The sequence below is a fragment of the Muscardinus avellanarius genome (assembly GCF_963383645.1).
Source record: "Muscardinus avellanarius genome assembly, chromosome: 13".
NCBI lineage: Eukaryota > Metazoa > Chordata > Mammalia > Rodentia > Gliridae > Muscardinus > Muscardinus avellanarius.
The window spans coordinates 93,977,570-94,044,940 of record NC_137799.1 but is presented as its reverse complement, the minus strand read 5'-3'; the positions used below and the strand labels follow the sequence as shown (position 1 = coordinate 94,044,940).

General features: G+C 56.0%; 3 protein-coding genes across 3 annotated transcripts; 1 reads left to right on the top strand and 2 right to left on the bottom strand.

Moving 5' to 3' along the window:
- Positions 1-12,803: 12,803 nt before the first annotated feature.
- NINJ1 (ninjurin 1) lies at positions 12,804-20,969 on the top strand (the record flags this gene model as incomplete). Its single annotated transcript, XM_080709039.1, has 3 exons — positions 12,804-12,893; positions 20,290-20,518; positions 20,815-20,969. The coding sequence occupies exons 1-3, from the start codon at positions 12,819-12,821 to the stop codon at positions 20,967-20,969; spliced, it is 459 nt and encodes a 152-aa protein (XP_080565165.1). The 5' UTR covers positions 12,804-12,818.
- A 9,377-nt stretch (positions 20,970-30,346) lies between these two features.
- Positions 30,347-38,647, bottom strand: CARD19 (caspase recruitment domain family member 19; the record flags this gene model as incomplete). Its single annotated transcript, XM_080709012.1, has 6 exons — positions 30,347-30,462; positions 30,755-30,826; positions 30,942-31,001; positions 32,039-32,192; positions 33,404-33,546; positions 38,626-38,647. 6 exons carry the CDS (start codon positions 38,645-38,647, stop codon positions 30,347-30,349), a joined length of 567 nt encoding a protein of 188 aa, XP_080565138.1.
- Positions 38,648-43,079: 4,432 nt separating this feature from the next.
- SUSD3 (sushi domain containing 3) lies at positions 43,080-57,829 on the bottom strand (the record flags this gene model as incomplete). Its single annotated transcript, XM_080709011.1, has 9 exons — positions 43,080-43,150; positions 43,308-43,385; positions 43,945-44,056; positions 44,292-44,361; positions 44,410-44,607; positions 46,391-46,531; positions 47,519-47,666; positions 48,760-48,948; positions 57,742-57,829. 9 exons carry the CDS (start codon positions 57,827-57,829, stop codon positions 43,080-43,082), a joined length of 1,095 nt encoding a protein of 364 aa, XP_080565137.1.
- Between the last annotated feature and the right edge of the window lie 9,542 nt (positions 57,830-67,371).

Below are 67,371 nucleotides of genomic sequence, written 5' to 3'. Positions count from 1 at the left end.
TAAAAATAAAAAGGGCTAGGGGTATAGTTTGGAGGTCGAATGCAGTGAGTTAAACGTGGACCGGAGGTGAAGAAGCCCACAGGTAGCGCAGGCTGACAGAGGAAGCCGGAGACTCCGAAGCCGTGGGTCTGGAAGGGTGCGGGTGCTCGAAGCCCACGAGGTCGGAGAGGCCTGCAGCTCCAGCTCCCAATATCCCTCTTGCCACGCATTATCTCAGAGATCCTCCGCACACCCTCAGTGGTTTTATTACTAACAGTTATCTGATACTCTCTGCAGGTGGCAGGCTGCTGAGCAGTGCCAGCGGGGCCTGGGGAGGCCCGCAACGCCCTCTGATGGGGAGGTTGGCGTTGCGCTCCTCTCGAGCAGGCTGGCGCAGTGGTGTGGAGAAGAAACTCAACCCAGAGAGCTCAGCGGGAAGGCGCGCCCCTTGGAAGGAAGCCAGAAGAAGCAACCGTAGGGGTCTGTGAATTAGACTCCAGAAAATTTAAAATGTCTGCTTATCAAAACACACCATTAAGAAAATAACAGAAACCAGGCACGGTGGAGCGGACATGCCCCCAGCCACTTGGGAGGATGAGGCAGAGCCCAGGAGTTCAAGGCCGGCCTGGGCAACACCTCAAGACCCTGTCTCCAGAAAAAAGAAAAAATAAAAAAGGAATGGAAGGAAGAAAGTAACATAGAAAAGACACAGCTATAAAAAGTACTTGTGAGCCGGGCGTGGTGGCGCACGCTTGTCATCCCCGCGCTTGGGAGGCAGAGACAGGAGGATCGCGCAGGTTCGAAGCCAGCCGTGCGCGCTGGCTTAGGAGACCCTGTTTCCAAATATAAAAAAGTATAAAATAAGTCTGGGAGTGTAGCCCGGAGATAGAGGCTTCCAGGAACCCCAGTACCACCAAAAAAAATAATAATAATAATAATAGCCGGGCGTGGTGGCGCACGCTTGTAATCCCCGCACTTGGGAGGCAGAAACAGGAGGATCGCGCAGGTTCGAAGCCAGCCGCGCGCGCTGGCTTAGGAGACCCTGTTTCCAAATATAAAATGTAAAAATAGGTCTGGGAGTGTAGCCCGGAGGTAGAAGGGCTTCCAGGAACCCCAGTACCACCAAAAAAAAAAAAAAAAGTACTTGTGACACCTAACTCAGAACAGAAGATCTGTGAAGGAGGCTGAGGAAGGCTCAGTTCAAAAGAGGACTGTCCATCCCAAAGACATCACCTCTGCCAGAAGACAGTCAGATTTTTTCTATCAAAGGAAGAGTTTAATTTAAACTCCATTCCAGCCGGGCGTGGTGGCACACACTTGTAATCCCCGCACTTGGGAGGCGGAGACAGGAGGATCCCGCAGGTTCAAAGCCAGCCTGGCTGGCTTAAGAGACCCTGTTTCCAAATAAAAAAATATATAAAAATAGGTCTGGGAGTGTAGCCAGAGGTAGAAGGGCTTCCAGGAACCCCAGTACCACCAAACAACTAAATAAATAAACTTCATTCTATACAGCTGCAATTTTGTAACCTTATATACTCTCAAGTTTGTAAGTTTGTATTCTTTCAAGTTGTTTGTAACCTTGTATACTCTTTTTAATTTTTGGCGGTACTGGGGATGGAACCCAGGGGCCTTCTACCTCCGGGCTACACTCCCAGACCTATTTTATTTTTTATTTGGAAACAGGGTCTCTTAAGCCAACTGAGGCTGGCTTCCAACCCGCGCGATTCTCCTGTCTCCGCCTCCCAATCATGGGGATTACAAGCGTGGCCCAGCACACCCGCAACCTTGTATACTCTTAAATTGTTTGAAACCTTGTATAATCTCAAGTTGTTTGTAACCTTGTATACTTTCAAGTTGTTTGTAAAGATAACAAAGAGTTGTGCCTGCGACCTCTCCCCAGTATTCCCTTTAGCTCTGGGGGGAGACAGTGCAGCCCACCTCCACCAGAGGAGCGCAGGGCCAAGCTCCTTCAGGAATAAAAGACCCCTGGGGCTTCCATTTCAGTGCTTCACTGGTAGCAAGACCGTTTTTGCAAAAAGTAAAATTGCCTTGCTGAGCCATTTTTGAGCATGTGTCTTCTTAAGGCACCAGGGAAATTTACTGCTCAGTAAGTTGCTGAGAGTGGTCTCAAACCTTCAGTCCTCCCTCACCCACCTGAGTACTGGAATTGCAGGTACGTCCCACCTATAATACAGTGATAACCTAAAATACAGACGCACTACACCTGCGATACAGCTCTTGGGGAAATAATCTGGCAGCTTTTCTTCCTCCCTTCCTTCCTTCCTTCCTTCCTTCCTTCCTTCCTCTCTCTCTCTTTCTTTCTTTCTTTCTTTCTTTCTTTCTTTCTTTCTTTCTTCCTCAGAACTGGGATGGAACCCAGGGGCATTCTACCTTTAAGCTATACCCCCAGCCTTATTTTTTGTCTTTATTTTGAAACAAGGTCTCAGTGGTTTGCAGAAGTCCTCACTAAGTAGCTGAGGCTGTCTGTGAACCGCGATCCTCCTGTCTCAACCTCCCAAATGCTGGGATTACAAGCGTGCGCCACCACGCCCGGCTAGAAGCATGTATTTACACAAAGTACTTGTGTAAAAAAAAAAAAAAAAAGTACGATGCACCCAGTACTTTAAACTTAGCTTTTTGCAAGCTGGGTGCAATGGCCATCACATGTAACTCCACAGACTCAGAAGGCTGAGGCCGAAGGATCACAACTTTGAGGCCAGTCTGGACAACTTAGAAAAAAATAGAAAAAGATAGAAAGAGCTGGTGATATATATCGCCCAGTGGTAGACACACACACACACACACACACACACACACACACACACACACAAGCACACAGCTTTTGTTTTAACAGTGTGAACCTGGAGCAACTCAGTGTCCACCTGTCCCCAGGTGAATGGGTCAATACACTCGTCCTCACTGGTAGCAGTCTCTATCTTAAAGATTTAAGGTTTTCTGGCTTTGCAAACAGTCTCGTTCCTGCCCCCAACAATTTGTTCTCAAGCCAAGCCAGTCCTTGAGGAGCGAGAGATGAACTTAGGCTGGGTGTCCTTTTGGGAAAGCTTGAGAAGATAGTCCCTCCCCGCCCCAGGGGAAGGACCCTACTGTCACAGGGCACTTATGTTGAGCCGGGCAGGCGGTGCCGTGGCCTGTGATCACAGCACTGGGAGGCCCAGACAGAAGATCACAGGTTCAAGGCCAGCCTCAGCCATTTAGCAAGGCCATGTTTCAAAATATAAAGGGCTAGGGGCGTAACGCAGAGCAAGAAAGCCCCTGGGTTTGATTTCCAGTACAAAAAAAAAAAAGAAACAGAGAAAGAAGGTGATATTGCTTTATAAACAGCAAGTAGAGGCTTGGGCAGCAGGAGCCTGAGGTCACTGCTGAGGAAGACGTGGGGGGCGCTTGCCTCTGAGCGCTCCTGACACCCACGATGGGGGCAGGGGGCACCCAAGGCCAGGGTGACGGAGAAAAGGAGAAGCAGAAAGCAGTCAGGAAGCTAACGTGCAACCTGGGAGCCCAGTCGGCCAAGATCAGCCAGATCCCACCAAACCACAGGTGCCACAGGCAGACATAAACACGTCCTCTGGACGCCCACAGGGAGCCAGGTGGTGGTTACTGAGGACACAGTAGCAAACCCAGACAGGTGATTTGGGGGGAAAGACCGGCTGCTGCGGGGGTGGCAGCTGCACATTTACTTTCTAAGTCTTCTACAATGAACATCCATTACTTAGTTGCTTAGTTTTGGTACTGGAGGTTGAACGTAGGGGTATTCTACCTCTGAGCTATGCCCACAGACCTCTTTATTTTGATTTTGAGACAGGGTCTTGCTAAATTGCCAAATGTTTCACTAAGTTGCTGAGGCTGGTCTCCAACTGGTGATCCTCCTATCTCAGCCTCCCAAGTACCGGGATTATGACATGCCCCACCACGGCGAGCTATCACTCTGTGGTGTGTGTGTGTGTGTGTGTGTGTGTGTGTGTGTGTGTGTGTGTGTTGCTGGGGATTGAACGCAGGGGCATTCTACTCTGAGCTCCAATCCCAGCCTTCTTTCCTTTTTTTATTTTCAAGCAGGTCTCTGCACACAGCTGGGGTTGCTGTGTGCTTTGAAGGGCTGGGGACAGGGGACCCCAGGCCATTAGAAAGACCAGTCAAGGGGGAGCCAGAGGAGACTTCGCAGTGTTTGTATCCTCGCCCCTCCTTTTCTCCTCTGTTTCTCTTTTTCTTTCTTTTCTTTTTTCCTTCTATGTGTGTGTGTGTGTGGGGGGTGTACTGGGTCTTGACCTGAGGGCCCTTCTACACCTTGAAGCCTTTTCCTTTCTTATTTTGAAGCAGAGCCTCTCTAAGCTGCCATTCTCAGCCTCCACGGCCCGTCCCTCTTTTCCTGGCTTCATCCCTCCCCCTGTGCATCCGTCTCTCCCTGTCTCTGCCCCTCCGCCCCCATCCCTCCTTGTTCCAGCAGGAAACAGTATCGGGGAGCCCCCTGCCCAGCACAGGGGGAGAAACCCGCTCATGAACGTGGACGGGCCGCCCAGCCTGGGAAAGAGCCGGAAACCAGACCCCGCCAGCCGGGCCCGCCAGCCCAGCCCTGCTGGCGCTCTGTGAAAGGCTATTTCTGTCCTCCGGTTCGGATGGAGACGGGCCATCTGTGTCCCACAGACGCCCCTTTGTGTTGGAAGGCTTCTCATGGACTCGTGAGATGGCCTGGGCCCAACCCCACGCTCGCTACCTGGGGGCTCTGCCCAGCAACAGGCCTGCGGGCCGGCCGCCAGCCAAGAGGGCCTCCCGCGAGGGCCGGGGCAGGGAATGTGGCGTTCTGGGAGTCGCCCCAGGCTAAGGCAAGGCTAAACGCTGCTGGGCAGCCGTCTCACGGAGAGGCCGGGGTCACAGCCAGGGCCTGCCATAGAAGGGCCGCTCGGCACTGCTCTCTGTCCTGGGACCCTCCTGGGCAGCGCCCATTCTGCACCCAGCCACCCAGCAGGGCATGCCTGGCTCTGGCATGAGAGACCCCACAGACCTCCACTCCCACCTCCCATCAGGCCTCTGAAGGATCCCGGGGAGTCCCCAGCAGGAAAAGCGGAGCCGCAACTCAGGATGGGCAGGGTGCTTGGTTTATATGAGAAAAAAATGTCAGCATGAGCCAGTCTGAGACAGACAGACAGATTCATTTAGGAAAGCAAGGAACACACTGAAGCCAGGCCTGGTGGTGCGCGTCTGTAATCCCAGCACTTGGGAGGCTGAGACAGGAGGGTCTCCTGTTGGAGGCCAGCCTTAGCAACTTAGTGAGGCCCTCAGCAACCTAGTGAGACCCCTATCTCAAAATAAAACATAAAAAGGGACTGGGTGTGCAGCTCAAAGGTAGATGCCACTGGGTGGTTCAACTCCTAATAACACACACACACACACACACACACACACACACACACACAAATAAAACAGAAAAGAAAATATATGCACATTCAAGGGAGAGGGTGGTGTCAGTCTGACAGGCACACAGAGACTGTTCTTGTGTGACCTCTGTCCTCTGAGGAACAGATAACTCTTCCGCTTAACTATTCCCAGGTTGGGCAATTGGCAGTTCAAGGTTTTTTTTTGATTTTTTGTTTTTGTTTTCTTTCAGTAAAGGGGCATTCTACCTCCAAGCTATACCCCCAGCCCTAGTTTTTATTCTTCATTTTGAAACAGGGTCTCACTGAGTTGCAATGGGCTTCACTAAGTAGCTGAGGCTGTCCGCGAACTGCAATCCTCAGGTCTCAGCCCAGCTGCATGCTGCTTTTCAAAGGCACTAGACTTGAGCAGCACACACAGGCCCACCCGGACTCCCACCCAATCCCCACTGCCCCCAGTGGAGCGCAGGCCCCTGGGAAAGGGTCCCGGGTGGAGACAGTCTCTAGCCTTCCTGAGCCTCGGGTGCACGGGGTCTCAAGTAACAAAGGCTGGGGACAGGAGGGGAGGCTGTTGGAGCTGGGGACTTGGTGGGGAAAAACGTACAGACAGTGAGGTAAGAAAGAAAATGTTGAATATTAGGTAGAAAGGAGGTGGATTGGGAAGAAAAAGGAAAATATAGTTGTTTGTTTGTTTGTTTGTTTGTTTTGGTGGTACTGGGGTTCCTGGAAACCCTTCTACCTCCGGGCTACACTCCCAGACCTATTTTATATTTTATTTGGAAACAGGGTCTCCTAAGCCAGTGCCATTGGCTTCGAACCTGCGCGATCCTCCTGTCTCCGCCTCCCAAGCGCGGGGATTACAAGCGTGCATCACCACGCCCGGCAGAAAATATATTTTTAAAATCTAGAAACTTCATAACCCTTAACGTCACCTTACAGGGTCTGCTCTTTCGTAGGCAAAGCCCTTAATGGGCTACACTTTTTTTTTTTTTTTCAGAACTGGGGATCGAACCCAGAGGCATCTATATCCAAGCTATACCTCTAGCCCTAGTTTTTATTCTTTATTTTGAAATAGGGTCTCACTAAGTTGCAGAGGCCTCAGTAAATTGCTAAGGCTGGCCACAAACCTGTGATCCTCCTGTCTCAGCCTCCTAAGTACTGGGATTACGGGCCACACTTTAAATATAATAGCCTATCTGGCCTGTTCTTATCTTAGACTATAGTCTTTAATAAGCCTGGACTACGCTTTTTATTTTTATTTATGTATTTATTTTTTTGGTGGTACTGGGGGTAGAACCCAGGGGCTTTCTACTTCCAGGCTATACTCCCAGACCTATTATATATATATATGTATATATATATATATATATATATATATATATATATATATATATTTTTTTTTTTTTTAAACAGGGTCTCATTAAGTTGCTGAGAGCCTCACTAAGTAGTTGAGGCTGGCTTCAAACCTGTGCGATCCTCCAGTCTCAGCCTCCCAAGCGCGGGGATTACAAGCGTGCGCCACCATGCCCAGCTGGTCTACACTTTTAAAAATTATAATAGCCCATTTCTTAGGTCCTCGACAGGCTAGGCCTGTGATTTTTATCATAACGGCCTATCTTCAACCTGAGTTCCTGGGATGCTTGACCAACCAAAAAAAAAAAAAAAAAAATCCCAAAGGAAGTTTCCTGTTTGTCCAGCCAGCACCCTATCTTCATACCTCAACTTCCTGGGATACTTGGCAAACAAAAATCCCTAAGGAAGCCTCACCTTTCGTCCAACCCCAGCATCACCCAGCCCACCAATGAAATGGCGGGAATCCGAGGATTCAAGGTCCCATGTCACCCAATCCCCGCCATGTGGCCCCAGCCATTCCCTCTCGGGGTCCTCTATGAAAGAAAGATTGCAAAGACCCCAAGGGCCTCTCACACTCTTGGGGTGGCCCATGTTCTCCCTTGAATGGGTATCCCCACTTTTCTAAATGAAGCCTTTGTCTTTGTCTCTGACTCATGTTGAATTCTTTTCACCACGGAAGCCAATTTCCTGAGGGGAGTTTCCCCTCTCCAGACCTGGGGACTCCTCAGGACTCCTCAAGGAATTACCGTGTGTCCTGTGACACGAAAATGTACAGGCAGGACATTCTGGGGCCCTGTGCTTCCCGGAGGAGTCGCCCAGGCTTGGAGGCAGAGGAGGGCTCTGTCCCTGGGCTCAGGGGAGGGACACAGGCCCGGAGGCTGGGGGCAGCACTGTCGCAGTTCCCAGAAGCCAGGTGGGCACCGAGCACCAGGGCGGCCTCCAAACGCGTCACAGAGCTTTAGACCCGCTCGCTGAGGGGCCGCTGGCGCTGGCTCTTCATGGCGGGGGCTGCCCCCAGTCCCGCAGGCCAAGATCCAGCTGGAAGAGCCGGGGGTGGCGCCTCACGAGTTGACCTGGGGCAGCCGGGGCCTCTGCACCAACCGCAGCACAGGGCACTCAGCCGCCCTCACTCCCACACCCTCCGGCCCGGTGGCTTCGTGGTCTGAGCAAATGGTAGATGTCGGAACCAAGAATAAGGAGCCGGGGAGCCCGGGTCATTAGTGGTGGCCGAGCGTGGGCTGGGCGCCGTGCCCGGAGGCCAGATGAAGAGGACATGCCTGGCTCTACCCTGGGCAGGCCCCGGGCAGCCGGGCAGCAGCAGCGGGCTGGAGGAGGGCTTCCCGCCTCCCGGTGGAGATGCAGAGATGCTGGCCTGGGCAGAGGAGATAGCAGATAACACCCACCCAAACACAGCAGGAGCCAGCCGCCCTGGAGGGAGGAAGGACCCCCCCGGGAACGGCAGGGCTTGGGTGCAGGAACAGGGGAGGGGAACAGGAAGCGCACAGCTCCAGGCGCCCAGGAGCAAGGGTTTCCACTCAGGGTGCTGGGCAGGCAGGGGACCAGGACCCGCACTCCTCAGTGGAGGCTGGAGCTTCCCTGTGGTCCTCCTTCATCCCCTCCACACTAGCAGCGGCCCTGCTTTTTCCGTGAGTGAGGACAGAACACTGCACGTGCGGCCAGCCAGCTCCAGCCCGGTGGTCCTCACAGCAGCCAGCGCACCCCGAGGGCAGCCGCCCTTGCTGCATGGCCTTGGGCATGTTGCTTCTCCTCGGGAACAGAATGAGACATCACATCGCCTGGCCCTGCACTGATATCCGTGACCCAGCTGTGCCCTGCTCCCGCTGGGCCCTGCCTACAGACCTCAGAACATCCTGCCTTCAGCGGGGTTAGAATGGCACCGCCTGCCTCCTCTGTCCTGGAAAGGGGAGGGCATGCCACCTGCCCTCCTCCTCTGCCTCCCTCTGTGCATGACCTGGTAGGAGCTGTGGTTCCCGAAAGTACCTGAAAGAAAACCAGACTACATGGCCGGGCGTGGTGGCAAACGCTTGTAATCCCAGCATCCCAGAGGATCATGATTCAAGGACAGCCTCAGCTACTTAGTGAGGCCCTCCATAACTCAGTGAGATCCTGCTTCAAAAAATAAAAAGACTAGCCGGGTCTGGTGGCCCACGCTTGTAATCCCAGCATCCAGGAGGCTGAGACCCGAGGATTGCACAGGTTAGAAGCCAGCCTCAGTAACTTGGCAAGGCCCTCAGCAACTTAGTTTCAAAATAAAAAAAAAAAAAATACTGCTGGGTGTAGTGGCGCACCACTTGTAATCCCAGGAGGCTGAGACAGGAGGACCACGCAGGTTCGAAGCCAGCCTCAGCTACTTAGTGAGACCCTGTTTCCAAATAAAGTATAAAAAAAAACTAGTCTGGGAGTATAGCCAGGAGGTAGAAAAGCCCCTGGGTTCCACCCCCAGTACCACACACACACAAAAAAAATAATAATTAAAAAAATAATTAAGGGTTGAGGGTGGAGCTCAGAGATAGAATGTGCCTGGGTTCAATTCAAAAAAGAAAGAAAGGAAAAAAGAAAAAAGAAAGAAAAAAGAAAAGAGTGAGATGCAGACAGCAGGCCGACCGTGGGCAAGGTCCTGGGTCCCTCAGGTGGGCAGATGGCACCACGTACAGGCAGAGCCTGGGGGCCGAGCGGGCATGTACAGGCAGCAGCCAGGCCTGGGAGGGCGGGAGCCGCACACGCAGGCCTGGCAGCCAGCCTCTCGCAGCTGTGCCGCCTGCAGCCCCGCAGCGCGCCAGCCACCTCCCCAACCTGCCATCTCCTGGTGGGATGGGACAGCTCCCGGCTGCAGGCCTCTTGGACCTACCGCTTCCCGAGGGTCTCTGCTCGCTGAACGGTGTTCTCTCTGATCTGCTGACGCCTAGCAGCTTGAAGCTTCGACCACATCCTCAGAGCTCCAGGGCTCCCCGGTGTCCCCAGGAACCGTGGTACTTAGCATCTGTGTTCAGGCGGCTGAGGGAGGAGGCCCCAGATGACAGAAGTCCTCTTTGTCCCGCAAAGGCCCCTGGCCCAGGCATCACCACTAGACTGCTCCCGGAGCCCATGCCCTGCTGGTCCTCTGCTCAGCCGAGGCCCTGCTTCACTTTATTTTATTTGGTACTGGAGACTGAACCCAAGGCCACTACCCAGGTAGCTCTGGAGCTACAGCCCCAGCCCTTGTATTTTATTATTTATTATTTTTATTTATTTGTTTGTTTATTCATTTATTTATTTTTGTGGTACTGGGGATGGAACCCAGGGGCATTGTCCCTCCGAGCTACACCCCCAGCCCTATATTTTAGTTTATTTATTTGTTTGTTTGTTTGTTTGTTTGTTTATTTTGTGGATCTGGGGATGAAACCCAGGGTCATTTGACCTCCAAGCTACATCTCCTGCCCTAATTTTTTATTTTTTATTTTGAAACAGGGCCTCGCTGAGTTGCAAAGAGCCTCGCTAAGTAGCTGTCCCCCTACTGCAATCCTGTCTCATCCTCCCAAATGCTGGGATTACAAGCGTGCACCACCACGCCCAGCTCCTATTTTATTTTTTGAAACAGGGTCTCACTAAGTTGCTGAGGCTGGCCTCAATCCTGCAATCTTCTGTCTCAGCCTCCCAAGTCCTGGGATTTTGGGTGTGTCCCTGTGCATGGTGAGGCAGCTGCTCTCAGCTGGGAGGGCACAGCTGCCTGCAGGCTGGGGAGACTTCAAGGCCTGCACCAGACATCCGCTCCACAAAAAGGCCTGGAGGGATGAGCAAACAGGTGTGGGTGTGTTCACATGCGCCTGTACACGCACGGCATCCCTGCTATAGACCACAGGGCTCAGCCATCGTCCGTGCTGGGGACACTTGCAGCAGCCACTTCCACTTGGACTTGCGGCTCATGGCCAGTGTCCAGGAGCTCAGCACTTCCAGGAGACCTTGGAAGCAGGTGGGTGGCTGGGACACAGTGGGCACTGTCCCTTTAAGACCGTTCCTGGGTCGGATCCAGCAGAGAACAGCCTGGTAAACAGCCCAAGAACCGCGGGGAAATGTAAAAACACATTTCCCAGCAAATGGGGCCCAACACAGCAGACACAGCAGACATGGGGAATCCCTGGCTGCAGACGCAGAAGGGCAGCCGGCCCAGGAAATGACACCTCCAGTCCCACTGTCAGTTGGGGAAACCGGGGCCAGAGGGAAAGCGCACAGCTCATCTACAAACCCCCTTTCCTAACTGGTCCCCACAATCTTCCTGACTTCCCATCAGTAGGAGATGATAAACTGGGCGTAGTGGCGCACGCTTGTAATCCCAGCATTCAGGAGGCTGAGACCAGAGGATTGAGGTTCACAGACAGCTGTAGCTACTTAGTGAGGCCCTCCGTAACTCAGTGAGACCCTGCTTCAAAACATAAGACTAGCTGGGCGTGGTGGCACACGCTTGTAATCCCAGTGCTTGGGAGGCTGAGACAGGAGGATCACACAGGTGCTAAGCCAGCCTCAGCTACTTAGTGAGGCTCTTAGCAAATTAGTGAGACCCTGTTTCCAAATAAAATATAAAATAGGTCTGGGAGTATACCTTGGAGGCAGAAAAGCCCCTGGGTTCCACCCCCGGTATCACAAAAATTAAAAAATAAAGAATAAAAACTAGGGCTGGGGGTGTAGCTCTGAGATAGAATGTGCCTGGGTTCCATCCCCAGATCTGCAAAATAATAATAAATAATAATAATAATAATAATAATAATAATAATAATAATAAAATGTAAAAAGGGCTAGGGCTAAGGCTCAGAGGTAAAACACCCCTGGGTTCCATCCCCAGTACCAAAAAAGGAAAGATGCAGATTCCTAGCTGCTGTCAACAGGCAGGTGAGGCCATTGTGACCTGCCTGGGAGAAAAGTATAGTGACCTCAGTGCTATGGGCGGCCATGCCCAGCCCTGCCCAGACATCCCCTGAGCAAAGCCTGGCGGGTCCTGGGGGGTGCGGCCCTGCACGCCTGCGGCCCCTCACGCCCCCTTCCGGTCCTGCTGCGGCTGCCAGTGAGCTTGACTGCTCCTCCAGGGGCCCCCCAGCGTCCCCAGGCTGGCAGAGGGCTGCTGGAGAGGGGAGGGCCTGCTCCAGGCCCCCTGCGGGACTGCTCTGGCCCCCAGCTCCGGGGGGGGGGGGTCCCCACTGCCTCAGCGCGTCAGCCCCCCCCCACAGCTGACCTTTGCTCTTCTTGAGAGGGGAAAAAAGAAGGGCCCCTCTACCTTTGACCAGACGTAGCCTCGGCTGAGCGGGCAGTGGCACCACAGGCAGCAGTCGGGGAGCCTCTACTCCCGCGTGGGGGGCCTCTGGGGATAGGACCACGTGCAAAGCAGGGCGCCGCAGGAGTCCGGGGATGGGTGTCCCTCCGCTCAGCACCCCTCGGACGTCCTGAGCCAGAGCTGGAGGGGAGGCGAGCTCTGCCCGCCCAGCACAGGGGGCCCGGGGCAGAGCTGCCCGTCCCACGGCCCTGGACAATGTCTCCCCTCTCCCCGCCCACCAGCCTGCGCGGGCTCCTCTTCTGCCAAGGTGGCCCGCGGGGAGGCTGGAGAGCCGGGCAGACGGTCCCACCCAGGCATGGCCGCCCGCCGAAGCCCCGGCACCCGCGGTTTGCAAAGTGCCGGGAAGAGCTGGTTCTGGCCGCGCTTCTTCTGGTCGTTGCTGTCGTTTTGCTTTTGGTGCTGGGAGTTGAGCCCAGGGTCATTGCACCTCTGAGCCACACTCTCAGCCTGACTTTATTTTCATTTTGAAACCAGATCGATGTTGACGGAAGTCTCTTTACCGGGTGAGGCTGTCCTCCGACCTGCGATCCTTCGGTCTCGGTCTCCCGCGGGCTGGGATTACAGGCGTGCGCCCCACCGCCTCACTTTACGAACCCTGCGCCCCCGGGGCTCGGCGGGCCCGGGTGCTCCGGCGGAGGCCCCGCCCCTAGGGGCGGAGTCTGGCTTGGGGGCGGGGCCTATCCGGGGGCGGGGCCTGGCCGGGGCTGGCGCCGCGCTGGAGACCCGGCGGCCGAGGCGCCAGCGCGCTCTGGCCGGAGCGGCGGCCGCACGGTCGCAGCATGGACCCCGGCACCGAGGAGTTGGAGCTGAACGGCGACCTGCGCCCGGGCCCGCCCGGCTCCCCGGGCGCCGCGGTAAGCCCCCTCCCGCCTTGGGCCGGGCCAGCCGCGGTGCCCCCTCCCGCCGCGGGCTCTCCCCGCCTCCACTTGGTCCTTCCAACTTGCAGCCCCGCCTGGCCGCCGGAGCCCCGGGCGGGCGCAGAGCCGTGCGGGCCTCGCCCCTGGCCACTGGGCTGCTGGCCAGCCGGGGACACGACGTCCCTGCGCGCCGCCCGCGCTGTCGGATGCGGCCGGCGGGAACCTCGGGCCGGGCGTCCAGTCCACTCGCCCGAATTACGGAAACAGAGGCGTCACCTGCTCCCCGCCCGCGTCCGCGGGCCCTGGGGCTCTGGGCCTGGCCCGGCATGGAGCTGCGTCCTCACTTCAACAGCACCCCGGGGCGCGGCCTGCCCGGGATCTGCGACTCGAGTTCCTTCATTTTCCAACCCCCCCTCCAGGAGGGGGTGGGGACCAAGGTGTAGCCGGGATTTTCCAGGCTCTGGGTGTCACTGACCCGTGCTCAGTGTATTCCTTGGGGGCAGAGAGAGCGTGTTCCTGGTGTTCAGAGGCGGCAGTGGGTCCGGGGGCAGCACCAGCTTTCGTGTCCGCGTTGAGAGGAGGAAAGTGAAAACCGAGCCGGTGTGTGAGACTTGAAGCCGCAGCTCTGCCCCAGGGTGGAGGGCTTTGGCGCCCCTGCAGAGGGCACCCGGCTGTGTGTCCCCGGGAAGCCCACTTGTCCCTCTGGGGCATGTCCACACAGTCTTCAAAAGAGAGACCAGATGACCCCGGCTGTATTCAAATAGGCGACAGGCAAGTGGCCTGAGATGCCGCTTTTCCCGGGAGAGATTCTGCTCACCCTGGCCCTCACCCAGGCTCTGCCTTCATGTGGTGGACCTCGCTCACCTCTCAGGCCACAGGGCAGCAGGTCCTGCCTCCTGGGCGCTGGGCGCATCTCGGGCTCAGGAGAGATTGGGGTGGGTGCTCACAGGTCATTGTTTGGGCTCTGGAGACCAGAGGGAGGGAGACGCAACCCTCCCCACCTCTGCAGAGAGCCCGGAGCAGAGGCCTGAGAAGCCGAGGCCCGAGTGGGGGGCTCCCAAGGGCTTGAGACCTTCGGGCCATCCCAGGCCCAGGGCTTCATCCCAGCAGGAGGCTCCCTGCTGGGCCTGCAGTCTGCTCAGTACCCCGCCCCCTTCCTGCCCTCTCCCTGCCAGCACCCCGTGCCTCAGTTTCTCCTCTTGAATGGGGACAGCAGGGCCTCCTCCAAGGGAAAGCCATGGCAGGTTGTGCTTGGGGCGGACCTGCACGCAGAGACCCTACCTGGTGGGCACAGGGTGGTGGCTTGGGAGGGTCAGCACCCACCATGGGTTCCCATGAGGAGCCTCAGTGTCCTCTTCTGTAAAGGGGCACGGTGCTCACCTCCCAGATGCTGAGGCTCAGAGGGTGGTCGCTGGACCTCCCGGCAAAGAGCCCAGGTGGGTCCCGTCAGGCCGGGCACTGGGGACACCCCACCGTGTTCCTGCGCGTGCCCAGCACCCCCAAGGCCTTCCTCCGAGGCTATGCGCACTCTCGTCTCCAGCACTGTTTCTGAGGCTGTCCTCAAACCTGCAATCCTCCTGTCTTGGTCTCCCAAGTACTGGGATTAAAATTGTGCACCACCATGCCTGGCTGTGAGATCCTATTTTAAAATAAAAATAAGAAGCCAGGCATGTTGCTGCATGCTTGTAATCCCGGTACTTGAGAGGCTAAGACAGGAGGATCAGGGTTCTTGGCCAGCCTCAAGTACTTAATGAGGTCCTCTGCAACTCAGTGAGACTCTGTTTTATGAATAAAAATCAGGCTGGGGGTGCAGCTCAATGGTTGAATGCCCCTGGATTCCATCCCCAGCACCACAAAAATAAAATAAAATAAAATAAAAAGGCCTGGGGGTATAGATCAGATGTAGAATGTCCTTGGGTTCAATCCCCAGCACCAAAAAAGAAAAAAGAAAAAAGAAAGCCGGGCGTGGTGGCGCATACTTGTAATCCCCACACTTGGGAGGCTGAGACAGGAGAATCGCGCAGGTTTGAAGCCAGCCTCAGCTACTTAGTGAGGCTCTCAGCAACTTAGTGAGACCCTGTTTCCAAATAAAATATAAAATAGGTCTGGGAGTATAGCCCGGAGGTAGAAAGCCTCTGGGTTCCACCCCTTATGCCACAAATAAATAAATAAATAAATAAATAAATAAGAAAAAAGAAAAGAAAAGAAAAAATCATTTTGAGACAGGTTCTCCCTAAGTTACCTCTCGCTGGCCTCAAACTTGTGATTCTCCTCCTTAGCCTCCGAGTCACCAGGCATGTGCCACCGTGCCCAGTCCAGTTTCTTCTGAGTGAACTCAGTGCTGGCCAGCAGCAGTGGAATAATCAACATCAGTTGTAATATGGCAGTGGCCCACAGCTCTGCCAGGCCCAGGGCATGACATGGGCCAGGTCGCAGCTGGAGCTGGCCACACTCCTGAGCTCACGCCCAAGGGGAGGGCCCTGGGCCCCAGAACTGTGTGGCCCCTGTGTGTCCTGGGCTGCCTGAGGAAGTCTCCTCCCTTCTCATTTCTGCTTGCCTGGCAGGGTCTTAGCCGAGTTCTAAGGCAACCTTGGTGGGCCCTGGGCTCAGGCCCGGCCAGCGCTGACCCACGGGAAGTGGACCTGCCCAGCGCAGCCCACAGCCCAGCTGCCATCTGAGCCCACCTCCCCCACTTCCTGCCGTCTTGCTGGGGTTTCCTGCTGGGGACGCAGATGTGGAGCCAGGAGACCCTGTGTCCTGCCTCCTGGGCTGGCCAGGCCCGGGCATCACAGGCCTCAGAGGTGGGCCCCAGAGCCGGCTCTGGCCTGGGACAGATGGCCGCGTCCAAGCCTCAAACTGGAGGTGGTCCCAACAGCCCCTGCCACACAGTGGGTCTGGTGCCACCACCCCCCCGCCCCGCCATGTTCCTGTCCTCCTGTTTCACAGATGAGGCACCCGAGGCATGGAGCAGTTCCCTGCTGGCCTCTGGTGGCCAGTGCAGGACAGCCAAGCAGGCCTGTACTCCTCCCGGCCGCTCCCTGCCCCTCAAGTCGGGCCACACCGAGGCCCTCTGTGCATGAAGGTGTGTCTGCACGGGGGGCTTCTTCCTAGAGTGCAGAAGAAAGAGGCCCCACCCAGCCTCCTGTGCTGCTGAGGTTCGGGGACCTCCTGCTGGCCTTGGGGACACATTAACCAGGGTGTTTGTTCTCTTGCTGCCTGGGTCACGGGCCTGGCAGGGGTTTCCCAGCATGCTCCAGCAGCTGGTGAGGCTCCAGTCTCCCTGGCCCTGGGTCAGCTGCCTGGCCACCGTGGACACCCATGGTGTGTCCTGGAGCGGTGGAGCCCAGGCCACATCCTGGGTTTGAATTGTGGTCCCATTGGTGTGCTCTGGGGAACCCCCCTCTGAGTCCTAATCCCCTGATCCACAGAAAGGAGGCATGAAGTGCCCCCCAGTGAGTAGGCAGGCGTCCCAGCGTCCCAGCGTGCAGCTCCACTGTGCAAGGGCACGGGGGGCCTGTTGCGGGGGCCACAGAGCCAGGCTTTGGGGAGCTGAGCTGGTGCAGAGGCCCCCAGCCCCGGTGTCTGTGGCTCAGCCTGGCTCCTTATCACTTGGAGGGAGCGGGAAGCAGACGGTGGGTGGGCGGAGGTTCCCTTTACCAGAGGGGCACTGGGGCGGGCCTGGGTCATCTCGGTGTGTGGGCCATGGCCCCGAGGCCCAGAGCAGGACTGTGTGTGTGTGTGTGTGTGTGTGTGTGTGTGTGTGTGTGTGTGTTGGGGGTGTAAACTGGGGGGTGAAACCCAGGGACAGCCTGCCTCCCAAGAGCCACACCCCTAGCTCTTTGTATTTTTAGTTTTTGCTTGTTTTTGTAACAGTGTCTCCGAAAGTCTCATGAAATTGCTGAGGCTCCTGCGATCCTCCTGTCTTAGCCTCCTAAGAATTGGGACCACGTGCATGGCCATGCGCCTGGCCCACCTCCACGGAGACAAGCAGTACCCCTCTAGGGCTCTGTGCTCGGGCCTGGGTTCAAATCCCGGCCAGCCCTCACTGGCTGTGTGGCTTTGGATAAGAGGCCACCGACCTCAGTTTACCCACCATGGGAGGCGGGTGCTGAGCACCCCATCAGGGAGGGCTTGGGCTCCGCTGTGGACGGTGCTAACTGCAGCCACGATGCTGAAGTTTAAACAGCTCAGAAGAGCGCAGGAAAAGGGGATTTCTCTGCCCAGGGCGTGTGTGCGGCTGTACCTGTGTATGTGTGAAATTTGTATATGTTGTGTGCACATTATTTATGTGTTGTACTGTGTTCATATGCATGTGTGTACGTGTGTGTTTATGTGTGTTTGTGCATGTATATACTGTGTACATTTGTGAATGTATAAATGCACATGCATGTGCATTTTATGTATACATGTGTGTGCATACCTTACACGTGTGCGTCTGAGCTGTATATGACTATGAATTGTGTGTACATGTGTGTTGCACCATGTGTATGCATATATGTGTTTTATATATCTCTGTGTTCGCATGTTTGTATGTATATGCATGTTCTCTGTGCATTTCATGCATGTAGTTTTTGCATTGCAGATGTGCACCTGTGTGTTGTCGTATGTGTACATGTGTACATTTTATTGTGTATATGTGTGCATGCTTTATATTTATGTGTTCTGTGGGATATATTTATGTACCGGTGTGTCCATGTATTTGCACACATATCTATATGTGTATATGGGACTCCTCCCTGTCTTTTTTTTTTTACTCTTTTTTTGTTTGGGTTTTTTTGTACTGAAGGTTGAACCCAGAGGCAGTCTACCTCTGAGCTATTTTATTCTGAAAAGGATCTTGAGTTGCTGCGGCTGGCCTTGACCCCGTGGCTCTCCAGTCTCAGCCTCCCAAGCACTGGGATGCAGGCGTGCGCAGCCCCCGCCCCCCCCCCCCAGCTGCGGGACGGCGCCTGGGGCCTCGGGGAGGCACTGGGGCGCTTTGGGTTTAAGGAACAGCAGGTGCGCATGCCCACCACGAGCCGCGGCCTCGGGCTGCGCAGTGCACCGTGAGGAGCACGTGTACCCGCAGGCCCTCTGGCGTCCTGCGGGCGTCCAGGGAGTGCTCCAGAGCCGAGGGGCTGGGCCAGCGCGCCAGGTGCTTGGACCCAAGGGAAGGGGCTGCTCGGAGTGGGTGGGGAAGGTTCCGGCCAGGGCAGCAGCAGAGCCCAGCTGTCCCTCGGCCGCCTGCACAGGTGCATGTGTGTGGATATGTGTACATGCGGATCTGAAGACGCGCATATGTGTTTACGTGTGTGCACGTGCATAGTGTGTGCCTGTGTGTATGTCTCACATACGTGCATCTGAGCTGTGTCTGAGTGTGAATTACGTGTGTACGCGTGTCGTGTACATGTTCTTCCTCGCGGCCACTCTTAAAGCACACACCAGCAGCAAGATGCAGCAGAGGCTCCTGGAATCCCAGTACTTGGGAGGCCGAGGCAGGAGGATCACACGTTTGAGGCCAGCCTCAGCAACGTGGTGAGACCCTGTTTCAAGTTTTTAAAAATAGGGCTGGGGTGTACCCAGAGAAAACGCCTGGGTTCAATCTCTAGCACCCAAACAAAGCCTCCCACGTGCATCCGGGCACAGGCCTTGCTCTCTGTGGGCACATTCAGGCTGCAGAAAGGAGCCACCAGTGCTCTGCCCTACATCTTTCATGAGGCTGGAAACAGGATCTCCCAGAGCCACCCGGGAGCCCTGCCTGGCGTGCTGGGTGTGACGCCAGCGCCTGGGGACGCGGGCCAGGCGAGGCGGGTGGGAGTTTTCCCTGTGCCCCGGGAGGGCCTGACCAGGGCAACTCGAGGGGCGGAGGGGCTCGGGAGGAAGAGGAAGCTGGCTGGCGCGGTGGCGCACGCTTGGAAGCCTAGTAATTGGGAGACCGAGGCAGGGGGATCGCAGAGTTCACAGCCAGCCTCAGCTACTTCCTGAGGCCCTCTGCTGCAACTTAGTGAGACCCTGTTTTAAAATAAAGAATAAAAAAGTCAGGATGGGGGTGTAGCTTGGAGGTAGAATGCCTCTTGGGCTCCATCCCCAGTACTGAGAAAAAAGAAAAAAAAAAAAAAAAAAGGTGGTGGCACAGGCCTAGAATCCGAGTTCTTGGGAGGCGAAGGTGGGAGAATCACAGATTTGAAGCCAGCCTCAGCAATTTAGTGAGACCATATTTCAACATAAAGAGAGCTGGGGTATAGCTGCAGACATAGAAGGCCTCTGGGTTCTCTCTCCAGTACCAAATAGGAGGGAGAAAGAATTCCTGGAGGAGGTGCCTGGGGATGAGACGGGCGGCCAGACAGGCGGCCTCGCCCGGTGGGAGGGGGCAGTGCTCCTGGGGACGCGGCGGAGGCCACCGGGCTGGACGCAGAGCCCGAGGGAGCCCGAGGAGGGGCCTGGGACTACGGCCAGGGAGGCGGCGTAGGGAGATGGCGCCCAGGGCTAGGACTGGCCCTAAGCGGAGGGAAGAGAGGTCACCAGGTGACGCACACCTGGAGAAAAGTCACCGGTACGCTTGCATTATCCCTGTGGAAATGGAGGCTGCTAAGCTCCACTGTACACAACATGCTGAGGCATCTATGGAGCGCCTGCTGTGTGCTGGGAGCTCTTCCCCTCCCCCTTCCTGGAAGCGAGCAGAATGTAGCCAGGCAAGGTGGCCAGGGAGGTGGCCACGCCCGCGAAGGGCCAGTGCACGGGCTTGTCCACCCACACGTCCTTCCCAAAGGGGGGGCCAGAGCTGAAGACCTGGGAGCAGGTGCTGAGGCCGCTGGCCTTTTTGCTTTTTCTCTGGGATTTTATTCCTAAGGAAGGTCTATGGGCGTTTTTATACGGAGGATTAAAACCAGGGGCATATAACCTTTGAACCATGCCCCAGTCCTTTGTATTTTTTTTTTTTTTTTTTTTTGGTGGTACTGGGGTTCCTGGAAGCCCTTCTACCTCCGGGCTACACTCCCAGACCCATTTTTACATTCTTATTTAGAAACAGAGTCTCCTAAACCAGCGCGCGCTGCTGGCTTCGAACCTGCGCGATCCTCCTGTCTCTGCCTCCCAAGCGCGGGGATTACAAGCGTGCGCCACCACGCCCGGCTAGTCCTTTGTATTTTTAATTTTGAAACAGGTCTTCTAAGTTGCTGAGGTCTCACTAAGTTGCTGAGGCCGGCCTCTAACCTGTGGTCCTGTCTCAGCCTCCCAAGTACTGGGATGTCAGGTGCACATCGCTGTGCCCGGCCCCAGGGAAATCTCACCAGGGCTGAGTGTGGTCTCTCCCTGGAGTAATAAACGCTGCGTGGCCAGGGCGGCAGAAGCCTTCCCCTGCGGGGACCTGGCCAGCCTCCTGCCCTCCCGCTGACTGACCGTCACCTCCCCACAGCCTCCCCGCTGGGGCCGGAGGAACCACCCCATCAACATGAACCATTATGCCAACAAGAAGAGCGCCGCGGAGAGCATGCTGGACATCGCCCTGCTGATGGCCAACGCGTCGCAGCTGAAGGCCGTGGTGGAGCAGGGCCCCGGCTTCGCCTTCTACGTGCCCCTCATCATCCTGATCTCCGTCTCCCTCGCCCTGCAGATCGGCGTGGGCGTGCTGCTCATCTTCCTGGGTAGGGGCGCAGCCGGCAGAGGAGGGGCGCGTGGCGGGGAGCCTGCCTCTCCAGCGGTCCTCAGCCCCGGCACAGCTCAGACCTGTCTCTGGTGACCGTTGTCCAGTGACAGCAGAGTAGCCGACTTTCCCAGGAGGCGAGGAGGGGCCCTGGCTCGGGAGGCAGGTGATTTTTCTCTGGGGAGCAGAACTCGCCCCGAACGTAACTGGGGCTCTGGTCCACGCGGCCCGGGTCCCAGGTGGGCCCGCCCCTCCCTGACCGGCCGCCCTGGCACCGTCTGTTCCCTCTCGCCACAGTCAGGTACGACCTTAACAACCCGGCCAAGCATGCCAAGCTGGACTTCCTTAACAACCTGGCCACCGGCCTGGTGTTCATCATCGTGGTGGTCAACATCTTCATCACGGCCTTCGGGGTCCAGAAGCCCATGATGGACCCGGCGCCCCGGCAATAGGGCGCCCAGGTGAGTCAGGAGGGCCCCACAACTGTCCACCACAGAGAGGTCCGGCCGCCAGCGGCTGCCTGGGCACCTTTGCAGGCCAGGTCACCAGCACCTGGGGCCAGCCCTACCCACCTGGGGGCCACCGGTCACAGCAACCAGTTAAGACACATTTTGCCCTTTTTTTTTTTTTTTTTCCAGTACTGGGGATGGAACCCAGGGCATTCTATCTCCAAGCTATACCCCAGCCCTATTTTTTATTCTTTATTTTGAAACAGGGTCTCACAGAGTTGCAGAGGGCCCCACTAAGTAGCAAAGCTGTCTGCCAACCACGATCCTCCTGTTTCAGCCTCCCAAATGCTGGGATTACAAACATGTGCCACCACGCCCAGCAATAAGACACATTTTGGAGCCACCATTTAAGTTTCGTTTTGTTGTGTTGTGCCGAGGATGAACCCAGGGCCTCGTGCATACTCGGTGAGCCCCTTACCACGGAGCCACACCCAGCCCCGGAGCCACAGAAAACTATGTACAAAAAGTGAAATTTCTTTAAAAAGAAAAAGAAATCAGGTGGTGTGGCACACACCTAGAGTCCCAGCATTTGGGAGGCTGAGACAGGAGGCTCTCGGGTTCATGGCCAGCCTCTGCAATTTAGGGAGGTCCTTAACAGTTTAGCAGGACCCTGTTTCATTTTTTTTCCTACTTCCCCTTCTCTTAAGAAACAAAACAGGTTTTTCTAACATTTTAAAAACCAGTTTCACAGAACATCTGCATGGGAATAGTTTCTAATACATTCGGTCACACTAACAAATGATAAGGTTTCAAGTCAAAATTTCCACTAACACAACCAGGCGTGGTGGCGCACGCTTGTCATCCCAGCATTCTGGAGGCTGAGACAGGAGGATCGCGGTTCATGGACAGCCTCAGCTACTTAGTGAGGCCTCTGCAACTCAGTGAGACCCTGTTTCAAAATAATCAAAAATAGGGTTGGGGGTGTAGCTTGAAGGTAGAATGCCCCTGGGTTCCATCCCCAGTACCGAAAAAAAAAAAAAAGTGTTTATAATTTTTTCTGCCTACTACAATCCCCTCCTTTACTCAGGACAACTATAAAAACAAAAAACAAGAGTGGGAGTATAGCTTGGGTAGAGCGCCTCAGTACCCCCCAAATACGCCTATAATCCCGAGATTTGGGATTACAGTATTTGGGAGGTTAAGACTAAAGGATTGCAGTTTCGAGGCCAACGATGGCAACTTAGTGAGACCCTGTTTCAAAATAAAAAATAAAATGGGGCTGGGGGTGCAGCTCACAGGTAGAATGCCCCTGAGTTCCATCCCCACTACCTCCCCACGCACAGGGGAGATTCTGGATTTCTTGAAGATGGGGCTATTCTCTGCAGGTAGCCCCTCTTTTGAGCCCCAACCTGAGAAGGAGGCTGGCTGCCTACCCCGTGGCCTCTCAGACCATGGTGGGGGTTCAGGGTTCTCACACTCACCCCGTGACACCCCCCACCCCCTCGCCTGCCGCGGCTGGGCCTCAGAGGCCTGTGTCACCCTGGCTGTGTGCAGGCTACACTGAGGCTGAGCGGGAGGCGTGTCCTGCACCAGGCTGGGCCCTTGCCTTGGGAAGCGCGTCCTGCACCCAGCTGGAGCAAGCGGCAGCCCAAGGACTCCACAGGAGGAGGCTGAACAAGGTGCCTGGGCAACTCCGGCTGAGGCCGGAGCCGCCCACACCACAGTGCCCATCCCTGGGGGCCCTGGAGCTCAAGCTGCCTCCTGAGGGGCCGGAGATAGGTGGATCTGCTCCCGGCTGCTGCCCTACTTGTTCCAAGCCATCTTCCCCAGAGCCCCGGTACCAGACTGGCCCCTGGCCCCTGGCCCGGCATGACCAGGCTCCCTGCTGATTCCCCGCGGTGGCCTGAACAGCCCTCAGCCCTCGTCACTCATCTGGCCAGGAAAGGTCTTGGGCCCCTGGGCATCCAGCTGTGCACCGGCGGCTGCTGGGGGCAGCAGGGTAGACTCTGGTGAGGTGGCGGCCACCTCGAGGTGCTGGCTCTGACCCAGGAGTGCTGCACTTGAGCGGGGAAGCAGGGCTAGAGAGCGCGCCCGCCCGCCCGGGCCAGGCCCTTCTCACTCCTGAGCTGATGGCCCCGGCGCCCACCGCCCTCACCCCTCCCTCTCCTCTCCTTCCCAGAGTGCTGAGTGGCCTCCGCCCGCCCGGGATCACTGTGCCCTTGAGACGTCGCTCCCCACGCCCAGCTCACCCCAAACCTCCAAAGCCTGGACTGGTCTCCCCTGGACTGCCTGGGACGGCCTCCGCCCTGACTGCCTGGCGTGTGGGGTTTGGCCGCCAGGCCAAGTGGCTCAGAACTGGACAGCCCCAGAGACTGAAGCCCAGAGAGGGCCACAGCACACCCAGGGCTGCGCATGGGCCAGATGAGGGCCAGCACTGGCCTCTGCTTCAGGACATTCTAGAAGGACAAGGAGCTAGCCCTCCCTTGACTGATGCACCAGTGTGCCCATTTCTCAAGGGGCCTGCCAGGTAGCAGCCCACCTGTTGGCTGCAGCGATGGCCACTGGCCTCAGTGCCTGGGCTTGGCGGCCACCACGAGGCCGCCATGCCCACCTGGGCTGTGGGCCCTGCCTGTCCACCAGCAGTGACCAGGCAGAGCCCCAGCCCCTCCTCAGGGGTCCAGACCCCATTTTTTTAAAATCAGGAATGATCAATAAAGCTCCTGCTCTTCCCTGCTGGGCTCCACGCACTGTCCTCCCCGGGGCTGGGGGTGACTGCGGGCCCCTCCCTGCAGGGCATTGGAGATCATGGCTCCAGCCAGGGGCACTAGCCCCAGGACACACTGACGTACTCCTGGAATCCCGGTATCTGGGATGAGGAGGAGGATTTTAGGTTTTAGGCCAGAACGTGGTAATTTAGGCACTGTAATAAAATGGGACTGGGGGTGTAGTTCAGATGTAGGATGCCCCTGGGTTCAATCCCCAGTAACAGACGCACAGAAAGTAAGAATAAAGGCTGGGTCTAGCTGGGGGACACAGTGCACACTTAGGAGTGCAGGACAGGAAGATCGCAAGTTGAAGGACAGCATCAGCAATTTAGCCAGACCACATCTCAAAAACAGTTGGGGTAGCTCTGGCAGAACACCCAGGGTTCATCTCTGGTACAACAAAAAAAGAAAGGGCGGATCCAAGGCACGAAAGTCTCGCTTTTATTTCTTGACACAAACACAGAAAAGTTGCAAGTTAAAAGGATTCCCTTGCACAGCTGCGATCACTTGGCCAGGCGTGCCCCAGCTGTCTCAGCCCCTGGCCTCCCAGTGCTGCCGGAGCGCACACCCGGCTCTGCGGGTCGCCGAGCTGTGTGTCCCTGGGTGGGCACTCCGGCCCAAGTGGTGAAAACGACGCCTGGCGGTCCTGATGCATGTGTCCGGGGCGCACCATAGCCCTCGCTGTGCCCAGGGCCTCCGTGTCACGTATAGTAATGTAGGCTAAAGCCCTGCCTGGGCCCAGTGTGCCCCACGCCACGCCCAGCCCAGGCCTTGTGGCACGGCCTGGCCTGTTTAGGTGAAGCGCCCCGGCCTGGGCTCGGCTTGTGCGCAGCTGCCCCCACAGCGTTCGCCAGCCCTGTGTCTTACGGGCCCTGGCTGTCCGCCCGGGCTGTGGGAAGGGCGTGTGTGATGAGCCAGGGAACACGTGCTGTTATCTCCAACTGCCACCGTGGCCTGGGCAGCGCCCCAGGGAGACTCCAATGCCACCCACCTTGGAGCTGTCCCGGGGGTCCTGGCCTCCGGACACTGCTGTGTGAGTCTGTCACTGGCCCCAGAGCGGCCTGCAAGGACGGCGCCTTTAGCAGGAGGCAAGCTGGAGGCCCAGCCCGCGGCCTCCTGCCCCGGGGTCCCAGCACCCACCCTGTGCCCCAGCCCCCCTCAGCCTGGCCCTCCTCACCCAGCTTCCCTCTGGAGTCCCCTCTGCCTTCCACCATAGGCGCCTGCCTCCTGCAGGTCAGATGCCCCACCCTCCCTCTCCTCCAAGTCTTCCCCAGACACGGGCTGGTGGCCAAGGTCCTTTCCGAAGAGCCCCCCCCCCCCCGCCTGAGTGGTGAGCCCCGAGGGGCTCTGGTGCCTGGTGCCTTAAGATGCTCCCTAAGGCCAGCCGTGGTGGCGCACGCTTCTAATTCCAACACTTGGGAGGCTGAGACAGGAGGATCGCGCAGGTTCGAAGCCAGCCTCAGCTACTTAGTGAGGCTCTCAGCAACTTAGTGAGACCCTGTTTCCAAATAAAATATGAAATAGGTCTGGGAGGATAGCCCGGAGATAGAAAGCCCCTGGGTTACAGCCCCAATACCACACACACACACACACACACACACACACACACACACACAAAAGATGCTCCCTAAGTCAGACATAAGCACGTCTGTAACCCCAGTACTTGGGAGGATCACAGGTTCAAGGTCAGTCTCAGCAATTTAGTGAGACCCTGTTCCAAAACATAAAATATAAAGGGCTGAGGGCATGGCTTGGAGATGGAATGTCCCCGAGTTCAATCCACGGCACCACAAAAGACAACAACCCAAAGCAGTAGTTGTGTGAACCACGATCCAAGATGAAAAAGGAAAACGCGACGTCCGGTGGTGGCCGGAAGCGCCCACACCCTGGCCAGGGCCCAGGTCAGAGGCGCCTCGGGGCTTCGGCTGGGCCCGGGGGGTTGGCCAGCAGCTGCCCACGGGCCTGGCCTCAGCACCGGATGTTGGCCAACATGTGCTTTAGTTCCTCCTTTGCCAGGAGAGGGGAGAGTCAGCCTGACAGGGCAGGATGGGTGCAGAGAGGCAATACTGAGGTCAGACTCTGCAGGGCCTGGGGATGGCCGGAGCTCCAGCAAGCCAGGTGCCATCCCAGGAGCGTCTCTGCCCTCAGGGCAGTGTTGGCTCCTACAGCCCAGCCTCCACCAGCATCCAGGCCGCAGCTCACCAGCCGCCAGCCCCCCAGCAATCCTCCCCTCCCAGTTCGCAAATACTTGGCACCCACCTTCAAATACTCCTGTTTGGGGGAACATTTATGTAGTTGTTGTTGACGGTGCAGCTTCATTGACCCTGGCAGCCGCTCCCTGTGGGTGCTGTGAGACTGGCATTAGGCCAGGGTGGTGCCTCCCTGCACCTGTGACTGCTGAGAGTGTGTGTGAGGACCCCTGAGACACAGCCGTCCCCTCCCTTAAGGGCCGTTGCTCCACTGCAAGATGGGCCGAAATAAAATCTGAGGTTCCGGCTAGGCATGGTGGCGCACGCTTATCATCCCAGTACTTGGAAAGCTGAGCCAGAAGGAAGATCAAAAGTTCAAAGCCATCCTTAGCACGAGTGTAATGGTCATAATGTAAAATCATTTGTCTTGTCATTATAATAATAAATGATTAACAATTTTATGGAAAAAAAGTTCAAAGCCAGCCTTGGCATCTTAGTGAGACCGTGTGTGTGTGTGTGTGTGTGTGTGTGTGTGTGTTCCTGGAGATGGAGCCCAGGGGCATTTTACCTCCGAGCTACACCCCCAGCCCTAGTTCTTAGTCTTTATTTTGAAACAAGGTCTCACTGAGTTGCAAAGGGCCTCACTAAGTAGCTGAGGCTGGTCGTGAACCACCATCTTCCCATCTTAGCCTCCCAAATTCTGGGATTACAAACGTGTACCACCACACTTGGCTAGAGACCCTGTTTTAAAATAAAAAATAAAACAGGTCTCAGAGATAGAACATCCCTGGTTTCAATTCCAGAACCACACACACACACACAAACAAACAAACAAAAAACAACTGGGGGTCTCACGGCCACTTGGCCTCCCCAGGCCCGGGCTCGGCTGTAGAGGGCTGTCATGCACCAGGCCCCACTCTCTGGAAAAGGGGAAGCGATGGACCATCTCAGTGGGGACGTGACCAGGCAGGGCAGTGTGCCCCGTCCGTCCCTCTCCTGAGCACACCTCAGGTGCTATGGATGCTGAGTCTCAAGGTGCCCCCAGACACACCACGAGGGCAGGCGTCCAAGACCCCCAGGAGAGCCCCTTCCCGTGGCCAGCCCCTGGGCCACTGCCCCAGGGAGACGGCCGCTTGTAGGGTGCTGACCCAGCAGGAACTGGATGCAGGGACAGGACATAACGGCAGCGTCAGCTCCCCGCCCAGCCCCGTGCCGCACCGGACAGCCCGTTGTGTAAGACGCAAGCGTTTTCCTGCGCGACCTCCCGTGCCCTGTGCCCTCCAAACCCGCCCCTCACCCGCATCAAGCCTCTGGTCCCGGCTGCCGCCCTGCCCAATGTCCCAGAGCCTCCACTGCACTGTCAAGGGCGCCTCCTGGAGGGGGTGACCCGAAGGCTGGCTCAGGCGAGGATGGCGAAGCGGCAGCTGGAGGGAGCGGCGCCTTCCCTATGGGACCCTGTGGCTGTGGGCTGTCCCCTGGCTGCAGGGGGTGTCGGGCAGCAGTGGGAGCGGGTGGCCCAGGCCTGTCACTCCGTGGACTCCTTCATCGTAGGCCTGACGGGGCCCAGGCCAGGCTGGAGGCCTGTGGAGGACCCTGGGCGTTCATCACCCGGTCAGGAACGGGGCCCAGGGGCAGGCATGGCGGTAGGTGATCCAGGGCTGCATGGACTCAGATCCAGAGGACAAAGATGGGCATGGTGGTGATGCACGCCTGGACCCGAGTACTTGGGGGGCTGAGAAAGGAGGACCTCAGGTTCAAGGCGAGCCTTGACATTAGTGAAGACCTCAGAGACTTAGCAAGACCCTGCTTAAAAATAAGATATAAAAAGCCGGGCGTGGTGGGCACGCTTGTCATCCCAGCACTCGGGAGGCTGAGGCCGGAAGATCGCAGTTCGCGGACAGCCTCAGCTACTTAGTGAGGCCCTCCGCAACTCAGTGAGACCCGGTTTCAAAATAAAGAATAAAAAATAGGGCAGGGGGTGTAGCTTGGAGGTCAAATGCCCCTGGGTTCCATCCCCAGACCCGCAGAAAGAAAGAAAGAGAAAGAAAGAAAAAGGTCTAGGGTTGTAGCTTGGAGGTGGAATATCCCTGGGTTCAATCTCTCTGGTACCACCCAAAACAAAACAAAACAAAACAAAAAAAAAAACCCAGAGGACAGGAAGAGCTATGGGTCCCGCGTGGGTTCAGACGCAGGGCCTCCCCTCCGGGTGGTCTCTGGCAGATGCAGACCAGGACCTTCCCAGGCCATCAGCATATGCCTTGCCTGTCTCTGGACATATCCAGCTTCGGCTGACAAAAACTAGAATTTTATCGTGCTGGGGATTGGAACCAGGGGCATTCTACTTCTAAGCCACGCCCCCAGCCTGATCTTGTTTTTTTATTCGAAATGGGGTCTCCCTAAGTTGCTGAGTGTCTGAGTTGCAGAGACTGCTCTCGACCCTGCGATCCTCCTGTCTCAGGCCTAGGACCGCAGGTGTGGGCCACTGCGTCGGGGCGGAAACCCCTGACGTTCTCTGAAGCCTGTCCTCCACCTTCAGGCAAGCCCCGCCCCACCCTCAACACTCCGCAGCCCCTTCCCCAGGTGCCACCTTTACAAAGTAGCCAGTTCTGGAGGCTGCCTCTGTGGGAACAGGCTGTACCAGAGCCTAGCCAGTGTGAGCTGCGCTCCACCAGGGGCGCCCAGGGAGGGTTCCCACAGACAGATGGCGAGCCCAGGCCCCCAGACTGCGGTGGGGGGCCCTAACGCAGCCCTCCCTCCCGGCAGGTGGAGTCTCTGGGCTGCAGCTCACTTGCCCAGGCCCGGGACTCTGGCGGAGCAGACGTGTGCTGGTGTCAAGAGCGTGTCCCCGGCTGCGTGGCAGCGGAAACCCCCGAGTGGCTCCCTCCTGGGCAGCCTGGCCCCATGCCCAGCTCACTCCAGCTGCGGGGCCATCAGTGAAACCCAGCGGAAACTGCAGACGGATGTGAGGAGGACAGTGCTACTTCCCCAGAAAGGCTGCTGGGGCTGGCGAGGGAGGCCGTCAGGACCCAGGAGGGCGCTGGCCCTGCAGTGGGGACCGTGTGTGATGTAGTGTGTGAGTGGGTGTGTACACGTGAGCACCGTGTCAGCAGCACATGTGTTCACACATGTGCACATGTGTGAGAGGTGCTGGTGGTGCGGGCGGAGGGCCCAGGGAGCAACCTCGTGCCAGCTGGCCGCCATGTGGTTTTGACTCTGGGCCTTGGCACCCCCAGTCGTAGGGCAGTGACGGGGACTCCCTGGGCAGGGCAAGTCTGTGGCTAGTTAGGGGCCTTGGGCGGCGCACCGATGGGGCTCAGCAGGTCTGACGATGACACCCAGGTCAGAGTGCCTGGTTTGTGTGCTCGCCCTACTGACACGGGACACATCCAAGACAGATCCTGGGGCCAAGGCCGCAGAGGTCGGTGGCTCCGCGAGGGAGCAGGGCTGTCCCGGCTGGGCAGGGAAGGTGGCGGAGCCAGCGCCCAGGACCTCAGGTGCACAACGAGCTCCTTCGTCTCTAAGGAGCTAGACAGCTCCGGGCTGCTTTGTTCTTAAGAGCCCAGGCCTCTGGCCTGGGCGGGTGGCTCTTCTTGATGTGTCTGCTTCCTGCCACGGGGGTGACCACAGTGTGGTCCACGGGGCTGAAGCCTGGTCCCTGGAGCCACCTGGCCCATGCTTGGTGGCCCTGACCCCGCATCTGCCCTGGATGGCGGAGGGGCTGTGGGCCCAGGGCCCTGACTCTGGGACTTACTTCCCAGGACACAACGCTGGCCTGGGGTGTGGAGGAGCTGACCCAGAGACCCCGAGGCTAAGGAAAGGGCCCTGGGGAGACATGCTGGTGTTTCTTGGACAACCTGGGCGGGGCGCAGGGATGAGGGGGGCTGCTGGCTGAGCAGCCCCTTCTCTGGGCCTTGGTTTCCTCACTGACAGGGGATGACGCCCCACACCTTCTGGGGCTGTCAGAGGGATTGGAGCTAGCCATGGGAACACTCAGCAGCCTGGGAGGCCTCAGACCCAGAGCCAGCAGTCATGGGGGGGCCCAGGCTGGGAACCCAAGTCCGTCCCCCCACCCGCCCGCAGGGCCTGCTGGAGAGGCCTGGCCACAGGAAGCGCCAAGGGCGCCGGGCAGGAGCCGCAGCCAGGGGCCCAGCGGCAGGGCGAGGGAGGGCACGGCCGGGCCTCGGTGGCGGGCACTCCACCCTGGGCTCGGGCAGGGCCTGGACAAGCATCAGAATCCACGGAAAACTCTCCCGGGATGAGGAAGCGGAAAAGCAGAAAGGACTTGAGCGTTTAATACATTCAGCACCCTGTGGGCGAAGGCACTGTGGTTCCAGGGAGATTATAAATAACGAAAGGGACATTTGGGAAAGGGCCGGTGGCCAGGGGGCTCTTTGGTTGCGCAGAGGGCAGGCCGGGGTCTGGTCCGTCAGAGCCCCCCGAGGTCATCCGCCAGGAAGGCCAGCAGGTAGCGGCTGATGTGCCTGTCGACGATGATGGGTGAGAAGCCGAGGACGCGCCGGGCCCCCGGCAGCACCTTGGGGTCTGGAAGACAGAGAGACAGGGCGGCCCGGCTGGCAAGGCAAGCTCCTCCTGTCGCCGTCTGGGCGCTGAGTTGCAGTTGGGAGTCCAGCAGCCCTGGAGCCATAGGGCTAAGCGCACCTGGCCACGCCAGAGGCCTCCCCGGGCGGCCCAGACCTCCGCCCCTTGGCAGGAAGACCGGGGCCCTGGGCCGTAGGTGGCCCGCAGCCTGGCAGGGCTCCCAGGAGGAGAGGCAGGTGCTGCTCAGGGGGCCTGGGTGCCGGCCACTGCGCGGCAGGCTGGGAGCTGTACTCACCTGGGGGGCAGCAATACAGGAGCAGGGCCAGTCCAGCAGCCAGGCCGAGGCCTGCCAGGAAGCTCATGGGGCCTGGGGAGAGAAGAGTGGAAGGGCCCTGAGCCCTGCCTGCCGCAGAAAGGTGGAGGAGGAGCCCTGGGAGACAGCGCAGAGCCTGGGGAGTGGGAGGGAGGTGGCGGGGCGTTACCCCTGTCGCTCAGCTCGCGGCCCTCGCAGCCCCAGTCCAGCTCTGCGCACTCTGAGTTCGCTGGAAGCAAAACCACAGGGCATGGTTAGTGGGCGCTGGCCCCCAGCGGCCACCGTGGGACCCACGGCGCAGCCAGGCTTGACGTGGCGAGGTCAGCCCCAGGCCCTGTGCAGTTCCTGCTGCACCATGGGCAGACGCCGAGCACTGCACAGGTGTCCACGTGAGGTGGCAGCCATCGCTTCCTGCCCACTCTTCCCCGTGGGTCCATGCCAGGTGGCCTGGGAGCCACAGAAGGGCACCTGGAAGCCAGAGAAGGTGCCGCACCTCCAGCAGGGGTGGCTCAGTCCTCGCTGTGTTCTGCCTGTCTGCCTGCCCCCGGGTGTCCCCACGGTGCCCTCGGAAGCGCAGGGCCGCCCAGAGACACGGGCCCAAGTCCAGGCGAGCGGCAGCAAGGGCAGAAGGCCCTCCTCCCAGGGTCCCCAGCACAGAGGCCCAGGCCATCCGCCCCACAGTGCCTGCCCCCCACTGCCCAGGGAAAGGACCCTAAATCACAACGCACGGGCCTCTGCTGGCTGCCCACACTCGAGGATGCCCGCAGGTGTGTGCAGACCACCTGCAGCCAAAGGGGACACAGCCCAGGGTCCGCCATGGAGCTGGGAGCGCCACATCAGGACACCATGCAAGGAAGAGGTCCCCGTGGTGACAGAGATGAGAAAGGACAACGGCGGGCACTGGCCTCTGCGTGACCACTGGCACCAGCCGGGGGACAGAAGCGGGAGACGCACAGACAGAGGGCAGGCACCCGCGCTGAGGGAGAGCTGTGTGGGGGAGGGCTCTGCGCGGTGTCGAGGGAGGCCCAGGAGGGAGGGCTCTGGGGTGGTGTCTAGGGAGGCCCAGAAAGGAGGAGGGTGCTAGGCTGGCCTCTAGGGAGGGCCAGGAAGGAGGAGAGCTCTGGGGTGTTGTCTAGGGAGGTCCAGGAGGGAGGAGGCTCTGCCTGGCCTCTGGGGAGGCCCAGGAAGGAAGAGGCTCTGCCTGGCCCGGGCAAGGATGCCTACCACGGTGGCTGACGCCGGGTCAGCGGCGGCAGCGGGACTTACAGAGTGCGTGGCGGCTGGGCAGGCGGCTGTGCAGGGGCTGGGCGTGGATGTACAGGGCGCGGTAGAACTCCTGGCAGTCCCTCTCGCCGCGCCGCTGCAGGTGGCTCAGGAGGTCGCAGAGCCGGATGCGCAGGGCGGCCTTGGGGTTCCGGAACTGGGGAGGGATGAAGGGCAGGCTGGGGCAGGCGGGGGTCAGGGCTCCCTCGGGAAGCAGCCCAGGGCCAGGGGCTTCACCCTAGGTGGTGGGACTTGGTGTGGCTCCTGTGTGGCCTCAGCTGGCTGCTTTGAGCCCCTGACACATGGTCTCTTCATTTGTATAACGGGCGTTATTGCCAGGCATGGTGGTGCAAGCCTTTAATCCCAGCACTTGGGAGGCAGAGACAGGAGGATTGCAGGTTGGAGCCCAGCCTCAGCAACTCAGTGAGATCCTGTTTCAACATAGAAAAATGGCGGATGTAGCTCAGAAGTACATTTCCCCTGGGCTCAATCCCCAGTACCATGGAAAAAAGGGGGTAGGGGAAGAACAGTAAACCATGTGGTCGGGTGATTACAGGGAATCGATGATCACTTCACTAATAAAAATGATCACAGGAGTATGAGGCGAGTATTTTAAAATAAGCTGAGAACAGACTGGTTCTTCTGGTGTTTAGTGGGCAGAAGGACGGCTGTGGAGGTCAGTGGACAGGGACCTGATGCCGCGGCCTGGGGCTCCCCCTGCTGGCGGTGTGTGTAGCTACAGGGGCCTGGACTTGAACCGCAGCATCCGAGTGGGGCGAAGCCTGGGGTGCCTGTGGGGAAAGGCGCGCGCGCAGAGCCCTACCTTGGTAACTGTATAAGCATCTGAGAATTCTCAAAATTCAAATCCTGGGTATGGGTTAGACTTCTGGTTGCAGCAGATGAATTCGGGCTCAGTATTCTGTGTATGTGCGTGTGTGTTACTGGGGACTGAACCACCCAGGGTCATTCTACCTCTGAGTTACTCCCCCAGCTCTTTTTGTTCTGTTCTTTTGAGACAGGGTCTCACTGGGTTGCAGAGAGCCTCGCAAGGCTGCCAAGGCTGGTTTCTGAATCTGGGATCCTCCCGTCTCAGCCCCCCAGGTGGGAAGCGGGCCTCCGGCTCCTGGGCGCATGGGCCGCCTGCCCACCCCACCCCGCTGCCACCTGTGCCTGGCGGCCTGTGTGGTCACAGGTCACGCCGCCACCTCTCACGTGTGGACACGCGGAGACGCAGCCACAGAGGGCCGGCTGCTGGCCCCTTCTGGGTCGCTGCAGAGGGACCGCTCGAGCTGAGGCCGCCCAGGCGCAGCACAGAGACCGTCCAGACTCAAGACGGGAGAGTGACGGCCATGAGGCCGCGCCCCGCACCTTTTCGGCCTCCGAGTTGGTGAGGATCTGCGGGTAGTAGCGGTTCAGCTGGAGGATGATCCTGTCCACCTGCTGCTCGCTCAGGCGCCCTGGGCCCGTCAGGAAGGGCGTGTCCTGCACCAGGCGGTCACAGTAGGTCTGATCTGGAGGACACGGGGCACAGGCCACGAGTCAGGGCAGCTCCCAGGAGGGTCACAGACGCCCACTGTGAGGGGCGGCCATTTCTCACAGAGACGGGGTCAGGGACATCCCATGCGGTGTGGCGGGCGTCACACTGCACACAGGGAGGCCCAGGCCCAGCCCGAGGTGGGCAAGGACAGAGAGAAGGCAAGGGCCCAGAAAGGACCACATTCTCTGGCCCCTTCTAAGCCCGAGCTTATCGCAGAGAAGGAACTCGGGCCTGGCACGATGGTGTGCACCTGTGACCCAGTACTTCGGAGGCTGCGCTGAGGCGGGAGGATCTAGTCTACGCCAGCCTCAGCAACTTAGCAAGACCCTGTCTCCAAGTAAAAAATAAAAAGGGGCTGGGCGTGGTGGCGCACGCTTGTAATCCCAGCATTCGGGAGGCTGAGACCGGAGGATCATGGTTCAAGGACAGCCTCAGCTACTTAGTGAGGCCCTCTGCAACTCAGAGAGACCCTGTTTCAAAATAAAGAATAAAAAATAGGGCAGGGGGTGTAGCTCGAAGGTCAAATGCCCCTGGGCTCCATCCCCAGACCCGCAAAGAAAAAAAAAAAATTATAGACCAATATCATGTATGAATATTGATGCAAAATTCCTCAACAAAGTATTACCATGCATCTTAAAAGGATTATATACCAATTTATGTCTGGAATGCAAAGCTGGTTAAATACACAAAAATCAATCCATGTAAGACCACATTAATGGAACGAAGGGAAAACCTACAATTGTCTCAATCGAGGTAGACAAAGCATGACAAAATTCAACCTCGTTTTTTGATATAAATATCAATTATTTTTTTTTGCGGGTCTGGGGATAGAACCCAGGGGCATTCTACCTCTGAGCTACACCCCCTGCCCTATTTTTTATTCTTTATTTTGAAACAGGGTCTCACTAAGTTGCGGAGGGCCTCACTAAGTAGCTGAGGCTGTGCACGGACCACGATCCTTCTGTCTCCGCCTCCCAAATGCTGGGATTACAAGCGTGCGCCACCACGCCCAGCTTATAAATATCAATTAGTTAGAAGAGAAAGCACTCTGGATTGAATGTGCTGGAAACTTTGTCTCTAATACAGCAGTGTTGGGAGGTGAGGCCAGGAGGGCACCACCCTCATGAACGGACGGTACTGAGTATAAAAGGGCTTGAGAGGCCCTCCACAACTTAGTGAGACCCTGTTTCAAAATAAAAAATAAAATAGGGCTGAGGATATGGCTTGGTGTTAGAACACCCCTGGGTTTCAATCCCTAGTACCACAAAAGAGAGAAGGGGGGGGGAGGGAGGGAGACAGACAGACAGACAGACACTCTTAAAGTTGTTTTATAAAATCATTAGAGCCAGCCGGGCGTGGTGGCACATGCTTGTAATCCCTATGCTTGGGAGGCTGAGACAGGAGCATTGCACAGGTTTGAAGCCAGCCTCAGCTACTTTAGTGAGGCTCTCAGCAACTTAGTGAGACCCTGTTTCCAAATAAAATATAAAATAGGTCTGGGAGTATAGCCCAGAGGTAGAATGCCCTGGGTTCTTCCCCCAGTAACACACACACACACACACACACACACACACACACACACACACACATCATTAGAGCCAATAAATACAAGGTTCCAAGATACAAAGTCAAGACTGGCACTGTGGCACATGCCTATAATCCCAGCTACCCAGGAGGCTAAGTCAGGAGAATCATAAGTTCAAGGCCAGTCTGGCCAATTTAGTGAGACTCTATCTCAAAATAAAAATAAAAAAGGCTGAGGGTATAGCTCAGTAGTAGAGCACTTGCCTGGCACACAAGATTCCCTGAGTCCAACCCCCAATAAGTAACCCCCCCCCACACACACGAAGTCAACACTCAACACCCAGTTTCATTTCTACACACTAACAATTAACAAATTGAAATAAATAAATCCCCTGTACGGCCGGGCGTGGTGGCGCACGCTTGTAATCCCCGCGCTTGGGAGGCAGAGACAGGAGGATCGCGTAGGTTCAAAACCAGCCGCGGCGCGCTAGCTTAGGAGACCCTGTTTCCAAATAAAAATGTAAAAATAGGTCTGGGAGTGTAGCCCAGAGGTAGAAGGGCTTCCAGGAACCCCAGTACCACCAAAAAAAAAAAAAAATCCCCTGTACAGTGACATTGAAATATTTAAACTAGGAATAAATTTAATCAAAGAGACAAGAATTGCACACTGAAAACTATAAAAGGTTGTTGAAAATATTAAAAAAAGAAAAAAGAAGACATCCCATGTTCATGGAGTGAAGTACAATACTGTTACAATGGAAATATTATCCAAAGTAATCTACAGATTCAATGCAACCCCTATCAAACCCCCAATAGTGTTTTATGCAGAAACAGAAAAAATAAACTATCCTGAAAATTCTATGCAATTTCAATGTTTATCAATAGCCAAAACATCTTCAAAGAGAATGAATTTGGAAGACTCATACTTCCAGATTTCAAAACTTACTAAAAAGCTACAGTAACCAAGAGTGTGGTACTGACATAAAGACAGACCAACCTGATAGAATAAGAAAGCCCAGGATTAAACTCTATTTTGAGTGAAAATAGAAATGAGGAAAAAAACAATAAAACACAGATCTCCTAAGCATAGACATGCAGATAATATGAAGAACTCCTCACTCCTCTCTTTGGAACCTGTACTTTTGCCGGCTGGCTCCAGAAAAACAGTAAATGTTGCGTTCTGTATATTGTCACTCAAAAAGGGGATCAGTAAACTATTAGCACTAAAAAGAAGTGAATCCTACAGCCAAGGAAAGACACGGAGAAGAAAGATGCCCTTCTTAAAAGGCTACATAAGCCGGGGGTGGTGGTGCTAGCTTGTAATCCCAGTACGTGGGAGGTTGATACAGGAGGATCATGCAGGTTCGAAGCCAGCCTCAGCTACTTAGTGAGGCCCGGTTTCCAAATAAAAATATGAAAATAGGTCTGGGAGTGTAGCCCAGAGGTAGAAGGCCCTGGGTTTCATTCCCGGGACCACCAAAAAAATTAAAAAATAAATACAATAAAATAAAAAGGCGACATAATGTATGATTCCAATTACACAACACCACAGACCATGGACACAATAAGACCAGTGGTTTCCAGGAGCTCGGAGGAGGAAGAGATGAGTAAACTCTTGTGTGTGGCCCTGGAACAATGGACACAGGATGCTGTTCTTTTGCAAAGCGCCCAGAATGGGCCACACAGGGAGGGAGCCCTCATGCATACTTCAACTTTAGTTCAGAATAGTACACTAACACAAAGTGTTAACAATAGGAGGAATGGGACAGGGGAGGATTTGGGACCCTCTGTACTATTTGCTCAATTAGCTACAAACTAAAACTGTTCCAAAAAAGGTTTCTTGGGGCTCAGTGCAGTGGTGCAGCCTGGAGTCCGGGCCACCTAGAGGGCACTGTGGTCCCAGCTACTGGGGTGGGAGGCTCACTTGAGCCCAGGATTTGGAGACCGGCCTGGGCCACATAGCAAGACTGTCTCAAAAATAAAGAAGCAAGCCGGGCGTGGTGGCACCCACTTATTGTAATCCCAGTACTTGGGAGGCTGAGACAGGAGGATCACTGGTTATGACCAGCCTTAGGTACTCAGCTACTTAGTGGGGTCTTCTGCAACTTAGTGAGACTTTGTTTTAAAAAACAGGGCTGGGCCGGGTGTCGTGGCGCTCACGCTAGTAATCCCAGCATTCAGGAGGCTGAGACAGAAGAATCGCAGTTCACAGACAGCCCCAGCTACCTAGTGAGGCCCTCTGCAACTCAGTGAGACCCTGTTTCAAAATATAGAATAAAAAAATAGGGTTGGGGGTGTAGTTCAGAGGCAGAAAGCTCCTGGGTTCTATCTCCAGGACTGCAAAAACAAAAAACAAAACAGGGCTGGGTGTATTGCTCAGAGGTAGAATGCTCCTGGTTTCAATCCCCAGTTCTATGAAAATAAATACATAAATACATAATTACATAAATAAATGAATAAGCCAGGCATGGTGGCACATCCCTGTAATCCCAGTAATTTGGGAAGGTTGCAGGTATGAGGCCAGCACAAAGTAACTTAGTTTCAAAATAAAAAATACACAGGGCTGGGTGTGCAGCTCAGAGCTAGAATGGCCCTGGGTTCAATCCCTAGCACCCCCCCACACACACACACAGTAAGTAAATAATTAATAAAGTCTATTAACTAATTAAGAAGAAACTCTGTTGAGAAATTCCAGGGCCATTTTTTTGTCTGTGATACTGGGGACTGAGCCCAGGGTGCTTTGCCACAAGCCACATCCTTAGCCCTTCGGAATTTTCACTTTGGGACAGGGCTTACTTTCAGACAAGTTGCTGAGTCTGACCTGGAACTAACATTCCTCCTGCCTCAGTCTCCTAAATTGCCGGAATTGTCAAGCCTGGTCCACTGTTGGATTTTAAAGAAAAAATGGTCAGAGAAAGCAGATCCACCCCAAGGCTGCAGGGAGGGGCCTTTCCAAGTGACAGAGATGTTTGTTCTTGATTCTGCCTGGAATGATAATTATATGGGTGTCGACATGGGTTAAACTATCAAACTGTTCACTAAAAAAATGAGCACATTTACTCATAAAATTAGGCTTGCCGGGCGTGGTGGCGCACGCTTGTAATCCCAGCGTTCGGGAGGCTGAGACAGGAGGATTGCAGTTCTTGGCCAGCCTCAGCTACTTAGTGAGGCCCTCCACAACTTAGTGAGACCCTGTTTCAAAATAAAGAATAAAAATAGGGCTGGGGTGTAGCTCGGAGGTCAAAGGCCTGTGGGTTCCATCCCCAGACCCCCCTCCCCAAAAAAGATTATGCTTCTGTGAGATTGCCTTTTTAAAAAACTAAGGCCCTCAAGTTGGGGAAAGCGAGCCCTTTTTCTGTTGGGCCTTGGGGTGCAATAGGCTGCCTCCTTCTGCCGGCTCTTCCTTCTACCTCCTCCCCGCCTCGAGGTGGCTCTGTCCATCATCCCTGGGAAGAACCCAGGGAGGTCCTCCAGGGGCTCACAGCGTGAGGGTGGGGCTGCATCCACCAAGATCCAGACACATCCCTACCGACCCCCAGAGCCACTGCCATGTCCTGCCACAGGCCACCACCACGGCCACTCGGGAGGCAGCTGGGGGCTGGAAACGCTGCCCAGCCTCGAAAGCACAAGGAGGATGGACTCACCGGCAGCCCTGTCACAGAAAGGGTGCAAGCCCAGGGTCATGCAACGCCCTCCCCAGGCCACACGGCCAGGTCCACCGGGAAGCCGGGCTCCAGCCTGCTCACTGGAGTTCAGATGAGCCCTAGCACCAGGTGCGGTGGCGCACGCCTATAATCCCAGTACTTGGGAGACTGATACAGGAGGACCGTAGGTTCAGGCCAGCCTCAGCTACTTAGTAAGACCCTGTTTCAAAATTTAAAAAATTAAAAAGGGCTGGGGATACAGCTCAGAGGTAGAATACAAAAAAAAAAAAAAAAAAAAAAAAAGATGAACTCTAGTTGAATTTGCAGGACAATCCCGTGTTCCTGTGGCCCCATGGCCTCCGCCCTTCCACAGCTCGGCAATGCCAGCACAACCACCACCCCATTCTCAGACAGGGAAACTGAGGCACAGCGAGAAGAGAAGGAACCTGGTCAAGACTGCAGCCAGCCAGGGAATGTCAGTTCTGCGGCCAGGACCCAGGCGCAGCATTTGGGGGCCCCCCTTGACACCCCAACATTCTGCCTGCCTCGTGAGCATAAATCAACTGTAGACTTGGCTCCAGGGGTCTGCTCCCTGACGGGCGGGGCAGGATGCGGCTGCCCGCCAGTGCCTCCCCAGGGTGCACTGTGCCGCATGTACAGCACTCACTAAAAGGTTCTTGGATGCGTGGGTCCAAGGCCCAAGGACAAGTCTGCTGGTGGACAGCGGCCAGTGTCCTGCAGCAGTCTCCTCTGGCCCCCTGAGCCAGGAGCCCAGCAGGGTCTCTGCTGCCCAAAGGCATGAGTCACAGGAGCCCTGAGTCGCCTGGCACGGCAGGCAGCACAGCCCATGGGCTGGCGGGAGAATTGCATAGCTCCGGGCCCTGAGCTTCCTGCGGTTCTTGTGAGCTGTGCATGAAAACCACCCACAGGCAGCCAGCGGGAAGCCTGGAGACACAAGTGGGCCCCTGCCTGGGGGGCTGCGAACAAGGCCGGGCTGTCTACACTGGGCAAAGAGGCTGGATCACGGCAAAAAGCCCACTGCCTTTGCCAGGCCCTATGCCCCCCCCTTCGTTCCAGCCCAGCTGGCACTAGGAGCGTGCACATCACCCCATCAACCCAGCCTGAGCCTCCTTCTCAGACCAGACCAACGCCCTTGGCCTGGCACGTGGGGTCCTTGGTCAGCCAGTCCCAGCTGCCCTTGCTCAGCCCCCACCGTGCCCCTGGGCCTCCTGCCTGGCAGCCCCACCATGCCACACTGTCCTATCCCGGACCCTCCCCTGGCGCACATGGAGAAGTTCATGCCCAGCTCAAACTGTCCTCCCAAGAGGCCTTCCTGAGTCTCCCTGGCCCCACCCTACTGGAGTCTACACTTTGGGGCCTCGACCTCCCTCCTTCCAGGAGAGTGAGCGCTTGTCCCTCACTGCACATCGCACCAGGAGCCAGGGAGCACTGTCCTGAGTTCGGCTGGCACCAGCCACACACACACTCTGGCAGCAAGGACTGGTGGGGGCAGGCCCCTGGGGCAGGGACAGCAGGCCTGGGCCTGGGGTCTGCAGCCGCAAAGGCTGACTACATGACACAGGCCCATACTCTCTGGGTCTCTGTCTCCCATCCCAAAAGTTGTGAGAAGTGTCTGGAGGCCCAGTAAGGAGATGGCAGGATGCAGGCGTGTTGTCTACATGGCCAGGGGGAGGGTCCTGTCACCAAGAAGCCTTCCCTGACCACCTGCTGCCCCTGGGGTGACTGTCTCAGCCTCCAGCCACACCCAGCCCCTTTGGTGGCCCTTGGAGGCCAACACACACACAGCTGAGCCCTGTGCCTCCTGCATCCTGATGGATGTGCTTAAGCTGCTGGGGACTCAGAGGTCTGGACCGGGCAGTCACAGGTGCTGGGCCAGGGCACTCATTCCACCTCTGCCACTGATAGCAGTGTCCTGGAGCACCCACCCAAGCTGAGCCTGTCTCCTCATCTGTCCACAGATGAGTCCTCACGCAGCGATCTGGACAGGAAGCGTCCAGGAATGGCAGCCACACAACAGGGCTGGAGGGATGACCAGGGAGCAGCTGGCAGCTGGGGTCTCTCCCCGCCTGTGTTCAGGCACGTGTGCCCCTAATTTTGTGCAAAACTCAGGCTAGACTCCCTAGACTCCAGAGAGTGCAGAGGAGAGAAGACTGGAGACGTAGGGCCACCTGACGCCCCTGGGCCATGCCAAGTGACTTCTGCCATAAAAGCAGAAGCTTCATGAGGGAGATGTGGAAACTGAGAGCCCCCAGCTTCTCTGCCATGGGGCCCCTCACTGGCCCATCACCCTTACAGGGTAAAGCCCACAGAGCAGTCACCCTACTTGGCTGGTTTCAGGAAAAACATGATGGGTACCCAGAATGGGGCGCGGAGGGGGGGCGGAGAGGGCGAGGGCGCCGGCTCGGATTTCTAAAGGCCTGTCTAGGGTGAGGAGGTGCCGGCTGCAGTTACCGTGGGCCCCGAGGGAGAGGGAAGCGCTCGAGTCCCACGGGTACCACCCGCTGCCCAGGAAAGCAGCGCCGGTCCAGCGCCGGGTCTGGGTAGTGGTGGGAGGAGCGCAGTACCTCCAAGCCAGAATCACTGCAACTCGGCGGAGAGTACCACTTCCTCCTCCCCGCCCCAGCCCCACCCGGGGCGGCGACCCGACCCCCAGGACCGCGCGCACCTGCGCCGGAGCTCACCTGGGTCCTCTGGCCCGCACGTGGCACCGCACCCCGCGCCTGGAGACCCCCGGAGCCCACGGCCCGCCGCGCAGACCCAGGACAGCCGCCACGCGCGCGGCCCCCCCGCGTCGCGCCCGCCGCCGACGGCCAAGGTCACCGGCTCCCGCCGCCCACCTGGCCCGGCGCCCACCTGTCATGGCGGCGGGCACCAAGCCGCCCGCCGTCCGCCCCTGAGTCCGCTGTCCGGCCCACCAGCTCGGGTAACCACCGCCCGCAGGCCGGGACAAGCCCCGCCCCTTCCCGCTAGGCCCCGCCCATCGCGCCGCCGCCCCGCCCCTCCTCCAGGCCACGCCCAGGTGCGTCTGCGGAGCGCAGGATCCAGGCCCGCCTCTCCCGCTAGGCCCCGCCCCTTCTCCAGGCCCCGCCCAGGCACGTCGGCCGCACGCAGGACCCAAGCCCCGCCCTCGGCCCGCACTCGCCCTCTCGCGGCCCAGGCTCCCGGAGCCGCACCCCTCTCGGCCCCCGCGGGCCAGGGCGACACCGCAGCTCCGCTCCCGGTAGCGACGCCGCGGGGAACCCCGAGCCCCGCCCTCGCTGGGCCACGCCCAGCCAGCGGCCGAGAGCGGCCCAAGCCCCGCCTCTCCCTCGGGCCCCGCCCTCGTCGGGCCACGCCCAGCCAGCGGCCGAGAGCGACCCAAGCCCCGCCTCTCACTCGGGCCCCGCCCTCGCCCACGGCCCTCCCCCAGCAGCCTGTCCAATAGACACGCGCCTCCCGCTCGCGCCCCTCCCGCCCTGGCCCCGCCCTCCAGGCCCGGCCCCTGGGCGGGCTGAGTGCTGAGGGGCTGGGTTTGCAGGACGGCTCCGCCCGGGGCCGCCGCACCCCACTTGGGGACGAGGAAACGGACTCCGGAGGAGATGAGACTTACTCAAGGTCATGCAGGAGGTCAGGCCTGCGGCAGGATGCCAGTGGGCGTCCAGTAGCCCCTAGATCAGCCAAGTGGGTAGGGTTTGTATGACATTCCCCGATCCAGGGGAGAATTGGGACTCAGCTGGGTGGGGCAGCATCCTACCGGATCCTCAGTCTGCAAAAGGGGACACCGGCATGGCTTCCTGCCCCTACGTGGGAAGTCATTAGCCTGCCTGTACCCCAGCCATAGCCAGTTTCTCCACCTTCCCTCCTTTCCCGTCTTAGGCCTGGCGTCCCGGCTCTGCCACCCACCACCAGAAGCCCCCAGCCCTGCATAATGCTAATGTGTTGTGGGGAGAGGGAGAGCAGGCCCCCGCCAGCAGTGGTGTTTGACTTTATCTGTCTCCTCCGCCGTGCCTGCAGTGCCCCATTAGCACACCTGAGATGAGGCCCACAGGAAGGGAGGGCCAAACCCACTCCCACTTCTAAGACAGCACAGGCCTCCAGCTGCAGCACCCTCCCGTGCCTGGAGCTCTCACTGTGGGGGGGGGGCTCACCAAATATCTTGAGACTGGGTTGTCACCTGGAAACCCCAAACTCCTGGGCCCAGTCATGGGGCCACTACACGCAGTCCTCCCCAAGTACTAAGGGCGACCCCTGCTGGGTCAGTGCACAGGGCTGGCCAGGGTCAGAGCAGGTAGGCAGCTGCCCTGGGCGCCAGCCTGCGGCAGGCAGAGGCACAGCGCGCTCAGCCCCCGCCAGGGCAGGAGGTGGTGTGCACCTCCGTGTGAGCATCCCTGGAAGGGTCCAGGCTAGATGCTTCTCCACAGACCCCACAGGTACCCTCCATTCTTTGTCACTGCATGAGGCCCAATGCCGCCCCCACCCCTACCCCTGCGCTTATCCCAGGCTAGGAGTAATGTCAGCCACAGGGCCTGAGGCTAAGCGTGGACAGCTGGGCATCGGTGCCACCCACCTTCAGGAATCTCTGTCCTTGCCCACTCCAGGAAGGCCAGCATCCCCGCTTTATACCCCGTGACCTCCAGGTAGACACCTGAGGATGGGGGCCCTTGCCCAAGGCCTGGCAGCCAGGATGGGCTCGCGAGCGTAGGCTGCTGCTCCTTGGCAAGCCAGTCTGTAAAGGACTTAGTCTGAGGACCCCACCCCAACGTATAGGGACTGCCCCCTGCTCCCTCACATGTGCCCTCCGCATGCAGGGACATAAGGTGTCAGCTGGAGCTTCACAGCAGTAGGTGTGCACAGGGGCTGCCAGCCCAGATGTCCACCCCCCAGCTGCAAGTGCAGGCACCCCAAGGTCAAAGGGCACCCCTGAGCACCCAGCTTCCCCGGGTTAGGGGTGGGCACAATTCTGGCATCCCCCTTTCTGGCTGGCTCCTGTGAACACAGCTGTTTGTATCCCAGTTGAATGTAAGAAAGGATGGACCAAGGGGTCAGTGTGTGTGTGGTACAGGAATTGAACTCAGGGGCATTCGACCTCTGAGCTACCCTACCTCCCCCCCTTTTGCCTTCCTAAGTAGCTGAGGCTGTCCTCAGAACTGTGATCTTCCCGTCCCAGCATCCCAAGTACTGAGATGACGGGCAGGCCCCCGCACCTGGCACCTTGGCTCTTCCTAGTAGTAGAAAGGGCTGCTTTATCACCCCCGTGTGCTTTACGCTGGTGATGGGCACAGGCTCCAGTGGGGCCCCACTGCAGAACAGCACGTCCTGCCCAGGAAGATGCGGAGGTAGCCACCACTGGCTGCCAAAAAGAAGTTTATTGCCGTTTCCCTATTCTACTGTGCAAAACTAGATTTGCTTAAAACGCCTGTCTCTTCACAGGACCCTCGTTAGAGGGGGCTGGCATGGCTCGTTAACCTCGGTGGCCACTTCAGGTAAGCCGTGACCCGAAATCACCATGGCCAGGCTCCCTGGGGACAGACACACCCATAGGGCCCCTAGCCTTCAGTGTCAGTTCAGTCCCAAGGGTCACCGCCCCCGGTGGGAGGCCGATGTCACTGACCACTCTCACACTAGACACACGGAGTTGCCAAGACGGGCTGGGTCACCCTGGGAGGTACGTGGAGGGCCGGCTGGCCATTCCCGCGGCGGGCCCCGAGGCGGGCAGGCTGTGCCCCGGGCTCACTGTGTGGACCACCACGTGTGCACGGGATGAGCCGGAGGGGCCGCAGGGGCTCCGCACGCGGGACCCAGGAGTCCAGGGGTCCTTGTCCATGTAGCCCAGGCCGGCTAGCCCTCTGATGCCTTCGCTCAGGTCTCTGCAGGAAGAGGAGCAGGGTTTAGCCAGACCTGCCCAGTACGTGGGCCCCACCCTTCCATGGACTTGGGACCGGCCGCCAAAGGCCGGGGTTGGAGAGTGCCGGTTCCTCCCAGCACACACCGAGGCCATGACACCTTCCTTACCAGAAACGTCCAACAGGCCTCGAGTCCCTCACGCACACGAGTGCACGGAGGTGCCCAGGTCACCTTCCTGAGGGACTTTCTGAGGCTTATTCAAAGCGTACATGGGCCATGATGAGTGTGGCTAGGATCTGGGACACGGGGCTAGGGGCACCCAAGGAGGATGGCTTCCTCCCCTGGGGCCTGTCCTTTTTATTAGACCGAAGCCAAACATTCACATTCCACGCCCTCCGTGTCCTCGTGGCTCCTCGAAGCACAAGCCGAAGCATTTCCTCTGCTGATCAGAGCCTGGCCCTGCTCCCCCGCCACGTGCCCCGGCCTCTGATCCACAGGCGCTGCCTGGCTGGCCCCTCCTCCAGACACCGCTGCTCTTGGGCCCCTGGGCGCCTCTCCCTGCGGGCCTCACGCCTCCCCAAAGCCTTCCCAGATCACTGCTCCCACCCACACCTTGTTCTCAGAGTTAAAATGATGTGGTGCTTCAGTGAGTGTGTGAGGGGATCGTTGGTTAATGAGTGGAGAGGAGGCAGCTCCTGAGCCCAGATGTGGGCTTCAGAGCCAGCCAGGCAGAGGTCAAACCCAGCTACAAGCAGACTAGCTGTGATTCCACACAAGTTTCTTCTCCGGTTCTTCCCCTGAGAAGTGGGATAAAAGTGGCAACCACAGCTAGGTATAGCAAGGCTCTGGAAGAGTTCAGAACGGCGGCAGGCACATTGCTGAGGCTGGAAGTAATCCTAGTGCTTGGGAGGCTGAGACAGGAGGATTGCAGGTGTGAGGCCAGTGTGTAGTAACTTAATAAGAGCCATTTCTTTTCTTTTCTTTTTTCAGTACTAGAGATTGAACCCAAGGCACTCTACCACCAAGCCACATCCCCAGGCCTATTTATTTATTTATTTATTGTGATACTGGAAATAGAACCCAGGGGCATTCAAGCTCTGAGCCTCACCCCTAGCCCTATTTTGAAACATGGTCTCATGTTTCAGGTCTCACTAAGTAGCTGAGGCTGGCCGCAAACCTGCAATCCTCCTGTCTCAGCCTTCCAAGTACTTGGGTTACATACGTACGCCACCACACCTGGCTGCCCAGCCCCCTTTTAAATTTTATTTCTGAGACAGGGCCTCACTTAGTTGCCCAGACTGGCCTCAAATTTATGGTCCTTCTGTCTTAGCCTCCCAAGTTGCTGGGGTTACAAGTGTGTGCTACTGCACCTAGCTTTGAGATCCTGTCTCAAAATAAAAAAGGGCTGGGATTGTGGCTCAGTAGTAGAATGCCCCTGGGGTCAAACCCCAGTACCAAAAAAGAGAAAGGAAAAGAAAAGGCCTTATACTGATTCAAGTGTGTGTGTGCATGTGTGCGTGTGCGTGTGTGTGTGTGTATGTGTGTGTATGTGTGTGTGTGTGTGTGTGTGTGTGTACCAAGAGAGAAAGGGGAGGTGAAGAGGGATGGCATGGTCCTGTGAGGCCGGGGAGGGCAAGGTCTCTCCACACCTCTGCATCTCTGAGCACTAGGATGCCGGGGTTGGGAGAGCACTAGAAGGCCCGCCAGCCTCTTGTTCTAGAGTTGGGAGCTGAGGCCTGGGGAAGGCCAGCTGGGCAGGATCTCACGGAGCAGTGAGCCAGGACTGGACGGCGCTGGGCCACCCACGTGGTGAAGCTGTGGTTGTCGTGCGCCTGGCTGGGCTGGCTCCTGGGCTTGTCCCCATGGTTGTAGCCTCTGAGGCCAAGGTATGCAGCCTGCACCGTCTCCAGATCCTCATCTCTCAGCTGGTGCCAGAACTCGGCCGTCCTGGAGGAAAGAGTTCAGGATACAGGACACTGAGTGGCCGCCACGCCCCCAACCTGCACACCTGCAGGGACCAGCTGAACAAGCCGGTGCGTCTCGGGCATAGGCAGCTCCGGGCCTTGGGAAGGGCCGGCCAGTGGGAATTCTAAGTGCTGCAGGCTACAGTTTCTCCTGAGGCTGGTTTCCACTGCCACTCAAAGCAGTCAAGAATTGTAGGTGGGGTGCAGTGATGCCCAACTATAATCCCAGGTCGAGGCACAAGATTGTGGGTTCAAGACCGGCCTGGGCAATTTAGCAAGACCCTGTCTCAAAAAATAAAAAGGAGGCCGGGCGTGGTGGCGCACGCTTGTAATCCCCGCGCTTGGGAGGCGGAGACAGGAGGATCGCGCAGGTTCAAAGCCAGCCGCGCTGGCTTAAGAGACCCAGTTTCCAAATAAAAAAGTATACAAAAATAGGTCTGGGAGTGTAGCCTGGAGGTAGAAGGGCTTTCAGGAACCCCAGTACCACCAAAAAAATAAAAAATAGGTAAAAAAATAAAAAGGAGCCAGACGTGGTGGTGCACGCTTGTAATCCCGGCGCTTGGGAGGCTGAGACAGGAGGATCGAGTAGGTTCAAAGCCAGCCCCAGCTACTTAGTGAGGCTCTCAGCAACTTAGCGAGACCCTGTTTCCGAACAAAATATAAAATAGATCTCAGAGTGTAGCCCAGAGGTGGAAAGCCCCTGGGTTCCACCCCCAGTACCACAATAAATAAATAAATAAATAGGAGCTGGGTGTGGGGGGAACATGCCCGTAATCCCAGTACTTGGGAGGCTGAGGCAAGAGGATCAGAGGTTTGAGGCCGACCTCAGCAACATGGCGAGACCTTGTTTCAAAATAAATAGGTCCGGGGTTGCAACCCTAGTGACATGAAAAAAAGAAATATCGTTGGGGAAAAAAACGGCCCTTGGCCAGCGGTCCTCCCTCCGGCCACCCGCAGGCCGGGCGCCCACCTGTCCGCGCGGCGTGCCTCGCTCCTCTTCACGCACTTGAGGAGGCAGCAGGTGAGGAAGGCCGTGGACATGAGCAGGATGATGGCACAGCTCACGATGGAGGCGATCACGGCCACCCTGAAGCCGAAGGCCTCGTGCAGCGGCGCAGCTGTGGGGAGACGGCGCTGCTGAGGCGCGGCCTGGCCGCTCTGCACAGGGGCTCACGGGCGTGTGGGCGTGTGCCTGCTGGCCCTGACTACAGAGCGGGAGGGTTATGGTTGCCATGGCACCAGTGAGATGGGGGACCCTCAGGGCGCTTCCCCAGGAGGAGCAGCAGAAGCCGGGAAGGCAGTCGGAGGGTCCTCAACTGCACCTCCCCAGATGGCGGCCCGGCTCGTGTCCCGCCCCATGCCCCCTGATCTCTAGCTGGACCCTGGCTACCCAGAATAAAGACTCCATTTCCAGGGTGATATCACCATCATGCTGGACAAGGGGCAGTGATGCGTGACAGCTTCTAAGAAATTCCCCTGGGCCGCTGGGGGGTACCCTTTGCCCCCGGGAACTCCTCCCCCTCAACCCCGGCCTGGAACAACTGCTTTGACTTGGGCCAGGACGGTCCCAGTGCGGTGGAGTTGCTCGGAACTTGGCCCCCCTCCCCAAGAAGGAAGAGCCACCCTGGCTCGCTGTTACTTTGGGGTTTCTGCCTCTCCAGACCTGACCCTAAAGGGCACCTCATTCTCGGATGGTCACCCAGTACCTGGAGACGTTAATGGACCTGAGAAGTCCTGCGGCATGTATGCCCAGGCCCTGCCAAACTGTCTGGACTCCGGACTCATCTGTATGCACAGAACCCGTTAATGCAACTCACGGGGCTTCGTTTTGGAAAACACCATGCAGGGCACGCAACAGCTGCTAGCTCGCTGATCCTTAAGCACCCCGTTCAACTAACATAGCCGGAAAACTAGAAAACGAGCCCTTCCCCAAATCAAGGCGCATCCGCCCTCGGTGTTTCCCACACCTAGAACTTTTCCCGTGTGGGGTACCCTCGCAGGGCTGCTGTGCGCCTGTAAGCTCTTAGGGGCCAGAGGCCAAGGTGGTGGCAGAGGCCTGAGGGGCTGCCTGGGCACACTGGGCAACTGGCCACCTGGGAGCAGGACCTACACATGGCCCAGCCTGGGGCCCACGCCCACACCACCCTCATGACAGGATGTGGGCCACCTCCTACCCGGGCAGCTGCTGGACTCAGGAGAGAGGGGCCTTACACTTGCACGTGGGGGTCCCCGAAGACCAGTCAGCGATGCTCCCCTTCCAGGAACAGGTGAGGAGGCCGGACCCCACCATCTGGTGGCCAGAGGGGCAGTGGAAGACCAGCACGGTCCCCACGGAGGCGCCGTCGCCGCGCAGGATACGCAGGGTGCCTTTTGGGGGCGGCTGCAGCTGAGCGCAGGTGCCTGGGGAGACAGAGGTGACTGACTGCAGGGTGGAGGGCGTGGCCGCGGCTGCTGCACTTGGGGCAGGGGGAGGACCCTCCCAAGGCTGCAGGGGGCTCTCAGAAGACCAGAGGGACCATCCAGACTCGGGACAAAGCAGAGCTGGCCCGACATTAAGTCGAATCTCTATGTTTTGGGGATTGTAGTGTTAAAAAAGAAACAAAGGCGGGCCGGGTAGCACATACCTGTAATCCCAGGACTTGAAGCCTGAGACAGGAGGATGACAAGTTCAAGGCCAGACTTAGCAACTTAGCAAGGCCCTGTTTCCAAATAAAAAGTAGTGTTGCTCAGAGGTAGAATGCCCTGGGCTCAATTCTGAGTAACACACACACACACACACACACACACACACACACACACACATATACACACACAAGTGTATCGGGGTCGTGTGTTATACATATACACCAGAACTTGGCCAAAAGGAGTAATCACCTGCTGTCAAGGTTTCTATATCAGAAAGTTATTCCCAGAGCTCTGAAGAAGAGTAAGACAGTAGAAGCCAGGCGAGGCGGCACACTCTTATAATCCTAGTACTTGGAAGGCTGAGACAGGAGGATCGCAGATTTGAGGACAATCTCAGTGAGTAGTGAGATGTTCATCAACTTAGCAAGATCCCATTTCAACATAAAAATTAAAAACAGGGCTGGGGCTGTAGCTCAGAAGTAGAATGCCCCTGGGTTCAATCCCCAGTTCCACCAAAAAAAAAAAAAAAAGGCGTAAGATGTTGGAAATGGCCCTCGGTCTCCAGCAGCAGGCAGTGATGTACTCAGCAAGGTTCCAATGACAAAATGGCACAATGCATCGACAAGATGTTGTCCTTCAGTAAGGGCACAGAAGGCGGGGCGTGGAGCGGCATGTCTGGAGTCCTAGCTGCTCCGGGGCTGAGGTGGAGGGCCACTCAAGCCCAGGAGTTCCAGGGCAGCCTGGAACACAGTGAGCCCTCACCTCAAAAAACCCAACAAGCCGGGCGTGGTGGCGCACGCTTACCATCCCAGCATTTGGGAGGCTGAGAAGGGAGGACCAGGATTCGCGGCCAGCCTCAGCTGCTCAGTGAGGCCCTCTGCAACCCAGTGAGACCCTGTTTCAAAATAAAGAATAAAGAATAGGGCTGGGGGTGTAGCTCGGAGGTAAAATGCCCCTGGGTTCCATCCCCAGCACTGCCAAAACACACACACACACACACACACACACACACACACACAGCCATTCTGGTAGGGGGAGGAACACACACAGCAGGGACCATCCTACGGGAAGTCCAGTTGAAATTCAAACTGTGTGTGTGTGTGTGTGTGTGTGAGAGAGAGAGAGAGAGAGAGAGAGAGAGAGAGAGAGAGAGAGAGAGAGAGAGAAGAGAAAGAGAGAGAGAGAGACAGACAGACAGACAGACAGGCACTGGGGATCCAACCCAGGGGCATTCTACCTCTGAGCTGCAACCCTGGCCCTTTTTATTTTTTATTTGGAAACAGACCCTGGCTAGGTTGACGAGGCTGGCCTCCAACCTGCTATCCTCCTGCCTCAGCCTCTCGAGAACTGGGAATACAGGGGATTCAAACTCTTAACTTCAGAGTATGGGCTCCTCATAACCAGCAGCTCTGCACCCACAGACACGACTGAGGACCGAAGGAGGCCCAGCAGGGGTTGCGATCATCACCCTCCCAGGGAGAACGGCCCCGTGGTGTCTTTAGGACCCTGGCATCTAGACACAACTGTCCCTCCGGCCAGGCAGGTGGCCGTGGGTCTGTGAAGGGATGGCAGGCACGTGGCCCTTCCCCAGGACACGAGGCCGCCAACGCTTCCCAGGCCTCGATTTAGAACCGCAAGTTCCGCATTCCTCTAAGGCTGCGCTGGTGGAGAGGAGGCTGACCGGCCCACCCACCACGGCCGGAGATTTGGCAGGAGACACACAGAGGGGTTCACGGGGAGGGGAGGCAGAGGGAGAGCCCCTCAGCTGTGTGCCCAGCACGCAGTCTGGCCATGTGGTCCCTAGGAGAGGACCAACGGGCTCATCCTTTAAAAGATGACCAGAACTTCATTGAAAGACAAGATACAGCCGTGCGCGGTGGCGCAGGCTTGTCATCCCAGCACTCGGGAGGCTGAGACGGGAGGATCGCCGTCCTCAGCCAGCCTCAGCGACTTAGCGAGGCCCTCAGCAACTCAGTGAGACCCTGTTTAAAAATAAAAAATGAAAAATAAGACTGAGGGTATGGCTCGGAGGTAGAATGCCCCTGGGTTCCATCCCCAGTACCATAAATAAATAAATAAATAAATAAATAAATAAATAAATAAATAAATAGATGTGCAGTGGCACATGCCTGTGATCCCAGCACTTGGGAGGCTGAGGCAGGAGCACTGCAGGTTTAAGGCTGGCCTCAGCAACTTAGCAAGACCCTAAGAACCTAGCAAAACCTGTCTCATAATAAAAACAAAAGGGGCTGAGGGGTAGCTCAGAGGTAGAATGCCCCTGGGTTAAATCCCCACTACCAGGGGAAAAAAAAGATAATATGCCTAGAGCTGTTGCTCTGTGGCTGAAGAGGCGTAGGGATGGACGGACAAAGGGCTGACGGCCGAAGAGAGGCAGGCAGGGAGCACTGTGCGGGTATGGTGGAGCTGGGCCTTTCCCCTCTGCTACATACTGGAAAGTAATAACAAGCCGGGTGTGGTGGCGCACGCTTGTAATCCCAGCATTCATGAGGCTGAGACAGGAGGATCGCAGTTCAAGAACAGCCTCAGCTACTTAGTGAGGCCCTTTGCAACTCAGTGAGACCCTGTTTCAAAATAAAGAATAAAAAATAGGGCTGGGGGTAGAGCTCAGAGTTCAAATGCCCCTGGGTTCCATCCCCAGTACCCAAAAAAAAAAAGTAATAATGATGTTGGGGGGGTCTCAAACAGCCCCTCTGTCGTGGAACTCAGCCCGGCACACCTCCTTTAGGCGAGAGCCTTGATGGGTGGGGCTGCCAGCCCTGCTCCTTCCCTGTGCCTAGACACAGAAGCCGCTGTCAAAGGTCCAGGAGCAGATATTCTGCTGTAGGAGAGGGCCACTCTGGGCCCAGGCCTCCGTGAACCAAGGCAGCCAGCTGGCTGGGTCTTATCAGCTGGGGGACCCTGGTCACTTCCTGCCCTGAGTGACTAGGGCCCCAGCAAGAAAACCATCAACTTCCCCTAAGTGCGCCTTAAAAAGAGCAGCGTGGCCACAGGGATGCGGGGGAAGGGGCCCCAGACGTCCAGGCCGGGTTCATTCCTGTCTGTCAAGAGCCACATCCTGTGGTCGGCTGCATAGAGGCTCCGCTGTGGGGAGTGTGTGTCCCCGAGTAAGCTACCCACGGACCCAGAGGCGCGCCGCACACAGCTTTTCTTGGCTTTTTGTACTGGGGCTGAACCCACAGGTGTTCTACTTCTGAGTGACATCTCTAACCCTATTTTTATTTTTCAGAACTGGGGATTGAACCCAGGGGCATTCTACCTCCAAGCTACACCCCCCTGACCTATTTTTTATTCTTTATTTTTTAAACAGGGTCTCAGTAATTTACAGACGGCCAAAGGAAGGGGGCCAGCTGCACTGTCAACCTGTCTGTAAGAGGCCTAGGTTGGACCATCAGGTCAAAGACTTGAGTAAAAGCACAGAACCAGGCACACATCTGTCATCGCAGTCCTTGGGAGGCTGAGACAAGAGGATCACAGGTTCAAGGACAGCCTCAGCAACTTAGCAAGACTCTTTCAAAATAAAAAAATAAAATAGGGCTGGGTGTGTAGCTCAGAGGTAGAATGCCCCTGGGTTCCATGGCCAGCCTATAAATAAATAAGAAAATACACTGAACAGTTTGGAACACAAGTCCAGAAAAACTGGCCATACAACCATAAATGTTAGAAACTTCTGGTACACAAGAGGGCTGTGGGGTGTACGCTGGGAGATGCAGCAGGCAGAGCCTTTTTTTTTGGGGGGGGGCTACTGGGGATTGTACCCAGGGGTGTTCTGCCTCCAAGCTATACCCGCCTGCTCTATTTTATTTTTAAAATTTATTTATTTTTTGCAGGTCTGGGGGTGTAACACAGGGGCATTCGACCTCTGAGTTACACCCCCTGCCCTATTTTTTTTTTTATTCTTTATTTTGAAACAGGGTCTCACTGAGTTGCAGAGGGCCTCACTAAGTAGCTGAGGCTGTCTATGAACCGCAATCCTCCTGTTTCAGCCTCCCAAATGCTGGGATTACAAGCGTGCGCCACCATACCCAGCCTTTTATTTATTTATTTATTTATTTATTTATTTATTTATTTATTTACAGTTCTGGGGATGGAACCCAGGGGCATTCTACCTCTGAGCTACTCCTCCAGCCCTATTTTATTCTTTGTTTTTGAAATAGGGTCTCACTAAGTTGCAGAGGGCCTCACTAAGTAGCTGAAGCTGTCTGCAAACCACGATCCTTCCGTCTCAGCCTCCCGAATGCTGGGATTACAAGCATGCGCCACCACGCCCGGCTCTATTTTATATTTTGAAACAGAGTCTCGCTAAGTTGCTGAGGCTGGCCTTGAACCTGCGATCCTATCTCAGCCTTCCAAGTTCTGGGATTTCAGGCATGTGCCACTGCACCAGGACTGGGATGAGGAGGGGTCCTGAACATGATATCAGACCTTGAATTTCTCGCCAGCCAACCATGGAGCCTCATGGCGCAGGCAGCCCCAGCTCTTAACCATATTGTTGAAAATGTCTTCCTTTTAAAACAGAACAGAGGTAAAGCCGGGCTTGGTGGAATACGCTTGTAATCCCAGCACTTGGGAGGATCGCACAGGCTTGAAATTAGCCTCGGCTACTTAGTGAGGCTCTCAGCAACTTAGTGAGACCCTGTTTCCAAATAAAGTAAAAAAAATAGGTCTGGGAGTATAGCCTGGAGGCAGCACGCCCTGAGCATGGATTCCTCTCCCCTGAGTCTCGCCACCTGCAGAAGGGTGCCCTGCCCTCCAGAATCACAGGAAAGCAGGACCACGCTGTAGAGACCGTGACGCCAGGACTGGCACAGGATCACTGCCCAGGTGAGGCTTGAAGCCACATCCCAGTATCCCAGGACCTGCTGGGATGCTGTGCACCCACCCCATGGCACTCAGGGGCCTACACCTCCCAGGCCCCTTCTGCCTAGTCCACGGCACCTGGGGCCGCCATCCCTCAGGCCCACAATTCCCAAGTGACTGGTATGCTTTGAGTTTGGAATGGCCTTCAAAAAGTCCATGTTAGATGAATGTGGCGGCACATCCCTGTAACCCCAATGCCCGGGAGGCTGAGGCAGGAGGATCGCAGGTTCAAGGCCAGCCCCAGCAACTTAGCGAAGCCTTGGCAATTTACCGAGACCCTGTTTCAAAATAAAAGGGGCTAGAGGTGTAGCTCAGAGGTAGAATGTGTCCAGATTCAATCCCTACTACCACACACCACACACACACACACACACACAAGCTCATGTGTTGAAAGCAGGTCCCCACTGGCTCAGAGGCAGGGTGGGGCCAGAGGAGGGGTCACGGGGCACGGACTTGGGGGCAATTTATGTTCCTGCTCCCTCCTCTCTTTCTAGGTCTGGCCACCAGGAGCTAAGCGGCTTTTCTCCTTTTCTCCCACCCCTCACTGCTGCTGTGATCTCCCTGCCTTGGAGTCAGGCAACTATGGACTCAACTCTGAAACCGTGAGCCGAAATAAACTTTTCTGAACTGTTCTCACCATGTGTTTTGGTCACAGGGCCAAAAGTCTGACTAGAACAAGACCCGTCCCTCAGACCCCGTCAGGGTCTCCTGCACCCATCCCTGGGCCTGGGAGGCCAGCAAACCCTTCTTCTAGATGAGGAAACTGGGGCCCACAGACTTGCTCAAGGCTCCTGGGCAACACAGGCAGGGTCAAGGATGGAGGCCGGACTTTGGTCCTTTCTTCAGGACTTCAGCAAATGTGCAGAAAGGATGGGGCTGGCAGGGGTACAGTGCCAGGGTCCACAGTGTAAGAAGCTATGACTGGATGACCCCTGCCGATGTTCTGAGAAGCCACCAGGCCTGGTTGGTGGTACATGCAGGCTCTGACAGTCACGCTCTCAACACAGAAAAACAGACGGCTATCCCCTAGACCAGTCTGCGGACACAAGGCTAGAGACCCAAGCCTACCCTTCAATGACCTCCACATCCTTCAGACCCAAGATCACCCCTCAGTGACCACAGAGCCTAGCGACCCAAGGCCACCTCTCGCTGACCCTATATCCTGGAGACCCAAGGCCACCTCTCGCTGACCCTATATCCTGGAGACCCAAGGCCACCTCTCGCTGACCCTATATCCTGGAGACCCAAGGCCGCCTCTCGCTGACCCTATATCCTGGAGACCCAAGGCCGCCTCTCGCTGACCCTATATCCTGGAGACCCAAGGCCGCCTCTCGCTGACCCTATATCCTGGAGACCCAAGGCCGCCTCTCGCTGACCCTATATCCTGGAGACCCAAGGCCGCCTCTCGCTGACCCTATATCCTGGAGACCCAAGGCCGCCTCTCGCTGACCCTATATCCTGGAGACCCAAGGCCGCCTCTCGCTGACCCTATATCCTGGAGACCCAAGGCCGCCCATCTCGGTCTTACCTAAAGCATGTTCCTTTAGGTTAGAATCCCATCTGCCCCATCTCCCCAGCTTAAAATGCCCTAATCCCCTCAGATGGCCCTCCAGGATCCGGCCGCTACGGGCAGCCCATCCCGCTTTTGTTGAAGACACCCCACGTTCTCTTGAAGCAGCAGCTCCAGGAGATGTAGTGCCATGCCAGAGACAGGCGTCTCTGCCCCACCCACAGCCCAGACCCTGCACACCTGTGCCCAGCCGGGTGTCCATGCCTCTGGCCCCGCCCTTTGGGTCCAGTGAGGGCGAGGGCCCTGAGGCTGGCCAGTGTCTGGGAAAGACCTCTGCTTGTTAATCTTTTATCTGGACCCTTGGACCATGGGCCCCTCTGTCCTCGTTCCCGGAACCCACACAGTCCCGCAGCCTGACCTTCTAAATAAGCTCCCTTTTATGCTGGCACAGGCTGTGGGCGCACGGGGATGGGCAAGCAGGCCGCTGGACCCAGCCTCACGGGGACCTCGCTCTGGGGTTCAGTTTACCCAAATGCAAAATGGGAAGCCTTGGGAGGGATTTCGGAGAGTTCAGAGGCGTGACAAGCACACACAGGTGCTCTGCGAGCAGCACCCCAAGACCCCAGAAGTGGGGACAATGTGTGGCCCCAGCTGCTTCCTCGGGCAAGCACCCTGCCCCCTCTGAGCCAACCTCCCCACAGGGTGGGCACAGGCTTTAGAGCCCCAGCGGCCTTGGGACTCATCCTCCAGCGTGCGCACCCCCTTGCAGAACAGAACTGGGATAATTCTGCCTGTGGCAAAGCGTGCCCCCGGGATCCGGGCTGGGGGAAGGCCTCATGGGAGCTGTGCCAGGATTCCTGTCCAGCGCTCTGCCAGCACCGGGCAGCAGGCAGAGCCGCTCAAGGTGGTAAGCCCGGCTCCGTGCACCCTGGCTCCCACTGTTCTCTGTAAAACAGGCAGAGCCCAGCTCTGTAGCTGAAGGCGTAACCCCAGAGGATGCCCAGGAGAATGCCTCCCTTTCTAGGCTCTTCAAGGCCCCTTCCGGGAGTGTGGGGCTGGGGGCCTCCAGCGGCGGGAACCCTGTGTTCTGGACAACCCCCAGGTCAGGGAGTGTCAGCTGCCCTGGGAGCCCTGCCAAGTGCCTGGCTCGCAACAAACTATAAACCCTGCTCTGCGCCAGCCTTCCCTACATGCAGGAAGACCATGCCCCCAAGTACGGGTGGCACTGGCCCCATTCTCAGAATTGTGGGGAAAAACCTCCCCCCACCACCAATTACTAAGCTTCAGACAAAGTAAAAGTCTCCAGAAGCCCCTCCCTCCACCTCAGGCCCCCCTCCCAGCACAGAGACTGGGGCTGCATGGAGTCCAGTTGATGGCATTACCCTGAGAAGGACCAGGAGCCCCGTCTTGATCCCACCTGTGGACAGGCTCAGTCCCCACTCAGCACATGGGAAACCCATGTCAGAAAGGGATTACACGGGGCCTCAAGTCTAAGTGCTCAGGGGCTGGACCCACAGGACACACAGCTGAGACCTGGCTGGCGGGGCCAAGCCAGAGAGGGGCATCCCTGAGCTCAGGACCTCTGGATGCACACGCAGTGGGGCCTCAAGCCACTCCCTGGCCTTGGGCTGAGCTTGGGCAAGTCCCCCCACCCTTCCAAGGCCCAGGAGCCCCAGTCCCCAGGCTGTCTGCAGGCAGGGCTCACACCTGTGAGTACCAGGTGGGGCCAAACAGAGGCAAAGCGCCCTGATCCTAGCAGCCGGCAGGGGCTCTGGGCAAGCGGCTGGGAGGGGGTAGAGGGTGTCAAATAAAACACCCCGAATGCATGAGGCCAGAGCCGGCCCGCCTGAGTTGCCGAAGGTGGTGGGGACTGTCGGGTGAGCTTCTTGGGACCTTCATTTCTAAACGCGTTAGACTTTGGAAGCGTTCATGGAGCGACCCCTGCACGGAGCGTGAAACTCTTGGAAGCACACACTTGCCGGGAAAACAGGAGCCGGCCCTCGGTCCGGGGCGCGGATTCCCCACCTGTAAAGTGGAACCCGAGGGCGCCCCGGCTCCGCGGCCCCGCAGGTGAGCCCGCTGCCCACCCCCGGGGCCGCGGCGGAGCAACTTGGGGGCGCCCACCGGGCAGGGCGGCGCACGCCTCCAGGCTGGCACGGCCCTCCCCGGCCCCTCCTCACCTGTGCGGTTCCCCGGGGCGGGCGTGGAGACCCTGGCCCGCCCCCGGGGCTTGGCCCTGCCGCGGAGGGTCGCGACCGCCCCGCACATCCTGCGCCTCGCCGGCGTCCGCAGCCTGCCCGGACCAGGGAGGGCGTGGCTTGTCACGCCCCGCCCAGGACACGCCCCGAGGGCGGGGCCATCTGCCCGGCTCCACCCACCCCGCCAGCTGGGGTCTGCGCTGGGTCCACTCGAGGTCCGCTGCGGAGTTCTGCTGCACCTTACCCTCCCGACCTTCACCCGACCTTCACCCGGGCCTCCTGCCGTTCTTGCCACCTGTTCTAGTACACTTTTCAATGTTTTCAGACACATGTTTAGCTGGAAGGCTGAGACAGAAGGACCTCAGGTTTAAGGACAGCCTCAGCAAGTAGTGAGATGCTCAGCGACTTGGCGAGACCCTATTTCAAATATAAAAAATAAAAAGGAGCCGGGCGTGGTGGCGCACGCTTGTAATTGCAGCGTTTGGGAGGCTGAGACAGGAGAATTGTGGTTTGCGGCCAGCCTCAGCTATGTAGTGAGGCCTTTGGCAACTCAGTGAGACCCTGTTTCAAAAAATAATAATAATAATAGGGCTGGGGGTATAGCTCGGAGGTAGAGTGGCCCTGGGTTCCATCTCCAGTACCGCAAAAAATAAACAAATAAATAAATAAAAAGGAGCCAGGGTGGTGGTGCACACTTGTAATCCTAGTACTTGGGAAGCGGAGACAGGAGGATTGCAGGTTTGTGACCAACCTCAGCTACTTAATGAGGCCCTCTGCAACTTAGTGAAATCGTTTCAAAATAAAGAATAAAAAATAGGGGTATGGGGTGTGGTTCGGAGGTAAAAATGCCCCTGGCTTCATCCCCAGTACCGCAAAAAATAATAAATAAATAAATAAATAAAAAAGGGCTGGGGTGTAGCTTGAAGGTAGAATGTGCCTGGGTTCAATCCCCAGCACCACAGAGAAACAAAACAAAAGCATTTTAGCCAGTTGTGGTGGTGCATACCTGTAATCCTAGGGCCCAAGAGGCTGAGACAGGAGGATCGCAGACTCTTCATGAGGCTTTGGCAGTGCTGGGGACTGAGCACAGTACCTGGTGCAGGCTGGGTACGTGCTCTACCACTGAGCTACACCCTCAGGCCTAATACATTTATTTTTCAAATCGAGTTTTGTGTTCTCAAGGGTGCACAGTTCAGCAGGTGCCAAGAAGCAAAGAGCAGACCCCTTTTCCCCGGCTCCTCGACCCCCACGGCTCTGTGTGCACTACGCGGTGTCCCTGGCCCTCATGGTGAGCCGGGTCTCCCACGCCCTGGAAGGTGGTCCTTGCTACGGTTCTAGCTGGTGACAGGGGAGTCAAATATCTGGAGGTCTGGCTTCAGGGCCCCTCACCCCGGGACACGCTCTCCCCTGGCTGACCCCTCCCACCCAGCCCCACCTGCGGGATCTTGGGAACGCCTGGAATCCCAATGTGGCTGTCTGGCCAAGGCAAGTCTTGAGGAGCCCAGGAAGATGGCACGGGCTGGCAGGCTGGCTCCTGAGGGCTCCTGAGGGCCACGCGGCAGGGCGGGGCTGGGCTGGTGAGCCACAAAGTGAGTCCCAGCAGGCAGGCCCTCCTGGCCTCTGCTTTCTGAGAACAGTACTGAGGGGCTCTCCGCCTCATCAGAGTTGGCTTCACCCTCTCATCGTGGACACATGATGGCTCTCCCAGTTGCCTGGGTCCCCAGACCCTCCATGAATAGACCCCTGGGAGCTGTGCCTGGGCTATGTACCTAGCTGCTTCCTCCTCCTCCTCCTCCTCCTCCTCCTCCTCCTCCTCCTCCTCCTCCTCCTCAGAGCCCTGGCAGATGCTCTGCCCTGGAAGAACCAGCCCAGGCTCTCTGTCCTTGAGACCTGCTCGGCCTGTGTTATATCCGCCTATGGGGAGGTGAGGGAGCCCAAGAGGAAGGTGGGCTGGGCCCAGGTAGGACGCAAAGCCCAGCCAGATGCCTAGGAGCTGGCCAAGCGGCAGCCTCCACATCTCCGCATCTCCGCTGGCTGTGCACCCTGGGAGAGAATCCAGGGAGGCAGGAAAGGCCCGAAGCCCCGGGTCTCCACCTTTGGCTTTGCACGGCTTGCGCTGCCAGAGATTTAACGACAAAAGAGTTGTAGAAATGTAAACTGCCTCTTGGTCTTCTTTCTTTCTGCCGCTCTGTTTTGTTTTGCTAGGCTGAAGATGGAAGCCAAGGCCTTGTGTATGGTAGGCAAACCCTCTTCATACACTGAGCCACACCTGCGGCCCATTAAAGCGCTTTATAATTATTGCTATCGTCATCACCATTGACCTTAGCTTCCACTCCATAGGAAAATGAGATTTTTCTCCTAAAAACATTTCCTGCCAGGTGTGGTGATGTACACGCACTATCCCAGTGCTTGGGAGGCTGAACCAGGAGGCCCACGGGCTTGAGGGCAGCCTCAGCATCTCAGCAAGATACTCAGCAACAGAGCGAGACCCTGTTTCAGACTAAAAGATTAAAAAGTGCTGCGGGGCTGTAGCTCAGAGATAGAAACCATTGCACCCCACCCCATTCCAATACGCCCTTGTCAGAGAAGATACGGGCTGGCCCCTCACTTTACAGATGGGAAATGGTGCTTGGAGAAGGAGCTGTCTGCTGGCCGGCTGCTCCGCTGTTAGGATTAGGCCTCGTTTTCAGGCTGTAAGGGATTCCGTCCTGGGCCGGAGCTGCAGGTGGCAGGCCGGTGTTTTGATTGGCCGGGAGCTGCTCCCAGCTAAGCCGGGAGGTAAGAAGGTGCCCAGGTGGGTCAAGGGCAACCAGAGGCTTAGCGCTCAGCAGCCCCGTAAGCTTCTTTGATGCCCAGCACCTGGCCATGAGCAGGCCTGGTCACCCGAGAAGGTGGCTCAGAGTGTGGAGTTTGGTGGCAGTTGACCTTGAGCTGAAACCAGGGCTGTGGGTGACACTGGGCTGGCCGCTGGGGCAGCGGTGGCCTGTTGCCATGAGTCTCCTCAGCCCTGCTGGCTGGGACCTAGAGAACTCCTGGCTCTGCCTGAGATGCCTGAGACGCCCTCGGGTCCTGTATCTGTTTTTTTCCTTTTCTGTATTTTAGGGGGAATGTTGAGAATGGAATCCAACTCTGAGCTACACCCCCAGCCTCATTTACTTATTTATTTTTTTGAAGCAGGGTCTCACTAAAGATGCCAAGGCTGGCCTGAAACTTGTGATCCTCCTGTCTCAGCCTCCCAAGTGCTGGATTGCAGGTGTGCACCATTGGATCACACCTTTCAAATGCAAACCAACCCAGCCCAGTCCCACCACAGCCACTCCGGGCCACAGTCCCCTTACATGCATCGCCCCAGAGCCAGACAAGAGGGCGTGCCCGCTGCCCCACAGCCCGCGAGCTTAGGAGCTGTCACACTGAGCCTACCACCCTGCCTCTCCCCGTCCTCCTGTGGAAACCACAGCGGTGCTCCTGCCCACAGTCCCCTCCTGTCTGTGCTCCCAAAGCCCCGTGGCATGGTCCATCCCTTCTACTGAGAGCCATGAGCCCTGAACTGTGTTTGCACTGACGGTCTGCTGGTCTGTCGGCCGTGCTATGTAGAATAAGGAAAAGACACAATTGATTTAAAAACAAGTTTCCGGGCTGGGAGCACAGCTCAGTGGCACAGCCTCAGAGTTTGCCTATCATGTATGAAGCGCTTGGTTCAATTCCCAGCATCGCAAAATATAAAAATTAAAAAAATAATAAGCTGGTTATGGTGGCGCACACTCGTAATCCCAACGATTGGGAGGCTGAGACAGGAGGATTGCATAGGTTCGAAGCCAGCCTCAGCTACTTAGTGAGGCTCTCAGCAACTTAGACCCTGTTTCCAAATAAAGTATAAAATAGGGCTGGGAGTATAGCCTGGAGGTAGAAAGCCCATGGGTTCCACCCCCAGTACCACAAATAAATAAATAAATAAATAAATAAGGGCTGGGGGTGTAACTCAGAAATGGAGTCTCCTGGATTCATTCCCCAGCAGTGCAAATAAATAAATAAATAACAAATAAAAATAAATAAATAGGGCTGGTGCTGTGGATTCTGCTATTAGAAGTCTCTGCACATGAACTACTCAGAGTAAAAATAATCAGAGATAAAGGGTTGCTGGGGAGAAGACAGAAAAATCTTCTGCCGCTCCTTCAACCAGCGTCCTTTTTTATTGAGGTTTTAAACAAAGCATCTCTAAGAATGATTAAATGGCAAAGAGGTCACAGGCTAAGTTCGGGGAGAGGCAGCCAGGCAGCCATGGCGGTGTCTGTGAGAAGGAAAGGATAAACACTTCTGCCACGCTTAAGGGTCCCCTCCAGTCCCTGGAAGTTTGTTTGTGTACAATTTCCACCTCTAGCTGGGCGTGGTGGCGCACGCTTGTCATCCCAGCATTAGGGAGGCTGAGACAGGAGGATCACGGTTTGCGGACAGCCTCAGCTACTTAGTGAGGCCCTCTGCAACTTAGTGAGACCCTGTTTCAAATTAAAGAATAAAAAACAGGGCAGGGGGTGTAGCTCAGAGTCGAATGCCCCTGGATTCCATCCCCAGACCCACCAAAAAAAAAAAAAGTCCACGTAGCTAGGCACTGTGTACTTCCTAAGCCGGTCAGAGATTTTAACCTCAGCTTGTGGGACAAGAAGGCTTGCGACATTTCCTCCCTTTTCTTTTTGAGACAAGGCCGGTAGCACAATCTTTGAAACTTCTTGTTTTTGAGACATCCACTGTTTCCATCCGATTCTGCAGCCCGTTCAGAGAACAAAAGGCAATATTACGGCCAAAATAACCAAGTCAAGCAGTCCCCATACACAGGTAGAAAAGTACTTAAAAGGGTTAAGACTAGAAATACCATCAGCCAGGCCATCCCAGATGTCAGCATCTGTAACAGCTGGAGTTGTAGTGTTAACCGTGGGCCAGAACTTGAAACTATAATTTTAGTACATCTAGTGAAAAATTAAGAAAAGGATCTAATCCTAGTACATGATTTTTAACATGAGGTCAGCCTCTATCGCTATCCTTGCAAGGTGCTTTTGTTATACAATATTCAGTGATATCATACTGGCATTGCAAATGCTACAACCATTTGTTCCAATCCAAATCAGTCTTTTTTTTTTTTCCCGGTACTGGGGATGGAACCCAGGGGCATTCCACCGCCAAGCTACACCCCCAGCCCATTTTTTATTCTTTATTTTGAAACAAGGTCTCGCTGAGTTGCAAAGGGCCTCACTAAATAGTAGCCGAGGCTGTCCCTGAACCGTGATCCTCCTGGTTCAGCCTCCCAAATGCCGGGATTTCAAGCGTGCGTCACCACACCCGGCCACGGGGTCTTTTAACTGTTGAATTTCCCAAGGCTTTCTTGGTCGATGTGAATCTGAGTCTGCCACGTTTCAGTATAAGTTTTTTGGAATTCCTGTAAATATTTGGCATTTTGGACTGACTGGTGTAAAGCAACGGCATCGGTGGGCGCCGAGGCCGTGATGCCGGTGAGGGTGGTATCTCCGCAGCCAACCACCAGATAAACCTCTTTGTCCTTTTCTTCGAGTGTGTTAATAGCTCCTGCATGAAGGCCCCTGAGGGCCCAGGGTAACTGCAACGGGTCATTTTACGATCATAACACCAGTAACATTATCCCAAATGGTATAGCTAATGCACTGCTGTAGGATATATCCTTGACAGGATATCTTATATAGCGTTTCTATCTCATCCCACTGTAAATAGTCCCTGCCCGAAATATATAAAGATGTATCACACAGGCCTGAAGATAAAGCATCCTGTGTGTGATTTATCTGTAGAATAGAGATATCAGCAGTAGTAGCTTTTAATTCATAATTTGCCCTCCAGGCTCTCAAAGGCTCCTTAATTAACCCAATTTTCCAGATGGAATTTTTTAACAGGCCCAAACCCATTCTCAACATAGGTGGAGACGATCCTCCTTGGACTCTCTCATTATACCATTTCCTTTTAATTCAGTAATAAACACTGTGGTGTCCTAGTTACCCCTGTACTCCAAACTTAGACCTATAGCTTGATTAAAACCATCTAAAAGCTCTCCATGGGGTCCCCAATCAATAACCTTTCCCCCGCTAGAGTCATTTTTAGAGGATGGTCTGTTACACACTCAGACCATTTTAGTAATTCATCTAATGGATCCCATTGTCTCTTTGGGGCACATAAAGGCCAGGTAGCTAACTGTGACATCAGCCTGTTTCCAGACATCAGAACTGAAAGAAAGCGAGAAAAATTAGTTGTGCTTTTGATCTCTTGTTAGGTACACAAGCAAACCAAGTCTGTCTTCTGGGTCTATGATACCGTGTAATGTTTCATAAAACACACAAAGGAATCCATCGAGATTTCCTATAACACTATACCCATATTGGGAACTATCTCCTGTGCTATGAAGCGGTTCTGGCCAATATGCGGTATTGATTAAGTAAAGAGTAGGTGGTACTTCAAACCAAGTACCACAGGAGCAACGGCAGGTTGGGGAACTATTGCCCAATATTGCATGAGTTTCCCCTGACTATGGGACACCATCGTGAACCTGTTTCCTGGAGTTCCAGCTTATCCCGATTTATCCAATTCTGACTCCGCGCTCTGGGTGGTAGCCCTGATCTGCCCTCAAGTGGTCGGGTGAGCAGAAGTCGTCCTCACCGTCACCACTCACGCGACTGCCAGCCCTCGGAAGGCTACCTTCAGCTTTTGATTCCTTCGGTCATCTCTCGAGTCTCCTGTTTGATATGGTCTGACATTTCTACCTGGAATCCAAACACAAACACCATTATTTTTTACACAAGCATATCCTCTGCCAGAGTCATTAACGGAGAGGACTTTTCCATTTCCCATTCAAAGGATCCTTCCAGAAGACACGAGGGACAGGTTGCATTGATGGATGGGCTTCCATTCCATGCCTCTGAGACATGGTAAGAGAATCATCACTGATCTGAAAAAAAGAAAGAATCCTGGGTGGGGCATTCACTCGAACCACCCCCCATGCCTTGAATGGCATGGGGCTGTAACTATCTTCTGTATTTCTATCTTTTTAATAAATGTCTTTAAATCTTTAAAAAAAAAAAGAATCCTCAGGGGAAGCTTGACTCCATATACCACCTTTTTGTTATAGAAGAGATTCTTTAATTAGGGTCAATAATATAGTTTGTTTTTAGGTAATGGCTATTAAAGCATTGTGTAGGTTCTTTTGTTAGAAGTTGTATACTTGTAACTTTTTTGTGTGTGTGTGGTACTGGGGGTGGAACCCTGGGACATTCTACCTCCGAGCTATAACCCCAACCCTATTGTTTATTCTTTAATTTTAAGAATTAAATTAAATTCCAGCTAATTTGTAAGATTAATAGATAACAATTACAAAAAACATACAACAAAAATATAAACTGAAACTATTAGGGATATAAACAAACCTAGTTTGTATAATAGTTTTGATAATGCTTTGATAATGCTTGATGATATAAACAGATTCTTATCTAAATTTGACCTTTTTATATATAATTATTATTAATACCCATTTTTAATTAGAATGACTTGATTAGAAATGCCAAATGTCAGCCAGGCATGATGGCACAAGCTCATAATCCCAGTACTTGGGAGACTGAGAGAGGAGGATCGCGGTTCGAGGACAGCCTCAGCTACTTAGTGAGGCCCTTTGCAACTCAGTGAGACCCTGTTTCAAAACAAGGAATAAAAAATAGGGTTGGGAGCCAGGCGTGGTGCCGCATGCTTGTAATCCCAGCATTCGGGGGGCTGAGGTCAGAGGACTGCGGTTCGTGGACAGCCTCAGCTACTTAGTGAGGCCCTGCACAACTTAGTGAGACCCTGTTTCAGAATTAAGAATAAAAAATAGAATAATGGGTGTAACCCAGAGGTCGAATGCCCCTGGTTTCCATCCCCAGAGCCGCAAAAAAAAAAAAAAAAAAAAAAAAAAAATAGGTTTGGGGGTGTAGCTCGGAGGTAGAACACCCCTGGGTTCCATCCCCAGTACTGAAAAAAAAAAAAAGCTTTCTGCTAATAAATACATAACCACAGGGACATGATTTATATGCAAAAGGAATCTGTAAAAGGTGATGATTCCTCTGAATGTTTTATTTTTAGAAGTTTCCTATTAGTAGCTGGGCATGATGGCACACATTTGTAATCCCAACATTCAGGAGGCTGAGACAGGAGGATCAAGATTCGCAGCCAGCCTCAGCTATTTAGTGAGGTCTTTTGCAACTCAGTGAGACCCTGATTCAAAATGAAGAATAAAAAAAAACAAAAAAGTCTGGTGGTGTAGCTTGAAGGTGGAAATGTCCCTGGGTTCCATCCCCAGTACTGAAAAAAAAAGAAAGAAAGAAAGAAAGAAAGAAAGAAAGAAGGAAAGAAAGAAAGAAAGAAAGAAAGAAAGAAAGAGAGAGAGAGAGAGAAGGAAAGAAAGAAAGAAAGAAAGAAAGAAAAATAAGTTTTCTATTGGCAAATATGTAATCACAGAGACAAGATTTACATGCAACAGGAACCTGTAGGTCACACTCTGGGCAGGATTTGGTGGCGGACCCAGAGCCTGCCTCTCCCAAATACTGGCCGCCACTGCTACCGCCATCTTTGTCCATCTCTGTGAAACTTTTTCTTACATAGTATGTTGTCCAGAGTCTCTGAGCATGTGCAGCAGGAACAGTCTACTTTTGGGGCAATTTCTTCAAAAATTCAAGGTGGATTTGGTTGGATCTGTCTGCCTCTCCTGAATACTGGCCGCCGCCACCTCCTTCTTGGTCTCTAGAGTATGTTGTTGTTAAGTATTCCTGTGCATGTGTGGCAGGAGCCGTCTGCTTTCTGATCTCTTCTGGGATATCCCTCCAAATATCACTTTTCTTGCAGTGGCGGGCGCCGCGCTGCCGTCTTGCCTCTAATTCCGCCATTTTCCACTCTCTCTCCTATATTTCAGATAGGAAGTCATGACAGGAAATGTTTCTGTGTGTTGTCCCAATCAACTATTAAGTCAAAATCTGTTGTCCAGGGTTTCTCAGAGGGATGCATGTCCTATTCAGCCGCTGCCAACCTACAGCGCTCTGGCCATGGTCGTCACTGCAGCCAAAGCCACTGCCATCTTCCTCCCTCTTCAATATTTTTTAATAAAAGAAAATAGTATGTGTCTTTTGCAGGAGTTGGGGGCCTAAGTACTCAGTACCAATGTGTTTTATCTCCCCGCCAAGAGCGGAGGCCCACAGCTTCGCCACAGAGAGCGGGTTCTGCTGCTCCGAGTGCACCCAGTCCCAGCACTGCGCAGAGGAGCGCGGCGGCCAGGAGCACCCTTGGCACCCAGGATGCGTGGCATCGGCTGACCCGACTATGCGCTCCGAACATTTTTCTTTTATAGTATGTTGTCCAGAGTTCTTGAGCATGTGGGGCAGGTGCAGTCTACTTTCAGGGAGGGAACTCAAAAGTTCAGGGTGAATTAGAATGAATCTATCTGCCTCTCCCCAATTCTGGCCACCACCACCATCGCCATCTTGGCCCTCCTATTTTTTACATTTTTATTTATTTATTTATTTATTTATTTATTTATTTATTCATTCATTAATTTGCAGTACTGGGGATGGAACCCAGGGG